The sequence below is a fragment of the Nicotiana tomentosiformis genome, chromosome 12 (genome assembly GCF_000390325.3).
Source record: "Nicotiana tomentosiformis chromosome 12, ASM39032v3, whole genome shotgun sequence".
NCBI classification, from domain to species: Eukaryota; Viridiplantae; Streptophyta; class Magnoliopsida; order Solanales; family Solanaceae; genus Nicotiana; species Nicotiana tomentosiformis.
In genome coordinates this window covers 119997296-120068811 of record NC_090823.1, presented here as the reverse complement: position 1 = coordinate 120068811, position 71516 = coordinate 119997296, and the positions used below count along the sequence as shown (strand labels likewise).

The 71516-nt window shown below is 37.1% G+C and overlaps 5 protein-coding genes across 8 annotated transcripts; 2 read left to right on the top strand and 3 right to left on the bottom strand.

Moving 5' to 3' along the window:
* Window positions 1–12309: 12309 nt before the first annotated feature.
* On the bottom strand, window positions 12310–19979 carry LOC104094031 (putative cytochrome c oxidase subunit 5b-like). Of its 2 annotated transcripts, none has more exons than XM_009599890.4 (6): window positions 19613–19979; window positions 19356–19438; window positions 19175–19225; window positions 13203–13269; window positions 12997–13076; window positions 12310–12575 (listed from the first exon to the last, which is right to left on the bottom strand). In XM_009599890.4, the coding sequence occupies exons 1-6, from the start codon at window positions 19773–19775 to the stop codon at window positions 12510–12512; spliced, it is 510 nt and encodes a 169-aa protein (XP_009598185.1). In that variant the 5' UTR covers window positions 19776–19979; the 3' UTR covers window positions 12310–12509. The 2 variants fall into 2 exon arrangements, with proteins under 2 accessions (XP_009598185.1, XP_009598186.1); XM_009599891.4 differs by lacking the exon at window positions 12310–12575 and adding an exon at window positions 12733–12922 and having other exon boundaries at window positions 19613–19968.
* A 3640-nt stretch (window positions 19980–23619) lies between these two features.
* LOC104094029 ((6-4)DNA photolyase) lies at window positions 23620–28946 on the bottom strand. Of its 2 annotated transcripts, XM_070191534.1 has the most exons (14): window positions 28451–28942; window positions 27612–27683; window positions 27359–27439; window positions 26988–27167; window positions 26851–26922; window positions 26632–26718; window positions 26452–26550; window positions 26294–26377; window positions 25596–25682; window positions 25402–25473; window positions 25208–25321; window positions 24756–24843; window positions 24581–24676; window positions 23620–24038 (listed from the first exon to the last, which is right to left on the bottom strand). In XM_070191534.1, exons 1-14 carry the CDS (start codon window positions 28796–28798, stop codon window positions 23854–23856), a joined length of 1665 nt encoding a protein of 554 aa, XP_070047635.1. In that variant the 5' UTR covers window positions 28799–28942; the 3' UTR covers window positions 23620–23853. The 2 variants fall into 2 exon arrangements, with proteins under 2 accessions (XP_070047635.1, XP_009598183.1); XM_009599888.4 differs by lacking the exon at window positions 23620–24038 and having other exon boundaries at window positions 24585–24676; window positions 24756–24895; window positions 28451–28946.
* A 2589-nt stretch (window positions 28947–31535) lies between these two features.
* On the top strand, window positions 31536–41653 carry LOC104094028 (cytochrome c1-2, heme protein, mitochondrial-like). Its single transcript, XM_009599885.4, has 9 exons — window positions 31536–31804; window positions 31959–31991; window positions 32104–32204; window positions 39803–39990; window positions 40130–40409; window positions 40479–40550; window positions 40790–40906; window positions 40987–41052; window positions 41310–41653. The coding sequence occupies exons 1-9, from the start codon at window positions 31801–31803 to the stop codon at window positions 41424–41426; spliced, it is 978 nt and encodes a 325-aa protein (XP_009598180.1). The 5' UTR covers window positions 31536–31800; the 3' UTR covers window positions 41427–41653.
* A 4249-nt stretch (window positions 41654–45902) lies between these two features.
* On the top strand, window positions 45903–54660 carry LOC104094026 (fatty acid amide hydrolase-like). Of its 2 annotated transcripts, none has more exons than XM_009599882.4 (21): window positions 45903–46103; window positions 46210–46309; window positions 46387–46496; window positions 46575–46635; window positions 47348–47544; window positions 47618–47747; window positions 47987–48064; window positions 48145–48292; window positions 48505–48617; window positions 48703–48778; window positions 49110–49181; window positions 49824–49875; window positions 50483–50563; window positions 50648–50731; window positions 50900–51003; window positions 51091–51183; window positions 51704–51772; window positions 51852–51916; window positions 52740–52801; window positions 54079–54174; window positions 54273–54660. In XM_009599882.4, the coding sequence occupies exons 2-21, from the start codon at window positions 46231–46233 to the stop codon at window positions 54333–54335; spliced, it is 1833 nt and encodes a 610-aa protein (XP_009598177.1). In that variant the 5' UTR covers window positions 45903–46103; window positions 46210–46230; the 3' UTR covers window positions 54336–54660. The 2 variants fall into 2 exon arrangements, with proteins under 2 accessions (XP_009598177.1, XP_009598178.1); XM_009599883.4 differs by having other exon boundaries at window positions 45903–46109.
* A 285-nt stretch (window positions 54661–54945) lies between these two features.
* LOC104094033 (protein YELLOW LEAF 1, choloroplastic-like) lies at window positions 54946–58983 on the bottom strand. Its single transcript, XM_070191251.1, has 5 exons — window positions 58929–58983; window positions 57588–57683; window positions 56198–56352; window positions 55518–55590; window positions 54946–55211 (listed from the first exon to the last, which is right to left on the bottom strand). The coding sequence occupies exons 2-5, from the start codon at window positions 57631–57633 to the stop codon at window positions 54946–54948; spliced, it is 540 nt and encodes a 179-aa protein (XP_070047352.1). The 5' UTR covers window positions 57634–57683; window positions 58929–58983.
* Between the last annotated feature and the right edge of the window lie 12533 nt (window positions 58984–71516).

Below are 71516 nucleotides of genomic sequence, written 5' to 3'. Positions count from 1 at the left end.
TTTCGGACCAAAAGGCCCAATACCCTAACCCAATAACCCCTATCCCAACACCAGCAACCCACCACCCATACCCATTTAATTAACCCGCCCCAATCCCTCTTTAAAATCCCGGTCATTGATCTCTAAGATCAACGACCCACAATCAACCTACCCTTTTAAATTACCCAACCCCAAACCCTAATCCCATTTCCCTCTAACCCGCTGCCCTGAAACCCTCCCCCTTCTCTGAAGAACCCTAATCGCCGCCTTCCTAAAACTCTCTGAATCGATCTCAAACAGGGATTCATTCCATGATCTGCTTACCTTATTTGTATTATCTCGTTACCATTCACCTGTTCGTGGTGTTACTTAGTACTTGCCCGATTTTGGCAAGTACTACCTCTCTGAATCAAGTGTAATCATCCTCAACCTACAAGATTCAGACGAAAATCCGTTTGTATACACTCTCAACAGGATCATGTGGGTTCGATTCACCGAGATTCTTGGCTAATTTTTGAACATTTGCCAACTAGGGTTTGTCCGATTTTTTTTTTTACCTATTTCTACTCGGAATAGGCTATGCATGTGACTTTCCTTGTTCCTGCTTAAATTTGACTGATTTTCTTTCCCTATTTGTGTTTAATTGATTGTTTTCCATATTTGTTCTTCCCATTTCTATCACTATATAAACCCCTCCCAAGTCTCCTTTAAGACAGACTTTGAAATCGATTTTCTTCACTAAATATTGGGGTTTTGCTACTCTCTTGCTCTGTATTCTGTATTGGCCGGATAAAAGCCAAGGCCATTAACACCTTGTTACTTAACCTGTTTTTGGTGCGAGCAATGCCCTGAGTTCATCGAATCTCTTGGGAACTTTGACGCATTGGGATTCTAGATTTTCTGTGGAAGTTCATTCTTTACTATTCTTCGCTTAACTGGTGAGTTACTAGACTTTGTAATTTCATTCCTATGTATCTATGATTTGCATATGTTTTCACTCCTGAAGTTCGTCAGTTTAATATGTTTTTCTGGGCTGTTTTGTGTGCAATTCTATTTGCTTTCTTTAATTTTTCAGGTCTCTTTAACTTTTATCTACAAACATGCCTAAACCTGGTTCTATTAAGTAGATATTTTCCAATCTGACTAGTCCATTTGTTAAGAACTACTACTGTTTGGGACCTTTACACATGTTAGCATCTCTTGGTGTTTAATTTTGCCTTAGGCCATCAATCTTGTTATCCGAATATGCTTTGCCTACATAATTTGTGCTCTCTTTCGTTAGCTAGTCGATTGTGTTCAAAACCTGAGTATGCACACTCACTATATGGCACAAATCTGTTTCCTATCCTATTCTGAATTGCTGTAATGATATCCTGCCTATATAGCATGCTTGATCTTGTTAGTATGCCATTTAGTGATTAACCCCCCCCCCCCCCCGATTCACCAGTAGTTGTAATCTGCTTTTCTCATGTCTAAATGTTGTCCTATTGCCAAATTAACATGATTGTTTCATAATATCAGGACTTATACTTAGCATAATTTGGACTTCTTCCTTTATTATGAATTTGTGTATGCTACTGTCACCAATCCTGCAAACCTGTTCTACTAATGTATGACCACTTATGCACTAGGTGTTGAACTTGTTCTTCTGGATCTTTGCTAAGTTTGTTCTAAACCTCCCTAAGGCAGGTTTGATAATTTGCTCTATGTGCTCAACTTGACTATGTTTGTATCCCCTCAGCTTTGTCTCTCAACCTTGGTTTACTATCCTTCACTTGTCATTTATGCTCTCTCTTGAGTTCTCATTCTTAGTCGGCTAAAAGCCAAGGCTACCTAGGTTCTATTATTGATCACCCTAGTGTGAGCACTGCTCGGGGTCCAATTGAGATCCTTGTGAACTCTGACACACTAGGGCTTGGTCCTTAGTCATTCCCTAAATCTCAAACTACTCATATTCATCCTATTCCATCATGTTATTTGTTGTGTACCTGAATTGGCTGATTTAAATGGTGCAACACTTGGTGCTATGGTTGAATAAATTGACTTTGGGCTCCTTTATGGATTCTGGGGTTGTGTATTGGATATGGCCCATATTAGAGGTCTGGGTACACTGTGTGAGAGTTGTTGAAGGCCCAGACAATGCTGGGTATTTCATGTTAAGCCTATTGTGGGCCTATTGTCATTGTTGTGTAACATTTGTATTTTTACTCAATATTGGGCCTGTAATAATTTTTTTATAAATAATTGGGGTGTTAGTAAAAGGGAAAATGGGTAGAATTTAATATTTACATGCAAAATGGGTAGATAACATGCCTATAGGACTTGGTAATTTGTTTGCTATATGTGTTGTTCGATTACATGTACACTGTAGAAATCACAACATTAGAAGAAGCACACACACACATTGTCTGCTCGCAAACCTCAAATGTTGCAATTATATTTATTATTATGTGTTATTAGAGAACTTGCCTATAGGAATTAGTTTCTCATCGATGTTTCTGTCAATCCTCATCGCCTACTAGAAATCATGCCTATAGGATTGCAATTATTCTACTTGGCGCTGCTCACCTAGAAACTATGCCTATAGGATTAACATATGACGATAAAATAAGCTTTAAAGAGTTGTGCGTTAGAGATCCTGCCTGTAGGAAATAATTGCTCATTAATTGGTTAATACTAGACTACTCAAACACTGTTTTCTGAGCGTCACTTTTAGGAAAACCTGGATAATTCTGGGACTTTTCCCAGCAGATTTTGTTATACTCAACTTCGTAGATCACCTAGGCATAACTCATATAGGATTGGTAACTTAAAACCTTCAATAATCAGCTTATAATACCTGAATAATTCTGTCTATAAGCAATGTCCTGCATCTGATATTGGCCGCATACTTTGACTCAAAAATCGCCTAGAAAGCATGTCTATAGGTTTAAGATTCTGGATTCTGCAGCTTCCTAATTGACATTTGTGTTTACGTGCATTCGCTGCTTAAGTGTGGAGGTCAATGTGAGCCCTAAATTGCTTTTATGTGAAGTCTTTATATGTTTTGTTTGTCGCCTAGTTTTGCATTTTTGAGCAGCCTAGATAAGGTCTAGAACCATCCAAATAGAGGTCCAAAATCTCATGGACCATAGGTATGGGATGGGTAGTGCACGCGTAGGGTATGTCTTACAATTGAATTAGAGCGTTCTTAGGTAAACAACTTTAATATAGTAATCGGGTAGCAGGAGATGATAGTCTATGCCCGCTGGATAATATGAGTAACACCATATCTCAAGGGAGTTACGAAATATTATTTATGTTGAACGGGGTGATCCTTTAGGCTAAAAAACATAGGACCCCCCCCCCCCCCCTCCTTTCTTTTCTATTAGAATGAACAAATAGTTGTACCTCCATATTCAAGATCTCTTTGTAATAAAATTCTTATATTTTGTACTCTCTTTGATTACTTGATCACATAGACTAATCCATATAATTTAAGTTCGGCCAGGACCCACAGTTGTGGACCTCGAGGAGTGCCTAACACCTTCTCATTGAGGTAACTTGAGCCCTTACCTGATCTTTGGTGGCGTTGTCCAGTTAAAGCGGAGTCATTTGCAAATAGGTGCCCTAACACACCTTAAATATCATTAGGTGGAGACCCTCCTCTTTTAATACCTCCTTAAAAGAGTTGTCACATGTCGAAACCCAATTTTGCGAGAAAAAAGGGCGCGACAATAAGACCCTGAACCTGTAGGCAATACCAATACTGGGGTGACAATCAGTCCATGCCCAAGATAACATCAAAGTCTACCATGTTGAGTAATAATAACTCGGCTCTGGTCTCAAAACCACTAAGAGCAATCAAACATGACCGATACACGCGGTTCACAACAAGAGAATCTCCCACATGAGTAGACACATAAACAGGGGAACTCAAATAATCCCGAGATACGCCCAAATACGGGGCAAAATAAGAGGGCACATAGTAATATATAGAGCATGGGTCGAATAATACTGACGCATCTCTATGACAAACCGAAACAATAACTGTAATGACAGAGTTGGAAGAAATTGCCTTTGTACGAGACGGAAGAGCGTAATATCTGGCCTGGCCTCCCCCTCTAGGGTGACCTCGACCACCCTGACTTCCACCTCGAGCTGGCTGAGGTGGTGGGGCGGTAGCTGGTGCTGGAATCATATCCTGAGGACCCGGTGGAGCACGTGGTGGCTGAGAAGTCTATGGAGGTACACCCCTCCTAAATCTGGGGCAATCCCTCACCATATGGCGAGTGTCGCCACACTCAAAACAAGCTCTCGGAGAGCATGACTGATGTGACTGGTTCGGGCCAGGTCTACTGGGCTGGCCACTAAAAGCACCCCGAGAAGGAGGCACACTAGATATTGGCAGTGCATAATAAGGTTCCTGAGGCCTGGAAGGGACCGGAATACCACTGGCGGCTGGAAGAGCTGAATGAATGGGGCGACTCACAGAACCCCTACCATGGAGAACTGCTGGGGAACGAGCACCAGAATAAGAACCAGTCTCTCGAGACCTCCTGGCCTCTCTCTCCTCTCTATCCCGCGCAAGCATGCCCTCCAATCTCCTGGCAATACTCACAACCTGTTGGTAAGAAATATCCATCTCCAACTCCCTGGCCATACTAATCTAAATATTGGGGTGGAGTCCCTCAATAAACCGACTAACCCTCTCTCGAACAGTGGCAACCAAGGCCTGTGCATGTCGGGCCAAATCACCGAAACGAACTGCATACTCTGACACAGTCATAGTACCCGGGCACAGCTGCTCAAAATTCGCGCGACATACGTCCCTGAGGCTCTGAGGGACATACTCTCTCAAAAATATGTCCGAGAACTGAGTCCATGTAAGTGAGGCTGCCTCGTCCAGACTACTCAACTCATAAGCACGCCACCACGGATAGGTTGCTCCTCTAAGCTGGAAGGTGGTAAAAGATACCCCACTCGTCTCCGCTACGCCCATAGTACGGAGAATATGATGACACTCCTCTAGAAAGCCCCGAGCATCATCTGTAGCCAATCCGTTGAAGGTAGGTGGGTGGTAATTCGTGTACCTCTCAAGTCTGAGTTGCACCGCCTCATAAGCGGTTATCCTAGTCTCGTGCTGAACTGGAGCTATCGGCTGCATAGGGATGAACTCTGGGGCCTGGTCGACCTGAGCCCGCTGCTTTGGAGTACCGGTGATGGGATTTTGTGCTCCTCCCCCGTCCTGAGATGTGGCAGGAGCAAGTGGAATCAATCCAGCCTGAGCTAAGGTCCTGAACATGCAATGAAGTTAGGCTAGAGTCTCCTAGAGAGCTGGTGCAGCAACAGGTGTCTCAGGTGTCTGCCCTCCAGTTGGAGCTACTGGGTGCTCCTCTATAGCAGCTCGTGCGGGTGCTCTGGCTGTATCGCGTGGACGTCCTCAGCCTCTACCCCGACCCCGATCCCGGCCCCGACCCTAGCCTCTCGCGGCTCTAGCAAGGGGCGCAGGTGCCTAGTCATCAGATCTGCATGTACGTGTCCTCACCATCTATGAGAGAATAGAATACAAAAGTTTAGATTTTTTTTTTTTTTTTGAACGATAAGGAATCAAAGAAGTATAAATTTTTCCTAACAATTCCATAGCCTCCCGAAGATAAGTAAAAACGTCTCCGTACTGATCTGCAAGACTCTAATAAACCGACTTGTGACTCACGACACGTATGAACCTAGAGCTCTGATACCAACTTGTCACGACCCAAACTCCCTCCGTATAAAGTCGTGATGGCACCTAGTCTCTACGACTAAGTAAGCCTAACAAATTGCGGAATATAACAAACACGAAAGTAAAACTTGGCAACTAATAGCAATGGATAACTAAATAACTAATAACAATGTCGCTCGACATGTGCAATAACCAATACTCTATAATACACAGTCTTCCCAAAACCCGGAACATCATAAATCACAAGCTACAGAATAAAACTAGTATCTCTATACACCAAAGTCTAACAAAAGAAGTACGAAAAGTAAATGACATAGGAGAGAATAGAGGGGGACTCCGAGGTCTGCGGACGCGGCATATATACCTTGATGTCTCCGTACAACAGCAAGCACTCTCAACTAGTTACGGGACTGATAAGAAGCACTTGGATCTGCACACAAAAATATGTGTAGAAGAGTAGCATGAGTACACCATAACGGTACCCAGTAAGTGCCAAGCCTAACCTCGGTAGAGTAGTGACGAGGTGAGGTCATGCCCACTGGTATATAATAAATAAAGCAGGAAAATATAACAGTATAATAAGAGACTGGAATTTAACAAAAAGAAAACACAACGATATAACAATGCAACACACAAGGATAAATAATAGGGGATCTCCCGAGATACCGTCTTGTAGTCCCAAAATAAATATGCACGGAGAATTCCCGAGGTACCGCCTCGTAGTCTCAAAAGTAAATGTGCAGGGAGAACTCCCGAGAAACCGCCTCATAATCTAAAAAGTAAATTTACGGGGAGAACTCCCGAGGAACCACCTCGTAATCTCAAAAGTAAATGTGCAGGAAAAACTCCCAAGGAACCGCCTCGTAGTCTCTAAAGTAAATATGCAGGGAGAACTCCCGAGAAACCGCCTCGTAGTCTCAAAAGTAAATATGCAGGGAGAACTCCTGAGGAACCGCCTCGTAGTCTCAAAAGTAAACGCACAACTCAACCGATAAATACCATAGTTAACAGCAAGAATTCTACAGTTAAGATTGATAAAGAACAAGGAAAAACAAGAAAATTAACTAGGCATGCTTCACAGAGTTCAAATAAGCAGTTAAAGCATGTAGACATGCGATATTAGGCTGATCAGGATAACTACGCATTTTGGAATACCTCAATTAAGAATGAAAACAGACTAATACTCATTTAAACGGTATAACTCAAATTAAAGAAAAAGCATGTTACTACTCAGTAAAATAAATCGGGTTTTTCAACAAATAGCTTGTGTACGTACTCGTCACCTCACGTACACGGCGCTCACACATCACGACAGTATCAAATCCTAAGGGAATTTTCCCCACACAAGGTTAGGCAAGCCACTTACCTCGAACCAAGCTCAATCAATACGTAAGAATGCCCTTTCCTCGATTATCCGACTCCGAATGGCCCAAATCTAGCCAAACACAATTGCATAACATAAATACAACTATAATAGGCTCATCTAATTAATGAAATCAATACTTTAGCAAAAATTCCGAAATTCATCCTAAAAAGTTGACTCGGGCCCACGTCTAGGAATCGGGTAAAAGTCATAAAATATGAACACTCATTCACTCATGAGTCTAACCATATCAAATTTACTAAAATCCGACACCAAATGGTCATTCAAATTTTTAAATCAAACTCTCCAAATCCCTAGCCTCAACTCCCAAATTCTACCTTAAATACACACTAACTAGGTGGAAAAATAAATGGGGAAGCAAGATTATTGATTAAAAATAAGTACAAGGGACTTACCTCAAGATATACCTCAAAACTGCTCTCAAGAAATCGCCAAACCCGAGCTCAAAATGTAAAAAATGAGCAAAAATTGCGAACCCTTGCATTTAAGTGTTTTGCCCAAAACTTTTGCACCTGCGGACCTCTAGTCGTACCTGTGACGCCGCACCTGCGAAATTTCCATCGCATGTGCGAAAATGACTTAAAGGGACTGGGTTTGCATCTGCGAGCAATGGGCCGCAACTGCGCGCCCAATCCCTACGGAATTCTTCCGCTTCTGCGATCCCTCACGCCCTGGCCCATTCTGCTTTTGCGCTCCATCTTCCGCATATGCGGATGCGCATATGCAGTTATACCTCCACACATGCGACCTCTGGACTCTTCCTTCCAAACCGCACTTGCGTCCTTTGGCTCACTTTTGCGGGCTCCCATCTGCGGTCAATGTTGTGCAGGTGCGATCACATCAGGTGCAGCAGCTTCAACTATTCTTCCAAAACCAAATTTGATCCGTTAACCATCTGAAATTAACCCGAGGCTCCCGGGACCTCAACCAAACATACCAACTAGTCCTAAATCACCATACGGACTTAGTCTAGCCCTCAAATCACATCAAACAACGCTAAAAACACAAATCACCCTCCAATTAAAACTTAATGAACTTAAAACTTTAAATTTCTACAACCGATGCCGAAATCTACCAAACCACATCCGATTGACCTCAAATTTTGCACACAAGTCATATTCAACATTACGGACCTACTCCAACTTCCGAAATTGGAATCCTACCCCGATATCAAAAAGTCCACTACCGGTCAAAATCTTCAAAATTTGACTTTCCCCAATTCAAGCCTAAATCAGCTACAAACCTCCAATTCACATTCCGGACACGCTCCTAAGTCCAAAATCACCCAACTGAGCTAACGGAATCGACAAAACTCCATTATGGAGTCGTCTTCATATAGTTCCGACTATGGTCAAAATTCTAAGGCTTAAGCTTCCGTTTTAGGGACTAAGTGTCACAGTTCACTCCGAAATCACAACAACAAACTCCCGGCAAGTCACATAAGCAGAAGAAGATACGGGGGAAGTAGTTAATAAGGGATCGGGGTTAAAACACTCAAAATGACTGGCCGAGTCGTTACATGATCGGATATCGACTTATATGTAAATGACCCCAAAATAGAGTTTTGATGATTTCAATAGCTACATATGGTGACTTTGGACTTAGGAGCGTGTCCGGAATTATTTTTTTGAAGTCCGTAGTGGAATTTGCTTGAAATGGCGAAAGTTGAATTTTTGAAAAGTTTGACCGGGGAGTTGACCTTTGATATTGGGGTCGGAATCCAGTTCTGAAAATTTTCATAGCTTCGTTATGTCATTTATGACTTGTGTGCAAAATTTGAGGTCAATCAGACTTGATTTGATAGGTTTCGACATCGAATATAGAAGTTAAAAATTCTTAAGTTTCTTAACCTTAAATTGGGGTATGATTCGTGGTTTTTGCGTTGTTTTATGTGATTTGAGATTTTGACAAAGTTCGTATGATATTTTAGGATTTGTTGGTGTATTTGGTTGAGGTCCCAATGGCCTCGGGTAAGTTTCGTATGGTTAACGGATCAAAATTTGGACTTAAACAGCTGTTGAAATTTTTCTGGTGGAAATTTCTGCTGGAAAATCGAGGCTGGAAATCGAAGACTGGAAATCGAGGTCAGAAAATCGAGGGCAGGAAATCGAGGGCATCGCCTGGACAGAAACTTTAAGTTATAAAATAGGGGTTTCGTCCCATTTTCTATTTTTGACAAATTGGAGCTTGGGGAGAGGCAATTTTTGAGAGATTTTCAAGGAAAAACATTGGTGTAAGTGATTCTAACTCGGATTTGGTCAATATACACGAATATAGAATTTTATTAAACGAATTTTTGAGATTTCGATGTCGATTTGGAGTCGGATTTGAGTGAAACTAGTATGGTTGGACTCGTAGTTGAATGGGTTATCGGATTCCGAGATATGGGCCCCACAGGCAATTTTTGGGTTAAAATTCAGATTTTTGTTAGAAAAATTATTTTCTTATGAAATTTATTCCTATAATTTGTATTGATTGAATCGAATTAATTATGATTAGATTCGAGCCGATCGGAGTCGGAAAATCAAAGAAAAGATATACTACTTGACTAATTGAGCGTGGTTTGAAATAAGTGACTTGTCTAACCTTGTGTGGGAGAAATTCCCCTTAGGATTGGTATTGATATAAAAATGTTGAGGTGTTGAAAGTCGTATACACGAGGTGATGAGTGTGTGCACTGGCTAAATGTGAAAGATTATGTCTTTAAATTGTGTAGAGCACTGTTGCATATTAATTAAATTATTTTATTCTGTTATATTCATCATCATTAATATATTTTCGTATTTTAAATTTGCCTGACTTGTTCCTGCTAAGTGTTTTACCTGTTTAGTTGAAACTCTATTTCTTTTGTTCCGTGCATTACTTGAAGGTTGGATTTCTTAATTTAAATATTATTAAAAATGAAGTATTTTACATTCAAAATTTGATGTTAAGTCAAGATGTTAAATTTGTGAAATATTATTTTTGCTGAATATTTTGTGAACATTTTTGTATTCATTGTGATTGAGCCGTGAGCTCCGTCTTGTGGAAATAATGGATATTATTTTGCTGAATATTTTGTAAGACTTTGCACTCATTGTGATTGAGGCGTGAGTTCCTTATTGTGGAAATTATTCTTGTTGTTGATTTATTTTGGCAAGTTGAAATATTTGGGTACTTGAGGTGCAAATTGTGATATATTGTGATATTGATACGCATGTGGTGGTATAAGGTCTGGGATGAGTTAATATTAAGTTTTAAATTAATGAAAAAAATATTTTTCTTTAATATGTAAAATAAATAATTAAATTGGCTAAGTAGCAAAAGAATGCGATTCAATTTTTGTTTCCAAAATTATCATATAAGTAAAAGTATTTTTCAAATGAAAAAAAACTCCTAGCATTCATATATTTGTTCCATAAGAAATGCATTAACGGTGAAAGAATAAGATAGAGTAAGATCGGTTATTGTGAAATATTAAGAGTCAAATAAGTAAAAATGCAAACTTGAAACAATAAAGATGAAACAATAGAAGAAAAATTATATTTTATATGATTTTTCATTAATTATTATTATTATTATTATTATTATTATTATTATTATTATTATTATTATTATTATTATTATTATTATTTTGTAAAAATTCTTACAAATTGAACTCCCTATATCTTTTTAATATATTTAGTTATTTGTTGTAAAATATTAATTTAATATTAATCCTTCTTAGACTTTATTCACATGTACCTTTTTTCTAAGAGCTACAGGGCAAATCTTTCATTCCCGAATCTCAAAAAGACTAAGAGATAATATTTTTAAATTTATGTTATTTGCCAAATCTTTGATCGATTGTGGTAAGTAAGTTTTGTCTTACTTTTTTGTTTTTGATATTAGATACAAAATAATAATAATTTTTACAAGATGTTCCACATAATTCTAAGGACTTCTATGATGCATAATTTCTTCTTTTATTGAACTAGCTAAAGTGAAATTAACATTCTATCAAGTTTAGGAACTCACTTTTTTTTGTATCTCAAACACTTTATTTAATGCTACTTATTTTAATTCTTTAAGACGATATATTAATTGATATAGGAAACACGCGCAAAGCGCGTACCCTAAGACTAGTAAACGTAAAAAATGATACTTAATTAATGAGTCCACATTCATAAATCATACTCCTTAAAAGTTTTAAACAAGAATCCCAAGCTCGTTTGGACATAAGAAAATTTTCACTTTTTTTCGAAAAATTCACTTTTTTCCGAAATCAGTGTTTGGCCATAAAATTTCAAATTTTCACTTGAAGATGGATTTTGAAATTTTTCGAAAATTTGAAAAACTCCAAAAAGATGTTTTTCAAAATTCACTCAGATCACTCACAAAATTTCAAAAACAACCCAAAATTATATTCATGTCCCCAAACACAACTCTAGTTTTCAAATACCATTTTCACTTGAAAAAAAAATCACTTTTTTCTGGAATTTTACAATTCTTATGTCCAAACGCCCACTTAAAGTGTTTCAGTTTCTTCAGAAAAATAGAAAAAAAATCGAAATTTGGATGCTTACTAGCGTCAACTACAATCTCTTCATCTCTGGGACGTGTCCTTGTAAAAAAATTCAACATCGAATTCATAGGTGTAGGGATTGGAATGTTTTTGTAATGGTGATGCAGGGCACCTCAACTATTTCAACGGGTACCTAATACCTCCCACAATCACAAATTATGTCCATCAAGACTTGGGGCAAATCGAAAGGCCTAATTTCATTATAGGAGATCCTCATCTACTTCTCCTTTACTAATACCACCTCCATTATTGAAATTATCTTTAGTAGGGTAATTAAACACCTCTGCATCTTATCTCCTCTTTAAGATCTGCAACAAATAGTTGGTGATGAAAATCAGACGGCACAGGTCACACTGCGTGCTCTTCCATACCCCACTACAAGTAGAACGAACATTTAACAATTCAAAACAGCACTACTCTTTGACATTTCATCAGAATTTATTACCAGCAAGTTCTAAGCGAACAGAGTAGAGACCCGCTCATCTTTGTAACTCTCCAATTTCTGAACACCTCCCCTTAGGAAATGAAGTAGGAACGAGCTATTGTTAACTGGTATTCCAAAAGTATGTAGAGACACTTTACGGAAAAGCGACATCATCAGTCTCAAGTCCGAGGAACTTCAGCGTGAGCACTTCGACTAAACACAAAAAGAACCATTACAACAGCTTTAATCTGTAGCCATTGATTATTGACTGTGCATTTGAAGAAACTGGGTCTATATTTCCAGTAGACCAAGCCATGTCTAGTGTATAAAATATTAAAGCAAAAAGTATTCAACTTCACAGCTGCCACAGCAGCAACAATAAGAACAATAATCCAGTAAAGGCAAAGAAAAAACACAGATCTTTGAGTCATATCGTCATAACCAAATTTATTACGGCAAAAATTGCAAGAGACTATCAGTGATGATCCTCATCATCACTGCCATGTCCATCAGGAGGTCCTCCAGGTCCAACCACTTCCAACTGCAATAGAAGAAACCACTCAGTATGAGAATAAGTACTTCAATTACGCCCTCAAATTCTGCATGGAACAATTCAAAATTGGACTTGCACAATTCATGCACGCTGAAATGCCATAACATCTGAATTAAGAAATCAATTTGCTTTGCTATAGCCAATGCAGGGGGAAATGTCTCTTTATTTGCTGAAGAAATGTGAATTTACACCTGGTTAATATGCCAATGCACTTTTTTGACATATACAACAGCAAGGAAAACTTCACATCTACAAACTTCACTAACAGCCTCCGAATTAACCTAAATTTAGAAAAGCTGGGAGTATGGGTTCACGTCTAGCTATTCTTCAACAGCCTACAAATTAACCTAGATTTAATCAATAACATATCATACAACTAACTCTGAATTAAAGGATATTCTGTACTTACTTCAAAATACTGTGAGCATACTGGGCATTCATGTGGCTTGCCCTTCTCAAGCCAGAACCAAACAACATCATGCTCATCTTCTGTAAAATCAGACAAAGCAACTTAAGAGACTGAAGTCAACTGGCTAGAGCAATGAATGTTTGACGGAAACACTATCAACTAATAAATAAATAATGGAGACTTATAAATAGATAATGGAGACTTGCCTCCTTCACCTCCCGGGCATCCTACAATTCTTCTGTCATAGTAGGATTTGACAACAGCTGGCGCTTCCTATAATACAAAACATAGATGATTTGATCAGACTCGTATGCGTCAAACTTGAAATATAACTGATAACAAATAAGCAATCACAAACTAGAGTTATTTAAAAAATTGTAACTAGCAATTCATCATTAGGAGATAAAACGGTAATAAAATTGGTGTGCACAAAAGATCAAAAAGAAACACAGAATTGAAGAGAAGATTACTGATCACAAGAAAAAAAAATCGGCCAGTGGAGACTTAATAATTTGTAACTAAACCACCGAAACAAGAGAAAATACTAAGATTAAATTAAGTTGCACATTCACCGTACTTGCATACACATAAGTACACCTCTTTTCACTGGTGAAGGATTACAAGATAAAATTTCAAAGAGAAAAGAAGACGTCAATACTAATCAACTGCATTGATGAGCGTTTACCTAAGAGACCATATGTTATATAAATGTACAAGTTAATAACAGAAACAGAAAAGACTTCTTTTTTAAGTTTTAACAGCATTCACAGAGCATCACAATACAAGCTATGACCTGAACTACATCAATATTTGAAAGGAAATGGCCTCCATCATATAAGTGATAAGACCATCCTTTTTTTGATGAAGTAATGAGTTTTATAGAGAAAGGCATCAAGAAGATGCAAGAAGTACAAGAGAGAGGGAAAGAGTCGGCTAAAGAACAATAGGCCTAGTTACTCTCCATATCTTAGTATGGAATTCTGAGTTGTTAGGGTCTATTCCCCCTTTTTTTTTAATTCTCAAAAAAAGAATATGGCCCAGGAATGAAAACTCCTAGCTATCATGAAGTTAGAGTAACTCATCTTAAAAAAGAGGTGAAGAAGATAGACAAAATTATTGAGGAGCATAAAGTGGAATGGAACAAGTTTGGATGTTCCATTATGATGGATAAATGGACAGCACGGAATAGAAAAATGATCATAAATGTGTTGGTGAACTCTCCAAGAGGGAGTGTTTTTCTTGAATCTTACGATGCTAGCAACTCTTTTACGGATGGAAGCAAAATGTATAGCTTGTTTAGAAAGACTATTGATAAAATTGGAAAGGAAAATGTTGTACAAGCTGTTACCGATAATGCTAGTGAGAATGTTAGTGGGGGTAAGATGATGGAAGCTATGTATCCACACATTTATTGGACTCCATGTGCATTGTATCAACTTGATGTTTGGTGACATATTCAAGCAAAACCCATATGCTTCAGGTAACTTTAATATAGTTATCTTTAAAGCTTTAATTTATTTATACTTATGTCCTATTAAGTATTAACAATAAAATTGTTATTGTTACTTTTACAGTTTTCACTAAGGCCGTCAAGATATATTCTAACATCAGTTAGAGGCCGTTGTTGTTGAATTTGATGAGGAAATTCACAAATGAAAGAAATTTGGTGAGACCGGCCAAGACTAGATTTGCAACGGCTTTCTTAACTTTGCATAGTTTTTACTTGCAAAAGAAAAACTTGAGAAAGCTAGTTCTTTCAAATGAATGGAAAGATAATAGATATGCAAAGGAAGCTGCGGGGAAAGAAGCTGCCAAAGTTCTTATTTCTCCATCATTCTTAAATGACGTCTTTCGGGCTCTTAAAGTTGGTGGTCCTTTGATTAGGGTGTTTCGTATGGTGGATGGGGAGAGAAAACCACCAATGGGCTATCTTTATGAAGCTATGGATAGAGCCAAAGAGACTATTGAAGCGTCATTTGAGGGAGATGTTAGGAAATATGAGAGTTTTTGAGATTATTGATAGCAGGTGGTCGAATCAACTCCATCGACCTTTGCATGCAGCAGGTCATCTTCTGAACCCGGGATTATTTTACAAGAACACTAGAGATGACACTTTGGATTCAGAGGTGTGGGATGGATATCATCAATGTCTTGAGAAGTTGGTCCCCGATTCAGCGATGGTAGATCAAATAGGGGAGGAGTTTGGTAGGTATTCACAAGCAGATGACCTATTTGGTTTACAAGCGGCTATTAGAGCCAGAGACATAAGGTCGCCAGGTAACTAACTTTAATATAGATATCATTATAGCTTTAATTTAATTTATTTGATTTATACTTATTAAATTTTAAAATATTTTTCTATAGTTGAATGGTGGATGCAATTTGGACATCAAACTCCAAACTTTCAAAAGTTTGCCATCAAAGTACTAAGCCTAACTTTAGTGCATCTGGATGCGAGAGAAATTGGAGCGTATTTGAGCATGTAAGAAGCACATTTATTATATTAATATATTCTATATTGTATTATTATTAGTACCTATTAATTAATCTAAACAATTTATGCGCAGATTAACTCCAAGAAAAGGAATAGGCTTGAGCTATCGCGTCTCAATGATCTAGTGTATATTAAATACAATAGAACATTATGAAGCTCGCGATACCATTGATCCAATTTTGTTGGATAACATTGACGAGGCAAATGAATGGTTAACTGGAGCCCCCCAAAATCATGAAGATGAACAAGTGTATGTAGGAGATGATCTTGATTGGGGTATTGTTTCTATGGCGGCTGGAGTTGAGGAGAATATCTATGGTCTTAGAGGGAGTTCTTCAAGTTCAAATTACAATGGAAAGGGAGTAGCAAGTTCAAGTCGGTCCCTAATTGATGAAGACTCCGAGAATGAAGAAGATGATAGCCAATATAATGCTAACATTCATGAAGTTCTAGAATTTGAAAAGCTTGAAGAAGAATAGATGTTGCTTGTTTTAGACTTTTAGACTTTAGTTTACGAATCTACTATGACTATCTATTGAGTTTTTATTTTTGAATTGATATATTTATTAATATATTATTGTTATTGAGTTTTTAGTTATATATATATATATATATATATATATATATATATATATATATATATATATATATATATATATAATTTTGTGTTTTTGTATAAATTGTCGCTTCACATCAAAAAGGCGAGCGCTTCGTTGCGCGCCTCTCGCCTCAGTGAAGCGGGCCCTCGTTGCTATTTATCGCCGTACGCTATCCAAAACATTGTCCTTAATTTGCTATTCATTAGGTATCCTTATTAACTCGTCCCAATAGAGAAACATTGATAGAGGGTTCATATAACTGACTCAGTTTGGATTTAGGCATAGTTATTATATATTCAAAACAAAGTTCACTAAGTTGTCGAAGCATGAAAAGGAAGGACCGGAAGGGTGTTACACGATTGCAGGAATTCAAAAGTGAATTCTAGGATCGCAGCACTGCTTCAGGAATGAACTCGAGAAAGCAGTTAGAAGATAGGATTTGCAGAAGAAGAGAAAGGGGAGAAGAAAAAGAAGAAAAGATTTAGAATAGGATTGTATGTATTGATTGATGGTTCGAAAATGTATATTACTGTCCTATTTGTACTGATTACATTGTATCAAAATACTATTGCTACGGCAGAATCTTCTTCTAACAGAATTCAGTTACTCTAACTACCTTAACTAACTTTCCAGCCGTGTAACTAACTTCTAGAATCTGCACAACCTTCTTCTCTATATCTTGAGCTGCTCGTCTCTCATCCTCTATAATTGTGTACCAAAGGGATAAGGTCTTTTTTCCCTATTACATTAGGAATTGCAAATGGGGGGACTTTGCAGTTCCTGCTAATCTTTTTTAATGCCTTCCAACCTAAACTAAGAAGGGAGGTAAATCCCATTTACTTCTCTTCCACTCGTACAACCAACGTGAATGAAAGTAAAAAATAGTTAAATCACCTATCCATCATACCCCTTTCTCTTCTTAGTCCTCCCCTTCCTTGAAGGAAACACATATAATGACTAGTAAAGAAGTGTGAATAGCAAGATTGATCCAGGTCCCCCCCCCCCCCCCTTTTTTTCCTTTTGGATAACAGATACAGACGTCGTAAAGCTCAGTAAATAATGGGCCACCCTCTACCTTTCTCTTGTTAAACAAACTTAGTTTACCAGTAGAATTCAAAATTGTGACGAGTGCTTATAACACATCCCTTGTTGTGTTACATTTGATATTGAATTTGAACCAAAGCCTTGGGGTAAGATTGATCCAGGTTGTCTTTAGCTTAGTGCCTTAGTAAAACTCAATAATCCTTCTGGATCAGTAGTTTCTGAGAACCAGTTTGGGTTTATACCGGAGCGTTCGACTACAAAAGCCATCCACCTCGTTAAGAGATTGATGGAGCAGTATAGGGAGAGAAAGAAGACTTGCATATAGTGTTCATCGACTTGGAAAAGGCGTACGATAAAGTTCCAAGGGAGGTTTTGTGGAGATGTTTAGAGGCTAGAGGTGTACATGTTGCCTATGTTAGGTTGATTAAGGACATGTATGATGAGTAAAGACCCGAGTGAGAATGGTGGGTGGGGACTCGGACCATTTTCCGATGATGGTGGGATTGCATCAGGGGTCGGCACTCAACCCTTTTTTGTTTGCTCTGGTGATGGATGTACTGACGCGCCACATCCAAGGGGAGGTGCCGTTGTGCATGCTATTTGCAGATGATATTGTATTGATTGACGAGACGCGAGACGGTGTGAACGCGAAATTAGAGGTATAGAGACAGACCCTGGAATCTAAAGGTTTCAAGTTAAGCAGGACCAAGACAGAATACTTGTAGTGTAAGTTCAGTGGCGAGACTCAAGGAAGGGAAGGGGAAGTGGCACTAGATTCGCAGGTCATTCCTAGGAGAGGGAGTTTTAAGTACCTTGGGTCTATTATTTAGGGGGATGGAAAGATTGATGAAGATGGGCGTGATGGATGAAATGAAGACTCACTTCCGGTATTTTGTGTGACAAAAAGGTGTCACCAAAACTTAAGGGTAAGTTCTACAAAGTGGTAGTCAGACCAATGATGTTGTATGGGACCGAGTGTTGGCCAGTCAAGATCGCTCATATCCAGAAGATGAAAGTAGCAGAGATGAGGATGTTGAGAAGAATGTGCGGGCACTCCAGGTTAGATAGGATCAGAAATGAGGTTATTCGCGACAAGGTGGGTGTGACCTCTATTGAGGACAAGATGCGGGAAGCGCGACTTAGGTGGTTTGGTCATGTAAGGAGAAGGAGCACAGACGCCCCGGTGAGTAGGTGTGAGAGGTTGACATTGGAGGGCCTACGGAGAGGTAGAGGCAGGCCAAAGAAGAGGTGGGGAGAGGTGATTAGGCAAGACATGGCGCATCTTCAGCTGACCGAGGACATGACCCTTGATAGGAATGTATGGAGATCAAGGATTAGGGTAGTAGAGTAGGTAGTCTAGAGTGTTCATAACAGTAGTATTGGCACGCAGTCTCGCTTTCTGTTAGTAGTAGGTTTTTATGACTAACCGTTATTTTCTTACATTGTTGATCACCTTACTATCTGGTTGTTTTTATTCTGTTTTTATATGGCTTCTTGGTACTGTCCCTTCTTGTCTATATTTTCATTAATGTGGTGCTTATACTTTCCTAAGCCGAGGGTCTATTGGAAACAGCCTCTCTATCCTCACAAGGTAGAGGTAAGATCTGCGTACACACTACCCTCCCGGCCCCCACGGTGTGGGATATTACTGTGTATGTTGTTGTTGTTGTTGTTGATGATCAGTAGTTGCAAACTAAAACATATTCCCAGCATCATATATTAATATAAGAGAATAAACAGTATGCTGCTCATTTTTATCTTCTTTGCTTTTGTCTTCAATTGGATTATCAGAAGAACCATAAACTCACAAGAAAACCTAAAAACAACGGCTATTTCCAACATTTCCTACTATAAATGCATGTTACCCATGTTAATAAGAGAACAATCAATTATGCCATATAATCATTATGCATCAGACGAGAATAACTAATCTGGATATAAGATAAAACAATTTTATTGATCAACAATACATTGCGACAAAAGCAACAAGCAATAACAAGTGTATACTAGCACCAATCATTACTTGAAAATCCACACTGACCTTTGTACCAAAAGGACCCTCAGGAAAGTTAATGTCAAGAAGTTCCCTTCCCTAAAGAAGCACACATCAAATGTAAATTTCAGTCACATGTAGCAACATCTATCAAAGACATTTGAATTAATATACCTAAATATCTCAGCTAAAAATGCTATAAATACGTAGAACGTCATAGATAACTCACTTGGAGCTCAGCTTCAAGCTCTTCGCGCTCATGACCAGTTGCAATCGGCATTACATCCTCCACACTCTTCTTAACAACATTCTCTGTTCCAGACAACAAATAATCCAGCAAATTACATAAGCCACGTATATCAATCAAACAATCCATTAAGTATCCTCTATATCCATTCGACTCTATTTAAACACATAATTTTGTGTAAAAATGCGTGAGATCTGATGAAATCAGGGCTCGGAGTAGAGAGAAATGTGTAAGTATACCGGACGCGGCAGTGAAATGGCGAGAGAAGGACGTGACCGATGACCGGAACGCCGCCGGAGACGGAGATGAAGAAATCGACGTGGCGGCGGCGGATGGATGGGACTTAGGAGTGGATCGAAGTAGGCGTAGGGTTCGGAGCTGCGAAGAGAGTTTTCTCCACATAGTGTGTGTTCTTTCCTCAGGTCAGCCCCTTTTGCGTCTGTAGATCGAGAGACGAGAGTTTTTCTTATCACTCTCTTTGTTTCGCTTCTGTTCTCTCCACAACTTTTTTGGAAATGAAAATGGCAAATAAGGGTGGCACTAGCCGAAGGGCGACGGCTTCGGCCAAGGTTGACTCGCTCGTGCGAAAATTCCTGCCACGTGTGTATGATTTTTCTCTTTTTTCTCAAGTATTACTAGTAACTTTTTAGTAATTCTAATAAGGACACTCTTTTATGGATACTAGTCTTGTTGTATGTGCCTTGCACGGATTTATTGCATCAATAATTAAAAAGTTATTGATAAACTATATTTTTATCATATTAATATTGTGTTTTAGTCGAATAAAAATAGTTTCGATCAAAAAATTTAAACTAAATATTAAATAATGTGTTAGCACATGAAGTTGCTTCGTATTTACACAAAATTATAATTTTGGCACAAAAAAAAGAGTTAGAGCTTATACTATTTAAAGAATAATATTTTACTTTTCAATTTTAATTTTTTATAAGTTATTAGGTCTTCGTTGTTTCCCTTTTTTTTGGTCTTCTTGATACGTTTTTTGTCTTCTATCTTTTCAACTTTAATTTTTATTGCAACAATTTTTACAATTTCATATAACTCTTATACAATTAAACGTCTTCCAACCTGATGCCCTCCATTCATTGTATTAAGTTTGAAAAGAAAGATAGAAATTTTACCCATACTCATGACTATTTATAAGAAAATTTATTATTGTTAAAAAAAAATAAGTTAGGTAAAAGTAAGAACTACAACAACAACAAACCCAGTAGTTTTCCACCAGTAGGGTTTGGGGAGGATAAGATGTGCGTAGCCCTGCCTCTCCCCCCTGGAAGGGCAGAGAGGTTGTTTCCGATAGATCCTCGGCTAGAGAACGACTGAAAAGAAAAGGTAATTGCAACAAGTAGGAATAACAACAAGATATAATTGCAACAAATAGGAATAACAGTAAGATGAAATAAGATTAAATCCAAGAATGCAGTCAAACTCTAGGTAGTAATAGTCATTTATGGATAAAAGATATCATACTAACACTAATGCTAGCGAACTGAGTAAGACAAAGAGAAATGCTTGACTACCTACGAACTTTCTACCCTAATCTTTGACATCCACACCATCCTGTCTAGGGTCATGTCCTCAGTCAGCTCCAGATGCGTCATGTCTCGCCTAATAACCTCTCCCTAAGACTTCTTAGACCTACCTCTACCCCCCTGCTACCCACCGAGGCTAACCACTCGCACCTTCTAACTTGGGCTTCTATACTTCTCCTCTTAACATGCCTGAACCATCTCAACCTCGCCTCCCGCATCTTATCCTCCACACGGACCATTCCCACCATTTTTCGAATAACTTCATTCTTAATCTTATCCAACCGGGTGTGCCCACACATCCACCTCAACATCCTCATCTCAGCTACTTTCCGCCAACACTCTGCTCCATACAATATAGTCGATCTAATTACAACCTTGTAGAACTTACCTATAAGTCTCAGCGGCACATTCTTATCACACAAAATACTGGAAGCGAGCCTCCACTCCATCCATCCTGCTACGATACGATGTGTGACATCTTCATCAATATTCATGTTACATTGTATTATAGATCAAAGATACTTGAAACTACCTCTCTTGGGGATGACTTGAGTATCAAGCCTCACCTCTATATCATCTTCCTAGGTACCGTTGTTGAACTTGCACTCCAAATATTCCGTCTTGGTCCTGCTCAACTTGAAACATTTAGACTCTAGGGTCTGCCTCCAAACCTCCAGCCTCTCGTTAACACCACCCTGCGTCTCGTCAATTAAAACTATGTCATCAGTAAATAATATACACCATGGCGATCACCTTGAATGTGTCTAGTCAATGCGTCAATCGCCAAGAAAAATAGGAATGGACTAAGAGTTGATCCCCGATGCAACTCCATCATAACCGAAAAGTATTCTGAGTCTCCTCCCGCTGCCCTAACCCGAGTCTTAGTTTTATCATATATGTCCTTAATCACCCTAATGTAGGCTACTAGGACCCCTTTAGCCTTCAAGCATCGTCAGAGCACCTCTCTCGGGACTTTGTCATATGCTTTCTCTAGGTCAATGAACACCATGTGCAAGTCCTTTTTCATCTCCCTATACCGCTCCACCAATCTCCTCACAATGTGAATGGCTTCCATAGTCGAATGTCTCGGCATGAAACCGAATTGGTTCTCAGAAATAGACACACTGGTCCTCACACTCGCTTCAACAAACCTCTCCCAAACTTTCATAGTATAGCTTAGCAGCTTAATCCCCCTATAATTATTGTAACTTTGAATATTGACCTTGTTTTTATACAGAGGAATCATCGTACTCCGCCTCCATTCATCGGGCATCTTCTTCGTCCTAAAAATAATGTTTAACAGCCCAATGAGCCACTCCAAACCTGCCCTACCCGCATTCAAAAGTAAGAACTATATATATATATATATTATAAAAGTTAAATGATAAGATGATATAACTTTTTGAGAGATTAATTCTATTTTTCTTCTTACTATCGCAACCAACCAAATATCATGTATCTTCAAAGAATGCAGCATTATTACTCATGTTTTATTATCTTTGATATCAAACACCTCATATATTGGAATATATCTAGAAAGTCATACGTAAATAAATTATTATCGCATTTACGGATATATCATAATGAACTTTTTTAATCATGGATAATTTTAAACTCCTAAATATTAGGACTTAAGACATAATTCAATTGAATTAAATTCTTTTGCTAATTAGTTAATTAAAAAAGTAACTATTTCTTTTAAACACTAAAAGAGTGATTCTTTACCTTTTCAGGTTCTTATATTAGCTCATCCCACTTTTAAAATATTTGGTTGTAATTATGAAGGAAAATAAAAGTACTTTTCTTTATATTATTAAACTTTTCAATAATAACAAAATAAAGGAAAAACAAAAATCAGTAAAGTACTAAGAATTAATATGAGAAAAAACAATAGTTGAACTCCACAAAAAATGTGGCAAACTACAAGAAGTTGCCGGCGAAAGACTTCGAGCACCAAGCGCTTGAAAGGGAAAAAGAACAAAAATTTCGTTCTTTTAATTCAGTTTGGATCAAGTAAGGTAAGTAAGAATTTTTATACGGTAAAATTTTAGGGATTATGCATATATTATACGTGAATTGTATATATATTACACATCCGCCGGCTATTTATAGTTTGAGAGATTAGGTGAGCGGCTATTTGAGTTAATTTGTCAAAATTTTAATTGATTTCAAAATCTAAAAATTAGGAGAGTAGCTTAACTTACTATTTCGTCCAATATAAAATTTATTTTTAAAGGGTAAAAAATACGAATTGACATTTCGTTAAGGGTATTCATACTTTTAATATAGTATAGATTACAATTAAAACATATTGATATGATAATTAAGTATTTTAGTTGAAACGATATACTAACTACTAAAGTGTCGTTTAGTACGCGGACTAAATTATCCCGAGATTATAGTCATGGGATTATAATTCCTAGATAATTAATCCTACATGGGAGGTGGGATAAAATAATATCAAGTTTGATGGGATAAGGTAGAATAAAATGGGATATTCAAGATTAAGTTTGGGACAAAGTTTATACTATGTTTGCATGACGATATAAATTTATCCCGGGATAAATTTATACCGTCAATCAAACATAATATAAATGTACCATACTTTATCCCACCTTATCCCGCGTACCAAACGACCCCTAAGGCCTAATGGTTTATGCGAGTGCGATCAAGAGATTTAATTTGACTTAATGGTATAGCCCAAAGAAGGAAATATTGCATATACCAGAGGTATGCCTCTTTCTCAATAATGTTAACTATATTCTCCTGGCATATACATGATACAAAGGATTCCTACATTTGAACACTCTTGGAATCATTTTAAGGGGGATGTAATTGAAGGAAAATGCTCCTTTTGTAGTTCCTATAATTGCTGGGGCACCTTGCGGCAAATCTTGTAGAAATCTGGCTATGGCTTCGATGGTGCAATCTTAGCCAATTAACTTCTGTTTCTTCCTCCTGGAAATGGAATCCAGAATGGTAGATTCATCATCGTTTTTTCTTCTTAACTTGTTCAAGTGTTCCTCACTAACCAAGCCATTCAGCTTTTTGTTCAATTCATACGCTTCACCAAGTCTCATCCGACATTCTTTGCTTGCAGAATCATGGGAAACAACTGGCAAAAAGAAACACTGAATCAATATTTGCAGTTACAAATGTTACCACTCGTTCGTACAAAGAGAACAGAGGTAGAGATCCATCTATTAGGATACGTAACTATAATTGCTTAAAGCGTTTGAGAATATCAGAAAGCATGGAGACAATAAATCAAGAGTAGGGAAGTAGAAGTAGAGCAAAATCCATCACAAGAACTAGCTAGGATTAAACTTTTTCAAGATCTTGACACCAAAAGTATTCGAGAATTCAATTTCATTGTATGCATGACAAGGCCGAATTAACCAATAATGAATGAGTTACTACAATGTGGAACTTTTGGGATATAGTATTGTTTTAGGCATGTTTGAATCATCAAAATGAACGAAATAAGAGTTCAATCTATGTTGCTGAATCAAAATGCATGTTTCTGGAAAGGAAAAAAAACTGTGTACCTCATAAAAAAGCATATGCTTTCATATAGTATAAATATGATAGGCGTTAAACATAATAGGTGTGAGTGTCAGATAGAGAAGCAAACTGCAAGAAGCAGAAATGACTGACCTGGTTTGGGATAATCTAAGCCAATGATGCATCTTGCTTTACGTTGGACACTTAGGGGAGCAGTCCAAGGCTCATATATGTACTCCTTTGGCATATCTGTCATTGAATTTAGATTTGCCAATAAGAGAGAACAAAGGAAAAGGAATTGCATCATAAGAAAATCAGTTCAACGTACCTTTTAAAACAGGGAGAAAATGCCTGATATAGTTCCCGGCAGGATCATATTTCTTCCCAAATGAGGTTGGTGAATAAATTCGATGGTACTGAAAAGTAGAGAACCTCAATGGTGAGAATATTTGAGGTCATCCAGGAAAACTGGTCGAGATGTGGAACAATGTTAAACTAAGCACTTCTTGAGATAAACATTTAGGATCGTCTGATTAAATTTACTTAACATTTGGAAGCACCTGATTCTTGTTGAAGTCTTATATTTGAACAGATAAAAGACCAGTATTTCATTCAACTACTTAATTTCGTATAATGTGATCTTTGGGATAACAAGATTCTCCACAAAGTGAATATAATTGATGCATTTTTGTGACCAATGGAAAAAGATATCAAAACACCAGTTCAAAGCCGAAAATCACTCCTAATAAACATAATTATGACTCAAAAAATAACATTCACCTGGTAGAAAAATGAAGAGCAAGATAGCCACAACCAGTTTCCGTTGTTGATTGCCCAATCAGAGTCAATAAGCAGTCTGTCGAAAACATCACGCCCTTTCTCCCAATGTACAAACTATCAACACAACACTAACAAGTAAAAAATGGAGAAATTATTCAAAGACTAACTTTTACCCAAGACTTGAAGTGATTTACCAGATCCCCACGAGTTAGAAAGCATGCAACACTGTGTCGAGCAAGATGATGCATCCAACCCCACTTTCGGAGCTGAAACATTGAGAACAAAAAATCAGATACACTAACGACTATCAAATCAGACAAAGAGCCTCCAGAAAGTATCTTTCAAGTGTATACAATGATAGCAAGGTCCAGGCATCCAAAATTCCAACCTGGGTCATTATCGCATCAATCCAAGGAAAGCCCGTTCTGGCATCTCTCCAAGCAGCAAGCAGTTCATCATCATTCTTCCAAGGGATCTGTTGGAAGGTAGACAGTTATATATACATATTCCCACTATAATTTAACAAGGAAAACTCAGGCCAGAATGAGATAGTCAAGTATAGTAAAACATCAATTACTACAACATTAGAAATTGTTTAAGAAGTAGAAACAATAACTAAAAGATTAGGCGAACAGACCAATATATAAACCTTAAACCAAATAACTTTCATCAACAAAATCATCAAGCTTCCACTTTCCATAAGAAAGGTAGAACACACAAGTATCAAGGACAATAAGCTCAGTCATCGTCAAAGTACTCTTGAAAGCACAATAGAATTTTATATAAGATGCTGTCATATTGATAGTTTACCTAAATCTTTCTTATTGTTTCTTTTTTTTTGGGGTGGGTGGGTTGGGGGGGGGGGGGGTTCAATAACACCAAAGGGACCAAACTAAGAGTGAAACAAAAATTGGAGAAGGCAACATCCTACATTTCAGATAAAGTGAATCATTAAATCAGAAAAAACAAGAACATAGAAATTCACCTGATGGGAACCTAGCATTGTATAGAGGAATAAGCAACAGTGCAAAAAAACGGATTTGAGGAACATGCACCAAATCAAAGAAGAAGATTTGCTGTCATAACCTGCTTGCATATTCTGTTACCCTTCATCTGATCAAAATTAGGAGTCCCGAAGGAAACTGTGTAGAAAAAGTCACGCCATAACAACTGCAGTAGTTGATGAAATTGTAAGTTACTTGGGCGTATAAGAGCTCTGAACACGAAACAATAGGCAAACCTACCTGTCCAAGAAGAGAAACAGGTGGAGATGTATGCTTTTTAACGCTTTTCTGAATGTCCTGAATGCACTGGTAGAAATACCTGGAAGAGAGACAACCAAACTTCGAAAGGAATGTGAGGGTAAGAGATTATAATATTTCAGAATAATAAGTACTAATTCTATTAGCCTGTGTCCAGCTCACCTTTAAGTAAGGTGATAAAACTGTTGTAGCTGGTTTCATAAATGCAGATGGATCACCCTTGGGTTTCTCAAAATTTGCCACCCATTCCTGCAGCAGGAAATAAGCAGTTCCATTGTATTAGCAAATTGGTACAAAAGCGAAGGAGAATATATAGGACAACAGAGAGATTTGAGAAATTTATTGCATAAGGCTAATTTTGTATGCTAAACATCGAGACACCTTGTTTGCAATTGATTCTCTCAATCTCTTCAGTGCTTCTGATTCTCCACCTTTAAAAGGAGTCCGCTCGTCCTGCACACGAAATTTGTAATAAGATGTACACCAGAAGGACTTCACCAGAAACTTGTAATTCATACCTCGTTTAAATCTTCATAACCAAGTTCTTTGACAGTTGGAACTTCTGAGACTGCAAAATTTCCAGTATTTCCAATAGGAGGAAGAGAAGATATTGTTGTTGAAAGAGGGGTTGATGCCCAAGATGGTTGCCCAGCCAGTTTAAGGAAAGACTGATAAGTCAGAGGTGGGGATCCCCCATTCTTTGTAGACAATCAAATAAAATTGATCAATATATAAATCTAGGCCTAATGTCATTCCACACTAATTGCTTTCTTCAACAAGAAAACAGAAGACCACCCTTTTCGCCGTAAGCATCTTCTCCCGGAAAATAAGTAAAGCGGTCCTCTGAGATTTCCGAAGCTAGTTTTTAACTCATATGTTGTGGACATACCTTATTTATTATATCAGCAGGATTGTAGAGGGTGTGACTCACAGGAGAGAAAATTTCTACACCAGCTACAGAAGCGTGGTTCTGCGGAACAAAAGTAATTGTTCTTTAGCCAAGAACCAAATCATTCATTATGTGAACCAAAAAAGCTTCTTAATTTAAAACTTATCTAACCAATCAAAAAACACCATCTGAGATCTGACTTAAGCTCGTCTATAGGAAATCAAACCTTTCCTCAATTGGAAAGAGATTTTACCTTGACCTTTACATCTAAAGCTTGATAATAGGGCTCTGTGTCGTACTCAAAGCAAAGCTTCCCTATGCTCCACTGAAAGTTATGCAAAGGTTATACAAATCAATGGCTAGTAAAAGTACTGGCGCTCAAACGAAGAAAAAAATGCTTACAAAGTCACATTGGTACAATGCAATTTGAAAGAGGAAACAAACCCCCTGAAAGGAACCAATGTCTTTCGTAGCATATAGCGAGGATTCAATCAACAGTTTGACTCTAGTTTCAACGTTTCATGGTTCTCCAAGACATCAAAGCATACCCATAACTGAACTTTCTTAAGTAATATCAATCAATTGTATAACTAAACAATGGATTATAAGTAGATCTATTAAATTAGCCATAGCCGAATGGATCAGAGTGCTTAAAAGGAACAACTGTATAACTAGAAGAGTAAAAGATATAAAATTATAAGCTGATCTAAACTGTCATGTCCAACTTATGATGTAAAACTTCAACTGATAAACATCTCTTAAATTTCGATCCATAAATGACTACTCCAACGCTTAGCAATCAACATGCAAACCACTGACAACACACTTTTATCAAATATAGACCCAGAATCACATGGCAAGAACACACTTTGGTAACTCAAAAAGTCAAAGAAACCACTTTTCCTTTTCACTTCGCTTAAATAACTTATTTTCCATGTGTTGGTAACTAATTTAACTATTCACTTTTACATAGGTGACTCAAAACAGTTAACTTGCTCGATCGACACTTAGCAAACAATAATTATTTCATGATAGGTTCCTTAAACAGAGTTAAAAACCCGTAGAAGTAGGAGCTAGGGAATTGATTGATACCTCCTTTAAGCAGCGAATCAAGACCTCACTAGGCTCACCCTTGAGCACCAATAAGCGTGAACCAAGCTTCTTGAGACTCAAGTCAAGGTCAACTAGGCTTTCAAGCAGGAACTGGATCCGGTTCAACCCGGCTCTGGAAGAACCGGGAGAGAAGGCAGTCGGGTCGGGCTCCATGTAGTGTGGATCAATCACGAAAACCGGGTATAGAAACTTCGACCCTTTAGCTGCGTACTCCAGAGCTGGGTTATCATGGAGTCTCAACCCCTTCCTGAACCAAATCAAAGAGTTCGACCCCGAAGCCATGGTTGAGATAAAGTTGCTTGAAATTAACAGAGACAAATTCAGCATTTAAATTATTATTGAGCGTACATTTGCTGTCTCGAATTGAACTTATATTTATATTACATATATCGAAACATTAATTTAACTTTATGTTCTAGGTAGTGTTTAATGGACACAAATAGGGGATCTTTATTTAAACGGTTAACGTGTTTCCCGACATAAATGGGTTCTGGTACTTTTACAAGGAGGGGTGTTAACTAACGTGAGCCGGGTGCTATGTATTGGCGAAATGGCGAGCATTTGGTCATTTTTCATGAGGATGTGAGGGCCAGTACGCAACAAGCGTAAGTTAACATAGAGCAGGGAAGCATTGTCTGTGAAGATGCCACGTCGTTTTGTTAGTAGTTCTAACGCTTCATGCTTCCTGATGAGGTGGATTAATTTCGACCGATCATTACTGCATAGTTTATTTACAAGCTAATACTCCATTATTTCAAGAAAAAGAAGCAAAAAATAGAGAAAATTCTAATGTTTGGCTTTCATAAAAACTTTAATGATTAACCAGACTCCGCCTCCTTTTTTTCAATTTATGTGATGCCAACTTTTTTTTAAGTATGTTCGAAAAAGAATAAAATACTTTTATATTTAAAATAATTAAATTTATAAGTGTTTTATTTAATTTTAATGAAATTATTTATAAATACACATTATATTTCTAGGAATGCGGCTTTTACTTTGGTACTGGGTGAATATAGGATGCTTTGTGTACCAGCTGATTCTTTTTTATTTATAAATACATATATATTTATAAATTTTAAAAGTTCTTTCTTTCTTCGTGCTATATAAATATTATAAGAAAATTTATACAAGTTCTAACTTTGTAAGGCAAAATATCTTTCCCCTTCCCTTACAAAATTTTGTGTCGCGTGGCACTGCATGGGTGGGTCTTAGCGGAATGTCCTCTGCATTGATCGTATTTAATAAAGGAAAAAGGCCCAAAAATGATCTTGTGGTATTCGAAATGGATTAATTATAACCCCCGTTTAAATTTGAGTCAAAAAATAACCCTACTGTTATAGAATGGGTCTAATAATGCCCTTGTGTTATTCGAAATGGATCAATTATAATCCTCGTTTAAATTTGAGCCCACTAATGATCCCGCCGTTAAAGAATGGGTCTAATACTGCTATTTCACTCAGTTAATAATGATTAGGGGTGTAAATGGATATTTAAAAATCGACTAAACCGACATAATCGTACCGTGCCGAACCGATTTTTAGGTTTTTAAAAATAAAACCGTATGTTTTTATATAAATCTATAACTGTACCGATAATTAGGGTAGCTTTTTATTTTATAAAAATAAATCGAAAAAATATTGAACCGTACCGAATAAATTTACATGTGAATATATGTTTCACATGTAAATATATTCGAACCGTATCAAATTAATTTACATGTGGATATATGCTTCATATGTAAATATATCAAACCTATTATTAGACCCAGTATAAATACATGTTTCACATGTAAATTTATTCGGTACGGTTCGCTATTTATATATTAAGTTTAAAAATGATAATGGGTCTAATATTTTTAAAGAATGGGTCGAATAAGTTTAAAATTTGAGCCCACTAATGACCATGCCGTTAAAGAATGAGTCTAATATTTATGTTTGTAAATAATAATGTATTAATATAAATAATGTACAAATTTTAATACATTATTATTTTTAAACTTAATATATAAATATATGTTTCACATGTAAATTTATTCGGTACGGTTCAATATTTTTTCGGTTTATTTTTATAAAATAAAAAATCTACCCTAATTATCGGTACGACTATAGATTTATATAAAAATATACGGTTTTATTTAAAAAAAAACCTAAAAATCGGTTTGGCACGGTACGATTATGTCGGTTTAGTCAGTTTTTAAATATTCATTTACACCCCTAATCATTACTAACTGGGGAAAATAGCAGTATTATACCTATTTTTTAACGGCAGGGTCATTAGTGAGCTCAAATTTAAACGAGGATTATAATTGATCCATTTTGAATAACACAAGGGCATTATTAGACCCATTTTATAACGGCAGGGTCATTTTTGGACTCAAATTTAAACGGGGTTATAATTGATCTATTTCGAATACCACAAGATCATTTTTGGGCCTTTTCCCTTTAATAAATGGTCCCACATCCTTTCTCCTTGTGTTCGCTTGCCCTAAGATCTACCAACATAGTAAGATTTTATACCAAATACTATATTGTAATATAATATTTATATCTAAAAGTTTTACCATCTTGTCATACTTTTTGTACCAAATTACAATTGAAAAAAATACTTTATGAACAACACAAATAAATTATGCCTATTTGGTAGATTTTGATGAATAATTTTGACAAATTGATCGCTTGCAGATAACATAAAGTCATGTCAATCTAGTAGATTTTGATGAACAATCGAACAAGTACTGTAAATTGGGTAGAGTTATGAATAGTTTAATAAATAGATGAAATGTAGATAACACAAAGTGACGTTAATTTCGTAGAGTTGATGAACAATTGAACCAACACAAAATTATGTCAATCGCGTAGACTTTGATGAACAATTTAACAAATAAGTCGATTGTAGATAATACAAAGTTACGCCAATTCAATAGAGTTTAATAAATAATTGAATATATATATATATCATGCTAAACTCTATTAATGCGGTAGAAAATTTTCTGAAAAATAATAACTGTGTGCGCAGATTCGAGGGATTTTTTCTTAAACGATACCAATTATGACGATATTTCGCCAACACTATCCCGTTGTGGGACCATTCCTATCAATCTCTCCTCCACTGAGTAGAAAACCCGAATTCCTGATTTTTCTAATTCTCAAGATGCTCTGAGCCACACGCGCCTCTCCCCCCCCCCCCCCCCCAAAGACGAAGGCCAAAAAAAAAAAAAAAAAAAAAATCATCTTTCAGTAAACAAAGTGCAGTCATTCCAACGCCACACCATTTTCCTCTCCACTATTCATCTGCGCAGCGTTATCTCTCTCTCTCTGTCTCGTAGAATAATGAGTAGGTCCTTTATGCTATCTCGATTTGTATTTTACTGATGTCCAACAAAAATGCGTCCGAGAGCGAAATGAACAATATAGATCTCAATTAGTCTGGGATTAACGCTTATTGATTGAGTAGAAATGAGCTAAATCTTATGATTTTTTTTACACAGGTTTGGGAAAGAAGATCGGGATAGGGCTCGAAGGTATCAATTCATCTCTATTCATAGATGTTGTAAACATTTTATAGTTGTCAATTTTTGCGTTATCATTTCCACCTGAACTGTCAAGTTTTTTTTTTGTCGTTTGGAAATTCAGGATTCGGAAGAATTAATCGTTTTATTACGAGAGCAGCTCGCCACAGAGACGAAACCAAGCTTTCGAATGCCAGTGATGTGCTTAAGACTTTCACTACTAAGGTATTTATTTATTCTTCCCAGGGGATGGTGCAAATTAAATTGCAATAAAAGTTACTATTAGGGAATTTTCCTTTGAAGTGGAGTTGTTTATCAGTGTCGCGAATGGAGTGGAATAGATGTAGAAGACTCATATAGCCGACCTCAAGTAGTTTATAAATGAGATATAGTTGATTGACTGTGCTGAATTCCCTATTTCTCAGAATGTGTAACAAACCAATTCTCAACACAAACAGAGACTTGTATATTATAATGGCTGGACGGAATTACACTCAAATAGGAAATATTATTAGAATGAACAACTACAATTAACTAGGAATTAATGGAACAAGAAAAGGATAAACAGAAGGAGATGAGAAGTTTTAGACATTAGAAGGATAGAGATGAGGAGCACAGACTTTGCCTAAGCATAATCACCATTCACATGCCCTCTTCCTTGCACAATCTGATAATTATAACAACTATATTTCCTCTAGCGCAGTAACTCTTCGACACGTGTACTTCAACCTGGGTCCCAATGGTAGTCCAATAGCCTTGTTTTGGGCTGTTTAATCATTTGACCCCAGCTAAAACCATTCTCAGGCCCAAGTGCCTCATTTTGTTCGGCCATATTCACAACAATACCTCCGTCCTCAATAAGAACCTTGTCCTCAAGGTTCGGGTTAAGAATAGTGTTAGTAGCACGCACTCCGCCAATTGCCTCGAGATAAAGGTGTTTTGGATAATAGAATAAGAAGAGCCGATATATCACAACTTTGGCAATGTGACATGAGACGGTTGTCACTGTTGTATTGACAACCTTTGGCATAACATCACCACAAATCATGGATAATTCTCTCCAAACCATAAGGCAGCAAGTGAGGAGCCTTGCATGGAGAGGGTCACACTTGCCTTGAGCTTCATGGATAATTCTCGCCCAACCGGCATCAAGAGCACTGATGGCTCTAAGAAGAAGGATGATCTTGGGGTGCAGTAAAAGAACTCTTTGTCCACATAGGATCATGGCACCTATATATCCTGATAAAAGGAGAGCAACCTCGTGTACATATGACATATGACCACTCCCAAGAATAGATACATGTATTACACTCATTTTGCAAAATTTCACACTTAATAGATATGTTTCAGTTGACTTATTCCCTCTCATTAGTCCACAGCATAGTTCTTTAGGAGAACAACAGTTTACAAGAGGCAAAGTTACTCCCAATTGCTGTTGACTACAACCTTTGACAAAGAAGACATCACTATTATGTAGAAATTTGATAATCTCAAAAGTCATACAGTAAACATCATTGGTGTATACCAGTTTTATCTCCTCGGCATAGTTTATATTCCCAGCTGCAGTGAAAAACCTAGTTCCAACAAGTACAACTACATTAAAATGGGCATCACAGCAAATTTGTAACATCAGCTCATTGAACGTGGATTTAGGTGGACCAAGTGCAAGCATGTCCCCAATTATAGCAACTCGTGCTGGGAATTAATGGAACAAGAAAAGGATAAACAGAAGGAGATGAGACGTTTCAGACATTAGAAGGATAGAGGTGAGGAGCAGAGACTTTGCCTAAGCATAATCACCATTCGCATGCCCTCTTCCTTGCACAATCTGATAATTATAACAACTATATTTCCTCTAGCGCAGTAACTCTTTGACACATGTACTTCAACCTGGGTCCCAATGGTAGTCCAATAACCTTGTTTTGGGCTGTTTAATCATTTGACCCCAGCTAAAACCATTCTCAGGCCCAAGTGCCTCATTTTGTTCGGCCATATTCACAACAAAATGTGTCTTAAGGTAGCAAGGCACCTTCCACATTTTCGATACAGAAATAGCTTCAGGTTGATTGGAACAGTAAAAATGATTCGGTACTTGTATCTGTCACCGTGTTGATCTTTTGAATTAGGCGACTGTACCAGTGTCTGACTTGGTAAAATGTCTTTGTCGGGAATCAAATGTTAATACTTGCACGTTTTCGAGAACCAAAAACTATATGACAAAGTAGAAAGAGAGAACTTATAGGTTCATATGTTCACCTGTCATGGGGCAATATGCTTTAGATTAATTTTCTTTTCCTTCTGCCGATGTTTTTGATTTGCAAATTCTGCAATATGTAAGGTTGAACTTCCATTGTAAGAGGATGATCAATTAAAGATTTCAGTTGAATTTGCATAGAGGAATTAGTCATAGTCAGTTCTTTTTCGACCTGTAGCTAAATAGTGCTTTTCAGAGTTTCCGTAACGGAAACATGGTTGAAAGCCGACTTCAGTTGCAAACTAGCTTGTGTTAATTGTTAAACGAGCCTTAGATTAACTTCCTCAGTTGTACTTGTTCTTGGTCTCTCCTTTAACTGAGTAACCTGCGTAAAGTGCACCATAATTCGAAGACTTCTTGGGGCCTAAGCACAAGGGATAAAGAGAGTTGTATGCTTTATAAAAGTGCTACAAGCATTTTTAACACAATGTTGTATTTTTTGGGACATGAAGTTTCACTTTAGTATAACAAATTTCATAATTCAGAACAACATTCAATCTCCACATTGAACCACCAAGACCATACACCCTTAAATTGAAATGTCGGGTTTTCATGATAAGAGTGAAGGGATAAAACCACATAATGTAATTTGTGAATGAGAAAAAGTTCTATTACTGATCAACAAGAAAAACAGTTATTGAAATAACATTTGATTAAGCTGAAGCTATAAAAGTATGAATGTCATGCCAACAACAACAACAACAACAACAACAACCCAGTATAATCTCATTAGTAGGGTATGGGGAGGGTAGTGTGTACGCAGACCTTACCCCTACCCTAGGGTAGAGAGACTGTTTCTGATAGACCCTCGACTCCTTCCCTCCAAGAACTCCCCACCTTACTCTTGGGGTGACTCGAACTCACAACCTCTTGGTTGGAAGTGGAGGGTGCTACCACTAGAGCATGAATGCCATGCCAAAAAGCTTGTTAATTTTGCTATAAAAGTATGAATGCCATGCCAAAAAGCTTGTTAATTTTGAGAGACTATTGCTACTGAACCCTATCCTATAAATGAATCCTGGATCATAGCTAAAAGAAGGATGACACATGGGACCTACAAGTAAGTATAACATGCAAATAATATAACTATGTCTAGAGTTTAGAGTATTTCTGCATGAACATGCTATGATTTTACCATACGTCAATAGGCAATACCTCATTCATATTTTATTTCTCGCTGTTTTTTTTTTTTTTTGGGTTGAACATATTGGTGATTCTTGTTGTACCAGCCTCTGAAATGCCAACTGTGACAACTATTGATAATGCTATGTTTTGGGCGTCATCATTTCTATGTTCTCGACCTCGTTGGCAAGACTCACCTTGCATTTAATTTTAGTTGGAGCAGTGATGAAAGTATATGCCTCATCTAAATCCTAGATGATGTGCCTGTGAGTAAGGAAAAAAGTTGGGATTTGTTTGCATAGATACTAGATACAGATGTGAGATTCAATATTAATCAATCAACTTTTCCTTGGTATATATATATATATATATATATATATATATATATATATATATATATATATATATGTGATAGGGAGTATAATAAAAGTAGAAAGTGATTGGAGATAATAAAGGGGATAACTTTTTGTTTGTAAAATACTACTCGGTACTTTTTTAATTTTTTCACTCTCTTCATCTCTTCTCTTCAATTTTTTAAAGATGTGGATCTTTTCTTAATATCTCTTTTTTTAACCTCACCCTAGCCACAGTTAAACACATCTGCCCATTGTCACAAAAGTGTTAAAATGGGCAAACATGTTTAACTGTGGCCAGGGTGAGGTTAAAGAAAGAGATATTAAGAAAAGATCCAGATCTTTAAAAAATTGGAGAGGAGATGAACAAAGTGAAAAAATTTAAAAAAAAGAAGAAGAGTATATTAAGGCACTTTCCCCGAGGCACTTCTTTATCATGAATCCTAGGATTGTATCACCAACTTCCAAGAGACAAGCCTGTCGCGACCAAAACCCAGCTAAAATCTCCGGCGTCCGACCACCCACGCGCCCTCACGCGCGGCCCAGCTCCGGCGACTTCTCAGCCACGCGTGAGGCTTATCCCGACCAGATCTCAAATTTTTTTCTTCAGACAGCCTCTTCGCGAGGCTGTTCCGAGTCTACCCATCCAACAATTTCCAAAATCCGACGACTTCTCAGCCACGCGTGAGGCTTATCCCGACCAGATCTCAAATTTTTTTCTTCAGACAGCCTCTTCGCGAGGCTGTTCCGAGTCTACCCATCCAACAATTTTCAAAATCCGACAACTTTCACTATTTTCCGGCGATAGGGGAGGCTTTTTTCGACCAGATCTCACTTCTTCTTCTTCAGTCAGCCTCTTTGTGAGGCTTTTGGGTCAGCCGCATTTAGATATGATAGATTCTACAGAGAGAAGCTCCTACTTCTCTCTAGAATCTAGAAAACTGAAAAACATGTCTTTCATTAAAGCTGCTTCTTGGACAGCCCTAGAACTTGGAAGAAGATGCCATCGAAAGCTCGACGTAGGGCAGGAGCCGCACTTCTCGGTGTTTGAGGAGCACACTCTCAGGCGCAAGGGTTTCTTAGAATCTTGTATGATTGGGTCTTTCTCCAAATGGGTTGGTTCTCCAGAGGCTGTTAGGAACTGGGCGGCAGAGGCATGGAACATCAAGGACGAGCTGAAAATATCGCAACTGGGGGACACACAATATCTCGTTCGATTTGTCGGCGAGTCTCAAGCTTCAGAAATTCTTGTCAGAGGAAACATGTGGTTCGATGGGAACTTCTTAAAGCTAGATAGATAGGTGGAGCACGATGGGTGTCTCGACCCTCGTTTCCCCGACGAAACATTGGTGGTCAACATGGTCGGTCTCCCGATGCATCTTTGGTGCCTTGACCTATTCAAGAAGATTGGAAAAATCTGTGGTGGGTTTATTAATGCCACTTGCAGCCTGCACGATCTTTCGCGAGTGAGGATTGTGGTGAGGAAAGGGGGCAGAATCCCTGTCTCAACTGTGGTGGAAGATGGCTACTTGAGTTACAGGGTTTGGTTGAACCCTGAATTCCGCCCTATATTTATGTTCGTGGTAGTGGCGGAAGAAAAGGTAAGGTCAAATAGAAGGGAGGGGAAGGGAAATCAGTCTCTGAAGGGAGGGGAGGACTCGCCGGATCAGTGGACTAAGCCGGAATCAGAAGTTAGATCGAGAAGAAACGGGGGGTTTGAATTTGGGAGAAGAAGTCAAAATTTTATCGGGAGGAAAAGACGTGAATGCCCCTGGGTTAGTGATGCGGGCTGGAAAGGCAGAATGGGCCGGTCCTCCTTTAACCACCATAGGGTCGGGCAAGTTTTCAGCAAGTATAGGCCTGGGATTCCACACATGGGCCCAACAACTTTTCCCAATTCTATTAGAATTGATTCCAAGGGGCCCAGATTATATCAAGTTGCGTCTGTTAAGGCTCCTAAGCATATAGGAGCAGTCGCTCCTTCATCTTCTGCCAATGGTGCTTCACACAGTAACATTTCTTCACCAAGCACTAGTGACCCACGCCCCTCCTCGGTCACTGCTCCAGGGGCAGCACAGGCTAAAGCTGGTGGTGTTAATCCACGACCTCCCGCCTCTGATGGACCCAGCTCCATCGCCCCCTCATCTTCTCCTGTGCTTAGCTGTGCTGAGGCTACACTCCAAGCTCCTTCTTCTTCAGGGAAGATTACTGCACTCGCCCCAGTTGATGTTAGTGGCGGGCCAACAATGCTAGTTAATATGCCGCCAAGGGTTCCATCCCAATACCCCGATGACGCTTCTGGTGCTCCCTATAGCAGCGGGGCGTTAATTTCAGATGTTGGTGCCTCTCAAGGAAATGATGAGATCCTCCCGGCACCTAAAGTTCCTACTGCTAGCAATGCTATGGTCATGTATTCCTCCGGCAGGAGCAAGGAAATGGTACATACAGAAGACGCCTGTCCAATTTCGTCACGGGTTGGAGGAGGGGATATGTCCTTCTGGATGGAAGATAAACTATTAAATTTTGGGAAGTTCTGAGGTGTTCCTTTTGAAGGGAAGGAAGATAGGGTGCTACAGCTGTTGAGGGAGATTGAGCAACAGTCTTTTTATGAAGGTGCAGGGAGGAAATAGGTCAAGGTGTTAAGCAAAATAATTTAGGGGATGTAGTGGTGTACCAGAGAAGGGGCCGGGTGTGTGATAGGGAGAAAGGGACCTCGGCTAGGGTGGGTGGGGAAAAGGGGGTTATTGTTACTTATGGAAGATGAGATTCTTTCATGGAATGTGAGGGATGTATAAGAGGTGAAATATGCTTCATTCTAGTGTCATAGTCTTCACGAAGGCACAACACATTTCATGCCTTTCCATTCCAGGTTGAATTAATCATCAAGATAATCCTTCCAGGTTCCTCAATGAACCTGATATTTGGCTAGATCAGCAAATGGCATATGCTACAGACGCTACAGGATATTTAATGCATTCCTAGAGCAAGCAATGGATCTCGATACACGGTAGAGAGCTACTTGACGTCTTGACTGTGTTTCCATGTCCCCGAGTGAAACTAAAGAACTTGAACTTTGTATTCTTTTTGGTGGTTCTGTCACAAGAATAAACGTCAAGTCAGTACTGTATTTACCCCCTGGAAGATGTTAGTACTACTTGTCTTACAATCCGTACGTCCTTTGTTTCACAAGCAAAGAATAAAAATGCAGAGTGGTTCATCAACAAAAGCCTGCCCTCTGACATTTCAAAATTTGCACAATCAGTTTTGTGAATCTCTTGGAAGACTTATTGTTGCCCAGTGTTTGAAATTTAATTTGATTCTTGAGATCCCATATTTCCTTGACATATAAATTAAGAGTATCATTCATATAACTACTCACTCGTGCATGTATGAGAATGTAACCTATGCAAAGTTAGTTTTTCTGACCCTTTGTGATGGTTTCCTTCCCCTGAGGGGCAATATTGCTTCTTAGATGAACCATCATAGTTGAACTTGAACCTCTAAAAGAGAGGAAAAATAGTTGCATATCCTAGTGGTTCAGAGTCATTAAAATTTTGTAATATGCCCTATGATTGCCCTTTTTATAGTATTATGTTCATGCTCACTGGGTTTGTTGTTGTTATTGTTGTTGTTGTTGTTGTATAATATTATGTCCATGCATTTGCTAACTCTGAGCCAGTGAAGTTTTTATCACTAAGATATAAGGCAGGAGTGGTTTATACACTATTATTTTCTTTTCAACAAGCGATGTGACTATGCTTCCCCTGAGCCGAGGGTCTATCGGAAACAACCTCTCTATCTTCACCAGGTAGGGGTAAGGCTGCATACACACTACCCTCCCCAGACCCCACTTGTGGGATTACACTGGGTTGTTGTTGTTGTTGTTATATAAAGCAGAGGTATCTTGAGATGAACAATTTCTTATCTGTAAAGGATGTACACACCATGCATTATCTATACAATATACTGCTTGTTTCTTTACTTTTGTCAATAGTTGCAGCTGTTGGAGTGTTCTTTTGAATCCTTTAGATTAGCATTGGATGATCCATTAACTATTATAACCGACTAAATGCCTTCTGTTGTTTATTCCAAAGCATGCCTCAGATGGGTTTGGATCTGCTGGCTTAAAGTCTTTCAGAGCATTAGCAATCATTGGTGCTGGAGTCTCTGGGCTCCTTAGCTTCACAAGTGTTGCTTATTCTGATGAAGCAGAACATGGGTTAGAGTGTCCCAGCTATCCTTGGCCTCATCAAGGCATCCTCAGTTCTTATGACCATGCTTCGTAAGTATATGCTATGCTGCCACATGGCAAAGTTTATTGGAGGCCATATCAATCTGTTGTTTATCCACAACTAAATTTAACCGTGTTTAAGTGAAACGGAGACACCCATTTAATTTCAATGCATTTATTTGCTTGATAGGATACGTCGAGGTCACCAGGTTTACCAGCAAGTGTGTGCGTCGTGCCACTCAATGTCACTAATTTCATACCGTGATCTTGTTGGTGTGGCATACACTGAAGAAGAAACTAAGGCCATGGCAGCAGAAATTGAGGTGGTTGATGGCCCTAATGACGAGGGTGAGATGTTCACCCGCCCTGGGAAGTTGAGTGATCGTTTTCCACAGCCTTATGCAAATGAAGCAGCTGCAAGGTTTGCTAATGGTGGAGCCTATCCTCCTGATCTAAGTCTTATCACTAAGGTACTGTCTTGGTCTTTTAGTTTCAGCTATATTGTATCTGCATTGCTTGACTTTTCTTTCTGCTTTCAGGCTCGACATAATGGTCAAAACTATGTTTTTGCTCTTCTAACTGGCTATCGGGACCCTCCTGCTGGTGTCTCGGTAATTTCTGTCTCTCAGACTCCTTTTGGTTTGTGACTAGATTTTGTTTGTTTAGAATAGGGAAGCAGCAAAAACAAAAATTCTGCAAATCTGAAGATGTAGTTCTGAAGAGATAAGGATGTGCTCCAGTTTAATTGGATGTTACCTGCTAATGACCACTGTTTCAGTACTCATTTATTGTTATCACATTTTTCTTGTGGATGTGTGTGAACCATAATACTTTTCAACTCTGATTATAGATTAGGGAAGGTCTTCACTATAACCCTTACTTCCCTGGTGGAGCTATAGCGATGCCTAAAATGCTTAATGATGGTGCTGTTGAGTATGAAGATGGTACACCTGCTACTGAGGCACAAGTAATATGTCTTGTTCTCTTTCTACTTTATTTATTGACCCCCTTTTGAGAGATGGAAGTAATATTTCTCTCACTGTGCAGATGGGAAAAGATGTTGTGTCGTTCTTGTCATGGGCTGCTGAGCCAGAAATGGAAGAGAGAAAGCTGGTAAGTTGCAATCTTTCATTTGGTCCTTCCCCTGCATTATGTCAGTCTCTTAATGGTGTATGAGGTTTTGGGCGTCATTTTTGTATTGAAGTTCTTTCAGTAAAGTCTCTGTATACTCAACCTCAGCCTTGTGCATGCTGAACTGATATGCTGAACCTCTGCCTTTTACATATTGATCTGATATTGGATCCTCATTGACAGTTGAATGTGCCATAAAAAGGAATTTTCTGACCACTTGGGTATTGTAATTCCTACAGATGGGTTTCAAATGGATATTTGTTTTGTCACTTGCACTTCTCCAAGCAGCTTACTACCGTCGCCTGAGATGGTCTGTCCTGAAATCTCGCAAATTGGTCCTCGATGTTGTCAACTGATCTCATTCACTTCTTGCAAATATGAACAGAGAACATTTCTTTCTGTGTACTCTTAAGTGTACGGGGCAGAAGGAATAATAAATTACTGCCCATTGATTTGAATTGTGAATGTTATACGACAGAATCTAGACAATAGATCTGTCATAGTAGCTATTCTTTTTGAGGGGGAATAAATAGCTGCTGTACTATTTACAGTATCGTCTATATGAAAGCTTTATTATTTAGAATTGAAGTGTGAATAGTTTCGATGGGCACCTTTTGTTCTGAAGCCACCAGGAGATAGGATTTTTGCCTGTTTTGGATGGAAGCTTTACTTCAAGTTTTATCTCCCTACTCACGGCAGCTAAATGGGATCTTTTCTCTAAAGTTTAATGGATTTAGATGAAATGGTTAAACTAATTCAGCATATAATTAGACGTAGTATATTAAGTAAAGGCTCTAGAATCTAGATTGGAGCTTCATTGCTACTCAAATAACAAAAATAGGCTCTACATTGGAGTTTCATTGTTACTCAAATAACAAAACAATTTAACGTTCTTGCCATTGAAAAGAAGAAAGATGAGGTCTTCACGTGGGGGTAGTTCTTGCAACCTGAAATAAATAAATATAAGTGAGTCATCTCTTATAGTTCTAAAGCTTTTAAGTGAAATGATTCATTTGATCAATAATAGTAGCATTTTCTATGACTGCCAGAGAAGTTTAAGAACTCCATCTCATCAACACACGTCTCCTCTCTCATCATCATCACCCTCACTCTTACCCTCACCTTCATCTTCCCCGAGGATGGCAAACGGTGCGGTGCGATGCGATTATGGGGCAAACCTGCTTAAACTCGTGAAGGCTTCAACCTGATCCGCCCCGTCCTGCCCTGCATAACATAATTTACTGTTTTCAACTCGCACCCCCACACCGCATAAACCACGCACCGCCTTGCACCGCTTAACAATTTTTTTTTTATTGCTTTCTTTCAAATATATAATATTAAATTGTAAAATTTATAAAATTATTTGTTTGAAGTTCAATTCATCTGTTTTCTATGTACAAAGTTTCTAATGCAATAATAAATATTTATTTGATTTTATTTCTATTTTTATTGACTGGTCGTTTTTCTTTGATGAATTCATTTCTTCTGTTTGGATAAGCTTATATTTTTTCTTTATGATATTCAAGATAGTTACTAAAAAGGTGAAATTTGCAAGGAAAAAGTCGACAGCCATAACTAGGTACAGAAAAATTCTAAGAAAAGAAGAAAATCAAACTTGTATTTTGATGACGTCCACAACACACCTCGATAAGAGATGTGATACAGTCGTATGCAATATAAATTACTCAATTATGAGTCGGGGTCGAATCCACAGGGAGTTATAAGGGGTGTTAGGAGTATGTACTTGAGGAAAGCGAGTGGATTAACTAAATTTGCATTTCCACAAAAAGTCTTGATTTCTACTTCTACTATTACTCTAACAATTGTAAGCTAAGTAAAAGAAACTAGAAATGAATGATTGTTTTTGGTATTTTTTCAAATAGTTTAAAAGCCTAGGGATGTGACCATGACCTAGGTGTTCGCCTAATTGGTTAAATATGTTAATACTTATTTTGTTGATTTGGGCGTATTATAGCTTTCAACTCTACGTTACCCACTCAATGCCTCTCGGCCAGAGAGCGATTTTGCCCAATTTGGCTTTCTTAAGCCCAAATGGGTATCAAACAAAATAGTTGATATGAGCTCAAGTCGGGTTCTTACTATCTCTAGTTTGAACCCTTTAATTAGGCTAATCGAACTCTCAATTAACCCAATTCCTCGTTAGCCAAGTTATCCTAGACTATGTCCCTCTTTCTCAAGTAGAGACTAAGTCAAAAAGGCATAAATCAATGTTTGCAACCATTAATTCTAAAATTGAAGCATGAACTAGGCTAAATAATCAACACACACTCATAAACAAGCATTAAATTAAATACTCATAAGGTTTACACACTAGGTTTGGGTCACAACCCTAGTAAAAATCTAGCTACTCATAGTGAGTATTGAAGAAAATAAAGAAGAAATGCAAAAAAACCCATAATCAAAGATTAAATTGATGAAGTATAATGTTTAAACGCTAAAATAATCAAAAACTTCCTAATATAGCAAAAGTTAACGGTTACAACCGCTTTCTACTCCGAAACTTGACCTAAAATTGTGAAACTCGTCTATTTATAGTGGGCTAGAATTCGCTGAAAAAAATACCCCTCGAGAGGTTCTGCGGCCGCACAATTCCATGTGTGGTCCGCATATTTCTTCAGTTGGCAGGATATGGAATTCTGCAGCCGCACATTTCTGGATTGCGGCTGCAAAGTATCTTCTGCGGCCGCACAATTCTTGTGTGGTCCGCACTTCAGCAAGGCGTCAGGACTTGATCTTCTGCACACTCTGAACTTGAAATTATTTGTCAGTGCAGACCTTGTTCTACGGCAGCACAATTCATGCGCGGTCCTCACATTGGTCAAAATCCTGTTGGGTTCTGTTGCTTGGTTTGCGGCCGCATATAAAATTCTGCGGTCCGCAATTTCTTTCTGCGCCCGCAGAAATCCTTCTGCGGACCGCACTTCTTTGCCTCTGCGCCCTTTAATGCCTTGTGCATCGGAACACTCCTTTTTGAGTCGGATTTCATCATGGTATACCAAACTTCCAACATTCCTGCAATTTGCACAATTTCTTTAGTTTTGGGAACGTAAATCAATACTTTCGGACTCAAGCAAAAGCAAAAAAGTACAAATAAGTAGTAAAAATTCCCACATATCATATTTTCTATTAATTTGTCTACTAAATATGGTGTAAAAATAAATATATTGACGCATATATGTGATATATTTGCTAAATGCTTCAAATAAATTGAATTGAGAACTGATCTTTAATCTTATTGGAGAACTTGTTCAATGTTTTCGTCAACCAGTTCTCCAATTGGTGTTAATGTATTTTACAGTAAATATGAAGAAGGTTAAAATGACATAATGAGAATTTCCCCACATAAACCAAAGATACAAAATATAGTTAACGGTTGAGATGACTTAAAAGAAAGTACGATAAAAATTAATAATAATAAAAAAATCTGTCTAAACCCTCATAAACCCGCGACCGCCCCGCCCCGCATCAGTTTTTAATAGAATGGCTTAAACCCATCCCGCCCCGTCCCACCCCATCCCGCATATTCTTAAACTTGCACCGCCCCGCATAGCTTTTAATCCGCACCACCCCGCACATGCACTGCCCCGTTTGCCGGCCCGAATCTTCTCTCATCCTTATTTATTGCCTCCTCTTCTTAATTTACAGTTTACGTTGTATATATATATTGTCTGCATAAAAAAATTTTACACTATCAAATCATCTAAAGAATATTTCTATGCATATAAGTTTCCTTAAAATGTGAGGTTTGTAATATTAAAAATAAGATATTTATATAACGTGATGTGTAAAAAATATTTAATATGATAATACATATAACTCAAAACTTTTTTATTTACTGCAAGTAGCATGCAACATGCCCTTTTACATACAACCAAGGATAAAGCTAGATTACTTGGCCAAAAGTACATATTATTAGGCTCATCGATGCCTTCGATTAAACAGTTTAACGGACAAGATGTCACAATTTGAATTACAGCAGTTGATTTTCAACATTAATTTATAGAGTTCTTTTGTTGTTCATTTGTGACCGTCTTGCGACTTTTTTTGGGGTCAAAGCGATACTTTCTATTCATTCACAATCTTTTATTCTAATTTATTTCTCATGTCTACCTGGTACTTAGTATTTGAACCTCATTGCTTTGTTTTTGGGATACATAACAACTGGAGATGTGACCTAAACTTAGGGAAATGATACATATGTAAACATTTAGAATTGACCTACTTCTGGAAATATTGCACCCCTAGCAGAAAGAACATTTCTAAATTGGGAATTTGGGATTAGTTCTTGAGTAATGGGCTTGCTTATGACTCCGACCTAAGGGTGAAGGATCTTGGCCCAACATCACACCAAAATCCAGATATATCCAAGGAGCCCAAAACGTAATAATGTGTGAGATTATTGTTCCAAATGAACTAAATTGAAAGGGCGATTTGCACAATTAGGACACTTCTGGTGCTATTATTGAATTTTTGACCCCTTTTGATTCATGAGCATAACTTTAATTTTAACACAGTCAAAATAGGATACTATTGACCTTAGTGGGCCCTTTGGTCGGAAATAAGTTAATTATACAAGATTAGTTATTCCACTTTTCTATGGAGATAAAAAAATATTATAATTTCGAAATACTTAATTCCGAAATTAATTATACCATAATTTTCTCCCAACTAAACATAGTATAAATTTTTTTAAAATTTAATTTCGAGATTAATTATTATTTATTCCCGTACCAAAGGAGTCCCAAGTATTTACCGGACAAGCAAGTGTAGTTTGCTGAAATTGAAAGTAGTTGGTTGTTGAAACCATTTCTAAGTTCCTACTTTCGGGACCAAAGACAAAGTACGAAAATAGAATCGGACGAGAATTCTTAGATTAGTCTGTAACATTTAAAGTCAACAGGTAACTGTCGCTTTCAGGATGAATAATTAGGAAATAATTGTGGACTTTCCAATGGTTCTTCATTGCTATTGGTCTTAGGCAGAAAAGGCCGCTGTTTGCGACTTCCTGTGAAGTAAGTGTAAGATGATTTATCTATCTATAAGTGAAGTATACAATCCTAAAAATAGCAAGTGTCAATCAATTTTATTCTTTTGATAATTTCTTATGTTTTTGTTCAGTTCAAACAATTCAACTGAAAGATGGGGAAAAAGCAAGTGATGGTGCCGGTTAATGAAGTAGACCTCACCGAAGTGAAATATGTGCCGGAAAAATTTGAAGGTTTTCTTTTCATCTTTTTCTTCATTTTCGTCCCTTAAATAGAGTTTCTTGGTTATGATCAAAGTGTCATTTTGCAGCTCCACATTTGACTGGTTTTTGGTTCAAGTTGTTTGTTAAAGTAATGGAGGCACCCTTAATTGGTTCTTTAATTACCAGTCACCTGAAGCAGAAGAATGGAATGACTGAGGTTTGTTTGTATGCACACTTGTGATTCTATGTATAAAAGGGAGATTTAGATATTAAAATTGATGTTTTTGATTGTCAGATTCTCAAGAATACTGTGATCCCAGAGGTGCCCATGTTCATTCCACAATTCCCTGTTCAAGGTTCACTATTAAGCTCTTGCTGCTTTTATCTTTCAATCAGTTTATTCATATTGTATGTTATAGTTTTAGGGCACAATGGACGAAAAACATCTATATAGGTAATACCAATTAGTTAGGATTAAGTTTTACTCATGCTAGTACATTTGCTTCGGGTCTTGTTAGAGATTTATATATTGGTAGAAAATGGAGATAACTTCTTGTGCTAGTGCTTTCTAATAATATTAGACTGAGACGGGCTCAAAATGGAGTGACATGGACACGGAGTATTTATATAGCTGATCTCAACTTGCTTGCGATTGACACTTAATTGTTGTTGTATGTTTAATATACATCAATGTTTTCTCTTGGAGTAGGAAGATACCTTTTCCTTTAAATATGTCATTTCATTGAGATGGCACTGCTTAACTATCTTATTGTGCTGCTTGTTATCTCTCTTCTTTGTTTCTATTAGTTGGTGAATCGTATAAATTTCTTGCCAGCAAAAGTTCATGCGCTATCCTTTATATCTGAGGCTAAGCTTTTTACCGTTTAGATTTTACTCATTTAGCATGACATTATTGGTGATAAACTAATACTCAGCTGATTTTCTGACATGTAACTGGAAAGAAGCATAATACTGTGGGATTCCATGATTTTGTTGAAGTTGGAATTCAGGAATTGTTAAGGTGCTTTTCTAATGTTACTGACTTATTTAGTATGTATATGAATTTAGATCCAGAGCCTGGTGTTGTTTGCTTAGAAGAAGATGGAAAACCTGAAGAACGGGTTGATTTAGCCTTGAAGTGTCTTCCACATTATGATCCTTCTAGCAGTTGGAATTCTGGTTCAGGAGAACCGTTCCCATTCCGCTACTGGAAAATTCGTGATTATGGATATGCTTACAGATCTAAATTTACTACCCCATCTATGGCAAGTGATTTTCCATTGATTGTTCCTATTTTGGTCATCTTCAAGAATAATAAAAAGCTCTATTGTGCTAAAGGTTGCAGAGCACTTTATCTCAGCAATAGAGGTACTTAATGATAAGCAGCCCTCAGCACCGTTATTAATCTCCTTTGACCCCAAGGAGGTGAGAAGGCAAGCTGCATCTTCCACTCAAAGATTTGAGGAAGGTATTTTAATTTGTTGATGTGCATAAATTGGCTGTTCTGAAAATCTACACATTGCAATTCACAGTTTCTTGTATTTTGTTCAATTATATTAGCACATGCCGTCAAATAAAAGATGAAAATTGATATTAATTTCCTGCGAATAAAGCATATCTTGAATTGCTGTGCCAAGTCTGTAGATCTCATTACTGAAGTGTTTTTCTTTTCATCTGTTTTTGTTTTATTCCGATGTGGTCATGGAGGAATACCATTGTCGATCTTGGATGGGATTTTAATTGCAGTCAAGGATGACATTGATTGCTATCCTCATCCTTCAAAGGGTATGTGTTTAACTTCTCATTTTCTCTGCGAATATCTCTGCCATTTTTAGCTGAAAATTTTTCCCTGTAAAAATGAGCAGGTGGTTCTACATGGTTTCATGAGGTTCGCCAGGTAAACACAGATGCAGTTTCTGTGTCAAGATTACGAAGCAGTGGTGCAATTTTAGTAGGAAAGACAAATATGCATGAATTTGGTATGGGCACAACAGGGAATAATCCGAATTACGGGTAAACTTTTGCCTTGAACCTACAAATAAGCAAATGTTAGAAGCGGTAACCTTTTGACATGACTTCTTTTATTCTTTTTTTGTTAAAACAAACTTGATAAAGATATATGCTAAACATTGGTTTTGCGAATGTTGAAGAACGAACTTGGGTATATTTTAGGTTGAGTGTATATTTTACCTTTAACATCACTAATGAGCATTTTCCTATGGCAGTACACCTGGAAATCCGCATAATCCAAAAAGATACACAGGTGGTTCTTCCTCAGGTTCAGCTGCAATTGTCGCTTCTGGATTGTGTTCAGCAGCATTGGGAACAGATGGTGGAGGTTGTATAACATATCAGGCTAGTGAATTTGTATCTTCTTTTGAAATAATTATAAGATTTTCAGGCTTTATTCATCTGAAGTCCAGGTTCAATACGAATTCCTGCTTCTCTTTGCGGGGTTGTCGGCTTGAAAACAACATTTGGACGGACTGACCTGACAGGGTAAGTTCATGAAGTGTAGATCAATGTGCATCTATACCAAATTGGTTTTATCCTTCTGAATATATTGTTTCTCCCGGTAAAACTTTTCTACTGTCAAAGCTATGATCTGCCTATACAACTTGCCAACTTCAGTTGCTACAGTTTAATTTTCTAACAGCCTAAAGGACTGTTCTTTCCTATATTTAGTTATCCGTAATTTATGGATTTCGGTTTTATCAAGTCTCTATGTTAACATTCAATATCATACCTTTCTTGGTCTTTTGTCTGAGATCAAGCTTTACTATCTGATCTTATCAGTTTATAGTTTGGTTCATCTCTGTTCTTTTATCAGGTCACTGTGGGAAGCAGGAACAGTCACAATTGCTGGACCCATCACAGCTACAGTTGAGGATGCCATACTTGTGTTAGTAATGGGTTTCACCCAATCTTTTTTTACAAACAAATAGTCAATTCCGGTCATGAGCATATTGTAAAGAATAATCTATCTTGTAATTGGCGCAGTTGTGTTATCACTTCTTCATATGCTATAGTAGTTTTATTTCGATTGAAGTGTCATCTTATATGTTTGAACATAAATAGAATCCATAGAATGAATACATTAATCATTGAAACTAATTCTACTAATAGATATTAAAACAACCTACATGAAAACTAATACACGAAATCACTCTAAGTAAAAATATGCTTAGAGACTCTTGAATCTCATTATTTCTTGAATACTTGTAATAGGTACTGAAAGTCAGATGTATTTGCTCCCTATGCCTTTAGAGTTCAAAGGCTATTAAAGTTAAAGATTAGAAGTTTACTGAAAAAAGTATAAAGCCGCCAAGATAGTCAGCTTCCAAGGAACAATGCTAGATCCTAACCATGACAAAACAATGTAACTTTCCTAACGCATGTCACCAGAGTCCTATTGTCTTCAATTAGGTTGTATATATGGGGATAAAGTTTTGTTAAATTTGGTCAAGCTCTTGATCTGGTCATAAGACCACTCTTACAGTTGATATGTGTTGATTATTGCTGTTGTTTTTTCCCAACTTTTCAGGTATGCAGCAATCTTAGGATCCTCTCCAGCTGATCGAATTCCACTGAATCCTGTAATCACTCGCAAAGTGTACTTTTGCAAAATTTCAAGATATTGTTCTGCTTGAGGGTCCAGTTTGACTTTTTCCCCCTCCGTTCATGTAAATACTGTAGCTAATATTTGTAAAGAGGGCAGCAATCATTTTTCAACATTGAGTTTTTCCACTAAAATTGCAGTTGTGTTGATCGCTTATGATACTCAAGCATTTTGATTACCATAAAAACTTAAGTTTGGGGTATTTTTCTTCAGCGAGTCAGCGAACTGTTCGCTCTTGGTTCAGTTTGGGGATGTTTCTTCTGCTGAATGTCCTATTCCTATCCATGCTGCAGTATTCACCCTACTTGTATCATATAGAAGACTATTTCGGTTAACTTGCTGAAGAAAAAGGTGGCAATTTCCCTGTCCATTGTAACCACGCTGTCTTAGGTTCCCAAAGTGGATTTGATATATCTAAAAAAGACCAATCTTAATCATAGGATTAGTTTGATCCTATACTTGTACAGGAGACTCTTGTTATAGGTTCAATGCAGAATGAGTTCTTTTCATTGGATTAAAAAGTTGTATTCTGCATTAAGCAAGCTGTTATATACTCACATTATTATTAATTGATTTTTTTTCAGTCCCTCCCTTGTTTACCAGATTTATGTTCCAATGAGAGTTCAAACATTTTGGGATCACTTACCCTGGGAATGTATACAAAGGTCTTGCACTTCTGGTTTCTTAAGGTTGTTGGTGACTTTAACCTTCTTGGTTGAACTTTGGCTGATACGAGACATCTTTTACAGTGGTTTAACGATGTTAGCTCAACCGATATATCTGACAAGTGTGAAGATGTCCTAAACCAACTATTTCATCTGTATGGGTGCAAAGTAAGTCCATGTTACCCTTTATTATGTAACTGATCAATTCTGTCAGAATCATGCATTTTACATCAAGTTTGTTATCTATTTTAGAAGACTTTATGCTTAAACTTCAGATTCAGTTTCTGGATGTAACTTTGTTATTCTATTTTTCCTGCTTAACTCTTTGCAATCAAGACAACAGAGATTGTCATACCGGAGCTTCGCGAGCTGCGCACAGCCCATACTGTTACTTTTGGATCTGAATCGCTATGCTTATTGAATCCTGATTGCGAGGATGGGTATATCTATTTTCCATTCAAGCTATTGGTACAACTGCTTGCAATCTTGTAGTTTGGACTAATATAACTTTTTTTCATTTTATGTAGGAAAGGAGTAAGATTGACTAATGATACTCGCACAAATCTAGCACTCTTCAGATCATTTGCAGCATCAGATTATGTTTCTGTCCAGCGCCTTAGGTAAAGAATAAGTTACTGAATTACTTCATACATGTTGAAACAATTTGTTCACTTGTTTGTTATAATATCGAATTAGGAATGTGAAAACTGCATTTGTGTTGTGGATCAGTGGCATATACATATGATTCTACATTTAGATAGACTTTCCTAGCTTTAACTACATCAGCAATTTTAGGTTTTGCTTACCTCATTTTAAGCTCATTGTGTGGCTTAAAAAGTTATCATCTTCATATCCTGATTTTAAATTTTCAATTAGAACAAGATATTCTCAGAAGAGCACATTAGAATCCATGTTCACGCCTTTAATTTCATTATTAGTTTACTCCATAGTTACTTTGTATTTCTGAAGTGTCATCTAATGGTTCTTTCTGTCTTATGTTAGGCAACATGTTAAGTGTCAGATGTACTACTAGATTTTATCTAAATATTAAAGGATTTCAAGACTCGCTACAAAATTGCATTTAAAAATATGATAAAATTTGTTCAACTTATTTCAGCTTTCCGGTGTCTCTTATTGCAGGCGAAGGATAATGCACTACCACATGGAGATTTTCAAGAAAGTAGATGTCATTGTAACACCTACCACTGGGTAAACTAAGTTTTTGCACTTTATGGGCCCTTATATCTAAGTACACTCGATTTCATAACTTCAAATTTTATTCTTCCAGAATGACAGCTCCAGTAATTCCAAAAAGTGCTCTTGAAGTTGGAGAGACAAATTTGCAAGTTGTAGGTAGGTTAACATCATTTTATTACTTTGAGGTTAATAGTTCCTGAGATACTCTGTCATCTCCTTTATCTCCTCTAGGTCCTTGCTGTTGATGTGCTACAGTATAGGTAACTGGCAAAGTTTGGGGACACAAATACCAATTTTGTGGTTTAGCTGCAAAAAGATTTTTTTAAGCCCGGGTCCTTTTTACATAACATTCTCGGCTGCCCTCTAGCCAGTGACTAGCCCAGCTATGGAGCTAGGTCTACACCGCCACGTTGAGACTATCTTTCACGTTTCTACGGATTGCATCTAGGGTGTGTCAAATAGGCGGGTTGGGCTATATTTGGGCAGGTAAAAATGGGTTGAACTAATAAACGAGTGGGTCATAACCCCTCCAAAGTTTGCTTGGGTCAAAGTTGGGCGGGTTAATTTGGGCTATTCGTTGGATCATAAACCAAAATTTGATTTATGCAGGCATTGAAGACAGGCAGGAGCGTATGTAGCATATAGGTGACGGGTTCAACTGAACCCATAACTTTCGATGCAAAGCATAAATTTATGTGTAAAATTTACTAAAATTGCAACAAATAGTAGATTTGAACCCATAGTTTTAAAAATATAATTAGTTCAATGCTAAAAATCTTAAAGGCTGAACCCATAGGGTTTTAATCCTGGATCCGCCTCTGAAGACAGGTATGTACTTCGATTTTGAAAGTCGTGAAGCGTTCTATCTCACGCAATATTCTGAATACTACTACATTTCTTTTTGCTACGATGAGCACTTCCAGATGATGTAACTTTATTTTAGACTTCTTAATACTTACTCGTTTGCTATTCTTTTCAGCAAGCCTAATGCAATTTGCTATAACAGCAAACATTCTCGGGCTTCCAGCAATTTCTGTCCCTGTAAGTGACATTCATCTTTTTCCTGTTAGGCAGTCCACAGAGAGAAAATCTCAGAAAAGGATTTGGAATGGAAGGACCTGCATGTTGATGATATGCAAACAAGTTTTTAAGCATTTCAACCTATATATATATATATATATATATAAGATATTGCGCTAGGAAATCGTTGAATATGGGATTCTAGGAAGGAATAAGTGCCGATTTTGATTTCCCTCAGCAAATTCCTCACTAATTATGTTGAAACAGGTCGTGTAAGTGGAAATTTTATTCTTCTCTTTATTCACATTAACCAGACCAGATAATGTTTGTCCGAAAAACCTGAGATGTGAAGAGATGTTTTTACAAATCAGAAAAAGATACAAGGTTTTGATTGACTATTAAAAAGAGTGTTTTTGGGTTCTTCGTTCTACTTTTATTGTCGGGAAATAGGTAAACTTAGAGCATCCTTTTATATGTGGCCTCTGTATTCCAAGATCAATTTATTACACAAATAGCTTTGCTAGGTTTTTCTGTAGTTCAGTGTGGACAAAATATAACTATCACTACCACAAGAACAGAACTTCTCAGTCAGACACTTTCTAGTGTGCCACTTCCACATCCTCTTGAAAGGCACATCATTAACTATTTTCTCTCCTATAGCATGTCGAGTCTCTTCTTTGTTCTGATTCAATTTCGTATTGATAGCTTGATCTCCTTTTAGCCTTTGAAATTTCAGTATACCATTCTTCGTTTAGTAGCAGCTAATTTGCTTTAGATAGAGGAATGGACACAATTGGCCATAGACTTGCTCATGGATTGACTATGAAATAAGATAAAAGTATTATAACTCCTCCCAGATCACACTATTCTTTTGGATGTCCTTAAAGTTTTCTATATATGTGGCAGAAGATTTATGAAATCGAGTTTTCATAGGAACATGAAGTGCGTAGCTACAAGAAGACCAGAGCTGTCTGTCATAGTGAAAATACCAAAATAGATCTATTGGTGCTTTCTGCATGCTAGTTTACTGTCAAGGACCTGCTCAACTTCTTTCCATCTAATTTTGACATGCAGCAATAGACGACTGAACTCTTATCTCTTTTCAAAACTTCTCCATCTGTATTTGCATAACGTCTGTTTCCTTTAACACTAAGATGTCTCTTGATGGCTACCAATGTAGGATCATAATTATTCTAAAATATGTGGATGTCAATTGTCAATCAACATCATGTGTTCCAAAGTTTACCTGTAGCTTACTAATTTACCTTTCTCTCTCTTTTGTTTTTTCATATGCTTAGATTGGTTATGATAAGCAAGGACTTCCAATAGGCTTGCAGCTTATTGGTCGTCCGTGGTGTGAAGCTACAATCTTGCGTTTAGCTAGTGTGATAGAGGTATTCTCCTCCATCTCTACCACCACCCACCCCAACCAAACAACTGCTAAAAAGTTATAGATTGATTTTTGACTGGACATTTTGACTTGTGCTTTCAGGAAATCTCTGCAGAGTATCGGAAGAAGCCAATGGAGTTCTATGACATCTTGAAAGGGAAGTGAGAATAATGTTTTTCAAGACAGAACTGAAAGAGAGCGACGGAACTGACAGGAATAAGCTTAAGCCTAACCTCCGGGTAAGAAAAGATTTCATCACAAATGAATTTACATAGAGAACGAATCGAATAAGAGCTGAAGAACCATACTCCTAGATATAGAAATGTGGTTGCTTTTTCAATAATTATAGCTAGTGGAATTTTTGGTGATATATGCCTTCAATTCATGTATTTAGTACCAGCAACCTTTCTGTAATTTTCTACATCCTTGAAGTTGTACACTGAAACTGCTTCATTCATAGTTTAATGCATATTTGGTTAATTTTTCCTTATATTCTATTTTATTTGGTTATTTTCTCCAAATTATGAAAATGCATGTATAATTAGAGCAATTAAAGAGATACAACAGAGGCAAAGGGAGCTTGTGAAAAAGTACAACATATACTCTTACAGGGAACCACATTCATTTTCCAAAAAGAGCACCAAAATAGCTTTGATTTACAGAAACATAAGGGCAAATATTACGTGATAAAGGTCTAATCTAGGGGCAAAATAAATTTACTAATAGAACATTTGTTGCAAATCCCCGATTTCCAATAATACTTCGATTTCTATTATCAATATACTGGTTTTCTTCTTCTTTGATCCTGGTAGGGTCCTTCTTCCTCTTTATCCTTCAAGAAGCCTAGGATGACAAGAAAAACAAAAAAGAAGAATGCCCAATGGCCTCCACCACCCCCACCTGCCCAACGGCCTTCACCACCATCACCCCCACCCCCACCCCAACCCCCATCCCCACCCCCACGCCACCACACGCTGCCATCATCATCACGAGGGGGAAACCCAGCCCCACCATCGTCGAGATCAGGAGATTTCACCTTCTCTGCATTCAACCCAGACATATCAGCATCAAATGATACTCTGCACAGGATCTTTATAGAATATAAGCATGGCTGCTCATTTTTTGGTGGATAAAATTGCTGAAAAATGTGCAGAGCGGCATTGTGCATCGCTTTTAAGAAACGAAACGATGGCTTTTAATAACACTGCTTTCTAAAACAACAGGACGGGTTGCAGACACCACTAACCATAAGCATAACAGTGAAAACAGCTACAACGTAAAACATAGATTGTTTTATATCCGTTCCTTTTGTTCCACCAGTTTCTGCAAAGAACATGAAAAAATTACCTGGTGCAACTGTAATGGTTGAATTTTCCCTTGTAAGAGTCTGCATCTGCCCTTTAGTTGCACATCTGGCACTCTGTATTAAATGCAAAATTAAAGGTTGAACAGGGAATACTAGTGGCAATAAATGTTACTAGAATGATGCAGGAAATGGAAAACCAAAAACTAAATGCAAGCAGTAGTAATCGTAGCAGCAGCATCAAGAACATCAATATAGATAAGCGATGAGGTCCTAATTCCCATTGTTTCTTTTTTAGATTAAAAGTTTGTGAGATCCTATTTCCAATTGTCTGTAACTAGAAATGCATTACACTACCACTTTCAAGTAACAAACAAGTATATATTTCCACATTTTACCAATCCATATCTATAAACAACGAGTGCAAATAGAGAGGCTAATCAACTTGAGTTCAGGGTGCTTGTTTTAGTGAGTGCAGTTGTTTACAATATACTGACTGCAGAATCCTGCTTGGCATGCTGAAGGAGACATAGTCCAATGTGATAACTTATGCCATGAGCAGCGACTTGCACTAGCATTCTGAAGCTCTGAAGCTTCTCACAGCAAACGTCGCACAAAATAAGACATGACAAGTACGAATGATCCACTAGAATAATTAGGGGTATGTAACTAAACAGGGCAATGCTAGCAGTTGCACAAACAGTAGTACCCAAAGAAATGTTACCAGAGCAGCAACACATATTATGGAAGCACTCTTTTCTTGAACAGGACATATCAAGTGTCTTCCATTGTTAATAAATTGAGACTGCATGCCAAGCGGCTGGAGGCCAACAGATACTATTGGCTTGAATTGCTTCAGGCATTCAGCCTCTGCTCTCACTGTGACAACAACATCCAACGATTAACAACATAGATAGCACGAGCTGTAGGGTGAGCAACAAATCTTCAAATGGTTTTGCCAACGAGGGATTTTAAAGTATCAAATCTTTTGATGACATCGTTGTCAAACCTTAAACATAAATGTTCGATTCAGTTACTTCAAAACCTAACACCATCACATCAAGTAAACCAGAAAATTCAACACTGCTTTAGAGAAGCAAATACTGTGGCAGATGTTCTAGCAAAAACTGGGAGCAACTTATTAGATGGTACTACTGTCTTGTTTGATGAATGGAAAGACCTCCCTAAGAAGGCTAGAGGATGCTCCAGAATGGATCAAAATCAAATTCCTAATTTCAGAATTAGGGAAAAACACAAGAATGGAACTTACTGAAGCTATGTTTCTACACATCGGTAATAGGGAATTGTGCTCCCTCTTTTTTTGGAAGCTTAATTGTTTATTCCTGGTCAATCCGACACTAGGATCAACTTATTTATTTGGTGATCAATATGGGAATGATCTTACATCATGTAAGTTTTTGCTAACTTTACGGTTAGGAATACCTAACTTACTTGTTGTAGAAGGAGAGGTAAGGTTTTATGTCCCCCGCCTCCATGTATTTCCTTTTTGGATTCTAATATACAGGTTGGGGTCAGCCTAAACCCGCGTGATGGTGAGATTAAAAAAAAAAAAAAAGGTAAACCAGAAAATCAAAGACGAGCTTTTTTATTTTTAAGTGTTTCTTTTGACAAGTAAACTCAAAGACAAAAGCTTTTGACTTAGGGCAAAGGATGCATCTTAGACTTCCAAGGAGTTGAACAACACCAAAATTCAAGAAAGCTAGATGATAAATCATAAACACTTTTACTGATTTGTAGTAACAAAGTATTTCAACATGTTGGTCAGTGCAAATTTATGTTTTCATGGAGAGAGAAAGAGAGTGCTAAAACAGTCAAAAGTTAACAGCAACTGCAATATTACAAAAGGATCATTACTTCATGTTACGTTCTGATGTAATTCCTACAGCACTTACGTAGCGATGGCTATTCGGATATTCTCACATCTAATGCGGCAAAAGCTTCTCAGCGAGATAACAACAAGAGAAGCTGATATCTAATATATTAATGTTTGACATGATCAAAGGAGATGAAAGTTTTCACAGTGTGCTCCTAATTACATGGAAAATGGTGGTACTTATTAAAAGGAATCAGTCAAGGAATATACACAAACATACCTATTGGCAAAGTAGGTGCACTCATAGTGGTACTGGCAGTTAACATCTTTTTGAAAAAAATTTGAGTCTCCCTGAGATTGAACTCCTATTAGAATCCTGAAATACTAAAGGAAGAGTAGATTAAGTATGCAATCGACAACAAAAACAAAAAAGTCAACAACTACACCTCAATCCCAAATAAGTTGGGAGAGGCCAAATGAATCTATTAATCATGTTTCTCCATTTAAGCTCAACTCATGTCATCGTCACACCAAATAGAATAATGAGGGAAAAACAAGTTTATAATATATATAAACCATAGTAGAATAATCATTATAGAAAAGCAAGAGGACCAAAAACGAGGTACTAACAAGACTTAAACCTATTCCCGCCTATAGCAATCTTTTTCCTCCATTATGCCATATCTTTAGCTAAGTCTGCATTGATTCCGAGAAATTGTAGGTCTTTTGACACAACTTCTTTCCGTGTGATTTTAGGTCTACCTCGTCCCCTTTTAACACCTTAACTTACCATGATTTCACACCTACGGACCGGTACATTTGGAGGTCAACTCAGGACATGATCAACCCATCTCAAACAACCTTCTCTTATTTTATCGTCAGTGCTTGCTACTTGCACCATTTGGCGAATGACATTTTTAAATCTTATCTAATCTTGTATGACAACACATCCATCTTAGCCTTCGCATCTCCGCAACACTCATCTTTTGAATATATTGAACTTAAGCAACCTAACATTCACTACCATATAGCAGTATCGATCTTATAACTGTTCTATATAACTTGCCTTTCACTTTAGTAGGCATCCTTCTATCACGTAACTCTCCGGGTAGCACTTCTCCTTTTCAACCATCCGGTTTTAATTTTATGAGTAATATCTTCATCTATCATTCCACTCTCTTGAAACCAAATTCTCACGTTTTTGCACAAGCACAGCGACACCATGAACCGAATCGCTTCTTCCTGCAAATCGAATGACCTTTCTTGCCTCTGGTAGGCAAAACAGGACTACCAACGAAAGGATGTCAATGTCCAATATCAGCTTTACTCTTAGATCAGACGTCGCATGTATTCTGTTCTATAACAAAATATACACCATCCAAGTATTCCTTCTTAAGGACGAGGATCATAATGGCTCTTTTTGGATCGGACTCTATTCTCTAATACCTTAACAAATCCAAAAACAAGACAGTGGAATCTGCTAAGATATTTTCCAAATTGCTTTTCTTAAATACATAAGATACTATTTATTTAATAAAAAAATTACAGTTAATTGAAGCTTTGTTTAGGGTGCTTAATTTAGTCTGACTCTGACGTTTTTTATAGTTAATTCGGCGCTCACCTTCTGATACAGAGAACAACGGTTGCCAAGTTTCTGAAGCTGCTCGATTAGAATCTCATGTGAAATAAAAAATTAGAAGAGAATGATATAATATATATATATATATATATATATATATATATAGAGAGAGAGAGACCAATATGACCAATATGAGCACGTGGACGATTGCTAGCTTCCATGATTAAAATAAACATTAATTCTCGAGTCCGACTTTATCCGCCCTTGGAATCATTTTTTAAAGGAAATTTTACCTAAAAGCCAAATGCCATATTTATATTTTCTATAATTATTTTTTATATTTTATAGCAAAATAGATATTTATGATATATACTATCATTGAGGAATGAAATACTTATGTTTTTCCTCTCTTTCTTTCTTTCAATTAATATAAGATTATCTCTCAGATTTTTTCTTCTTTCTTTCTCTCTCTCTTCCTTCTCTCGCTCTTCGAGCAACTCAAGCCCTAGTATTGATGGCCGACGAGAAAGAAGAATCTCTCTCTTTTCGAGCAACTCAAGATACACGCCTTAGTATTGATGGTCGACGAGACATTAGAATATAGTATATAAGGCAGCCAGGAAACAGAAAAGAGTGAATTTTTCAAACGGAAATGAGCAATGTGATGAACTCTTATCATAAATTTATTGTATGGATCCGACGAACTTTCTTCTCTTCTTGGCTGGAAAACGCCATCTCTGACAAACTTTCTTCTCTTCTTTGTTATTTAGTCAAATACAATGATACAAGTACATTGTATTTCGTACAAATTCACTCAAACATATTGTATTTTTATATAAATATATTTTTTTGCCTATATTTATGTATTTTCAAAGATCTGTATTTTTTTAATACAGTTGAATACATCTGTATTCATGCATACCGTATGTCCTGTATTCATGCATACTACAGTATGTATGGATACAGAATATAAATATTGAAATACACTAAATACAAACATTAAAATAGAATAAAATATAGTAGTGAATACATCTAATTTTAAAATATAATAAAATACAGTAAAATACACTGAATACAAATATAAATACAGTGAATACAACCAATGAAATACTGAATACAACTGTAATGACATGTATTAGGAATAACTAAAATACTGCCAATACAAATATATTTGAATATACTGAATATAAAATAGCGAATACAGTAAATACAAACATTGAATCTAATGAATGCAACAATAAAAAAAATTAAAAACACTAAATAGAAAAGTTAAATACAACTGAAAAATTATTCTAATTAATTGGGTTGATAATGGGGCATGTTAGAATTGATTTTGTTGAGTTATATTAGGAGTGTATCACGCTAATTGATATAATTTTTGTTATTAGATAGCTGACCATATCTATTTTTAAGGTGATTGTCGTTACTATATTCATGAATACACGATGCAAATACATGTGAATACATGCATGTATAGCCGGACTGCCCTGATTTTAGGCATTTTTGCTATTGTACTCATGAATACAGTAACACGAATACAACGAATACACTACTGTAACAACTATATAGTAACTATAGGAAGTAATTATGTATATGGTAGCTATAGGAAGTTAATAGCCACTAAACAATAGTGGTTTATGAAAATTCTTTTTTTTTAAAAAAAATCCGTTCTTTGAATGCCAAAGGCGAAATAAAATTTTCCGTCACTATGATTTTTATGTGAGTTAGTGAAAATTCTATGATTTTTGTACGATAAAAATAAAGTTATATGACGTTGGTGAAAAACAATTCATAATTATATGACCATTTGTCAAATTTACCCTATATTCTTCTATCTAATTAATTTTGCAAACAAGGGAGGTAAGCGTAATATCGTAAACCACGAGAGATGTCAGTGTGATGGAGCAAAATATGAGGGGAGGTCTCGAGGTCTCTGAAATTATCTCTTTTTTATACGGAAAAGGGCCAACAATACCCCTAACGTATTGAAAATGGCTCAAAAATACCATCCGTTAACCTTTTGGTCCACAAATGCCCCTAACATTTATTTTTGGGCTCAAACTTACCCCTATATCTAATAAAACTAACCTAATTAATTTTTTAACTTTAACTTCGCCATGTGGCATTTTCTTAACCCGCCACATGTATTATTTTGTATTAAATAAAACTCACATGTATCTTTTAAAATACCCAACGACCCTGACCTGCTCCTATATATTTGGATGGTCGACTAAAAATAATTATATTCGCTAGTTTTTTTTATATATATATATATATATATATATATATAAATATGTATATTATACATTAATATTTTAATATATATTTTACATGATATTATTTTTAGTAGAAATTATACGATGTACTTTTTCCTTCAAATTTTGCAGATCTTAACAAGTTTAACAAATATAAATTTTAATTTGCAAACATAAAAATGATAATGTTCTATTTATATGACCTTCTAAAGGAGAAGCAAAGAAACATATGGAAAAAAAATTCTTTAAAACCTTTAATTATATACATATCCAGCTGCTTAGCACATTAATGGATTTCACTTGATCTTTTCAATGAGAACTAATAGTGTTTTAATATATAATAATAGAGCTAAAATATTAGCAAAAACTGCCGTACTATTGTCATATTTGCTTAATAAATTCGAGTTATATATCATAATTAATAGGGATAACTTGAATTAGTTGATACATATTTTTAATTGATGCATATTTTTAATGGATTGGTGAAAATGATTTGAAACGAGTAAGTAATACTGTGGGTATAACATGAAAAAAGAAATTATCTTCTCTTGATATGCTAAAAGTGACAAGTAAAAATAAAAATCTATTTTATTAGAATACTGGACAAGTAAAAGTGAGCGGAAGACGTAATATTTTTCAAGAAAAAATATGGACTTTAATCCGCTTTAATTGCCAACCAAATTAGTTGGTGCCAATAGTACTTCGGTAGGTCTATTAATGGAAGTACCGTTTGAATCAAGAGCCTAGAGGGGTAAATTTCTAGGCTAAATTTAGCCAAGGAAATACGACTCGTTCGATTTGCTCTGGCTTGAGTGTGTTTGGCTGAATATCTATTTATTTGTGGGTCTTTTCGGTACAGCAAAAATTAGTTTATTTAAGAGTTTGAGCCAATTTGAACGGCATATATAGTACAAATTGACCTATAAAAAAACTTATCAAAATATAAAAAATATTATTTTCTTCAATTTGATTTGTTTGATGTTCTACTACTACTACTAATAATAATAATAAATAAGTAAAAATTTAGTAGATTGATTTGATGAAAAATGAAAAATGATTATGAGCTGAATGCTTTGCCAATGAGTAATGTAATTCAATTCAATTTAACTCACCTAAAGTAGCTCAACTGTTCAAACTTTACATGCAATATAAGTTATTTCAAGATTTTGATATAAAAATAATACTATAATTTTAACTAATACTTTTTAATAAAATACTAAATATATTAACCTAAACCCGAACCAAATGGGCCCTTAGTTGGCCCAAAATGTCATTACCGGTCTTAGGAAAAGTCAAACCAATTAAAACAGAAGCATATCAATATCATAGAAATGATCGTCCATGTCATCGTTAAATAAGGGTGGCATGTGGGCCGGACCCGGTCTTAAGTGGGCCAGTCATAGACGGGCCGGTCCTAAGCGGTTCCGGACTTCGCGGGCTTCTTGTTGGAACCGGTCCGGGATCGGGACCACGAACTAACGGTCCCGTATTAAGTGGGTTGGTCCCGGGCCTAAGCGGGCCCAAACGGTCCTAAGCGGGCCCAACGGATACTTTTTATTTTTTAAATTATTTTTATACAAGTTAGAGAAAAAAAATGGTAATAAAAATATCTAAGGCAATTCCTAGTAAATTATATTATAGAATTGTCACCTAAATTTTTTAATTCAAATTTAAAGACAAAAATATTGTAAAGAGATATTCAAAGCAATGCGTTATAATATATATACTATACTATACTATATATACATCTTAAGATATATAAGCTATATTCGATTTACTATATATACATCTTAAGATTTATACATTAATATTCGATTTATATATTATATATACATCTTATAATATATATATATATATATATATATATTAAGATGTATATATAGTATATCGTAAGATGTATACTATCGAATATGATTATAAACTTTTCTAATATAATGCACAAAGTGAGGGTTAGAAGGAAAACTATAGGGTAAGCACATAACAGTAACCATTTTTGCCAATTCTTCCCAATATTTTTTTGGATCATAATATAAAATACCACCGGTAACAGTATTAGTTCCCGGTTGAAATTGATTTGACCCGGTACTAAGGTCAGCCTGACTAGGTGCACTTGTCCCCTCGGCCAAAGCTTTCATACGAAAATATCTAGCTTTATCTCGAGGGTGTAGCAATATGTGTCTAGTCAAACTTCCCGTCCCTCCCCCTGACTTCCAACATATTTAAAAACTAACTCTTTGCCACAAGTTTTACACTTAGCCCTATTTTTTTCTCTTAGTTGAGTAAAAAATGGCCAAACAAAAGATGTTTCTGCCCCGTTTAGAAGGTTGTCTAGAAAAAGTAGGGGCAATAACATGAGGGTCAGACGGGGGATTATTTGGATTATTATTAGTTAGGTTAATTTCAGGAGCAGGACTAGTGGCTGTATCGTCATCCGGTTGCGTTTCATCAAAATCTATTTCTTCATCATCATTTTCATCAATAGTTGAATTACCATAAAGAGCATTCATATATTAATGGTTTAATTGTTCACATGATGCAATATTATGGCAAAATTGACTCTCGATAAATTGTAATAAACTATTATCGCTATCAAGAATAGGAGGTGTAGGACGGGTAACAGGTTTGGGCCGGGGAGCCGGGGGAAGTGGAGGAGGAATAGATTGACCACTAGATTCACTACTATTGGATTTTTCCTTATTTTTACTAAATATTTTTTTAAAGAATAAGCCATCTTAATTAATCAAGCAAAGTAAATAAAACAAACAAAACTATAATATTAAAACTTAAGAGTTGGAACGAGTTTACCGAATTGACGAACAACTTGTTGAAAAATAATTATCGTTGAAGACTTGAAGACTTCAATTCACCAACTTCATAATTTTGCACAAATTGTAACAATTAAGTAAGCAATTATAGAAGAATATTAGAGAGAGATTGATGATTTTGTGAGAAAAATAAAAGAATGATAGGGTATTTATAGTTAAAAATAGGAAAAAAGTGTAATTATAAAAAGTTTGGGGTTAAAACAAAATTTGGGGGGTTAAATGGCTATTGTGCAAATAGCCAACAACTATTTTGGCAGACCAAACGGCTAGTTTTTAAATGGCCAAACGGTCAAATTTTTTTTTTTAAAAAAAATTATCCGTTGGGCCCGGATAGGACAGCTTGAACCGGCCCACTTCTCAACCGGTCCCGGTCCCAAATGGTCCTGGTCTCGCGGGCCTCGTTTATGAGATCGGCCCACTATCCGGCCTACCACCCCACGGTCCCGGTCCTATCCGGACCGTTTAGGCCCACCGCCCATGTGGATTGCGGTGCTGGGCCGGTCCCGGTCCCGCGTTTTGAGATTCTTGCGGAAGTCTTTGAAAATCACAATTGGATAATCCAATCCAATACGATATCCATATATATTTCTACTATCCTACGCCTGTGTGTTTACTGTTCTCACCAATATAATTAAACTTGCGCTCACTGCGCACTTTATCATTAACCACTGCTCAGCGGCCGGCAACGAGCTTCCATACTTGCTGAAAGCATTTATTTTAAGCTTTGTGAATTCCGACGTCTGCGAGGTGATTGATCAATTCTAGAAACTTCCGTAAAAATTTAAGCTTTTTGAGTTTTGATTTTCTCTTTTTATTTTTAATTTTCTAAGTGATGATTGTGGTGAATTTTTGTTAGATTTAGAAATGGGGAAGAAACAAGTGATGTTACCGGCGAGTGAAGTTGACTTGACAGCGGTGAAGTACATACCGGAAAATATTCAAGGTTTATTTTCCATGTGATATTATACTAGTACTAGTATTTGATTGCCCTTTTTCTTTTTGATTATAATGTGCATTATTTTTTAATTCAATTGCAGCTCCACATTTGACTGGTGTCTGATAGGAGCAAACCAGTTGTGGTATGTGAAAGAAAGAAAAGTAGATAAAACAAAAGAAAGAAAAGTCAAAAAGAAATGAAAATATGATGTAAGCGCTTACATTGGTATTCTTATGATGTATGCACTTATATCGGCATTCTTATGATGTAAGCGCTTACGTCGGCAGAGTATTCAAATGCCTATGAAAGGGGTATGCATTTTCATTTGCAAATCATCCCTCAACTTCTTCTTTCTCTCTTCAATTAATAAAGAGTTATTCTTTGTGTGGCCGTGGAATAGGCAAAAATTGCCGAACCACGTAAATATTCTCTTGTCTTGTCTTGTGCAATTTATTGCTTCTCTTTCAAATATTTTTTTCCCTTCTATTAGCCTGACACGTTTCCCAACAACTGGTATCAGAGCGAAGACAATGTAATTCTGGTAGAAAAATACGGTATCGGTGCAAGTACTATTCACAAGAATAGTGCGACACTATTGATCATCATTACTATTCACATGCACTATTCACATAAATTTTCTTGAGAAAAATGGCATCGGAAGAAGGGAAGCGGAAGAAGGGAAAGTTAAGATTGACAAGTTCAATGGCAAAAATTTTAGATTCTGAAAAATGCAAATAAAGGATTATTTGTACCAGAAAAAATTACACTTACCTCTGACCGAGGTAAAACCAGAGACTATGGCCAAAGCGGATTGGGATCTATTAGATCGCCAAGCTCTTGGTGTGATTCGTTTGACGCTAACACGAAATGTGACGTTTAACATTATTAACGAGAAGACCACTGCAGGCCTGATGAAGGCGTTATCAAATATATACGAGAAGTCATCTGCTTCAAATAAAGTCTATTTGATGCATCGATTGTTCAACTTAAAGATGACAGAAGGTGGATCTGTCACGAAACATATCAATGAGTTTAATGTAATATTAACTCAGTTGAGTTCTGTTAATATAACATTCGATGACGAAGTCAGGGCGTTGATTCTACTATCATCTCTACCGAAGAGTTGGTCTGCAACGGTAATTGCAGTTAGCAGTTCATCGGGAAATACCAAACTCAAATTGAATGATATTAGAGACTTGGTTCTAAGCGAAGATATTAGCCGAAGAGAATCAAGTGATTCCCCAGGATCTGCTTTTAATACCGAAAGCAGGGGAGAAGCAACCAAAGAGGACAAAGTCATGGTCGTGGCAGATCAAAGTCAAGGAGAAGAGGGCAATCCAAAAATCGCAAAGACATTATGTGTTGGAATTGCAATAAAAAGGGTCACTACAGTAGTCAGTGTAGAGAGCCAAAGAAGAAAAAGAACGATCAATACAAGGATGATAATTCAGCAAATGCAATTGCTGAACAAGTCGGTGATGCACTAATTTATTGTGCAGACAGTCCAGTCGAATCTTGGATTCTAGATTCAGGTGCATCCTTTCACTCTATATCATGCAAAGAATTATTGCATAATTATATTACTGGAAAATTTGGGAAGGTTTATCTAGCAGACGATGAACCTCTGGACATTGTCGGGAAATGTGAAGTTCATATAAAGACTTCACAAGGCACGCTATGGAAATTGCAAAATGTCTGACATGTTTCTGGACTCAAGAAAAATCTGATATCTATGGGTCAGATTGACAGTGAAGGGTATACAACAACATTCGGTAACGGATCGTGGAAGATAACCAAATGAAATTTGGTTGTGGCACGAGGCTTCAAGAAGGGAACACTGTATGCAACTGCAATACAGAGAGATACTATAGCAACAGTTGATCATGGTCGTGATACAACATTGTAGCACCGGAGGCTCGGGCATATGAGTGAGAAGGGAATGAAGTTGTTGGCATCCAAAGAAAAGTTTCCAAATCTAAAGCATGTCGAATTAGGTTTGTGCGAAGATTGCATTTACGGGAAATAAAAGAGACTTAGTTTCTCAAAGGCGGGAAGGACGCCAAAGAAAGATAAGCTGGAACTAGTGCATACAGATGTGTGGGGACCAGCTCCTGTAACTTCTCTGGAGGGATCACACTATTATGTCACCTTAATTGATGATTCCACAAAAAAGGTATGGGTTTATTTTCTGAAAAATAAATCTGATGTGTTTGTTACCTTTAAAAGATGAAAAGCTGAAGTTAAAAACCAGACAAGTCTAAAGTTAAAATGTCTGAAGTCTGACAATGGAGGAGAATATGATAGTCAAGAGTTTAAAGCATTCTGCTCTGAGAATGAGATCAGAATGATCAAGACCATTACTGGAACACCGGAACAAAATGGCGTTGCTGAGAGGATGAACAGAACCCTGAATGAACGACCCAGAAGTATGAGAATACATTCTGGATTGACGAAGTATTTTTGGGCCGAGGCTGTTAACACGGCAACTTAGCTCATAAACAGGGGACCCTCTATACCGCTGAATTTTAAAATTCCTGAGTAGGTATGGACAGGAAAGGAGGTAACTCTCTCACATCTGATTTTTTTTGGTTGTGTTGCTTATGTGCATGTAAACTCTAATGATAGAGATAAGCTTGATAGTAAGGCCAAGAAATGTTTCTTTATTAGCTATGGTGATGATAATTTTGGTTATCGATTTTGGGATAATCAGAATAGAAAGATCCTAAGACACATGAATGTCATATTTAATGAAAATGTGATGTATAAGGACAAGCTTGAAGTAGAACCAACCAGCATCAGCAAACAGACATCTGAAACAGTTGAGCTAAAAGAAATCTCAGAAAATGAAGTGGCTAGAGGGATTACAACTGATTCTGAAATTGAAGATGAAGAACTAGAAGCCGAATCTGGATCAGAACCAGAACGGAAACCAGAGATAGAATCAAATGCAGAACCAAATCTGGAGTCAGGACTTGAATCAAATTCGGGATCAGTCACTCTTGAACCTACATTAAGGAGATCTAAAAGAGTCACAAATGCTCCAGATAGGTTAACTCTCTCTCTCCACTATTTACTTCTGACTGATGCTGGAGAACCAGAGTATTTTGTTGAAGCAATGCAGTTGATAAGCTCTGATAAGTGGAAGCTAGCCATGAAAGAAGAGATGAATTCTCTTCAAAAGAATAAAACATGGATACATATAGAGTTACCAAAAGGAAAGAAGGCATTGCAAAACTAGTGGGTGTACAGGGTCAAGGAAGAGCATGCTGGTAAGAAGAGATACAAAGCACGATTAGTAGTAAAAGGCTTTCAACAGAAGGAAGGGATTGACTATACCGAGATCTTCTCTCATGTAGTCAAATTAACTATTATCAGGTTGGTGCTAAGTATCATAGCTTCAGAAAATTTGCATTTAGAGCAGCTAGATGTTAAAACTGCTTTCTTGCATGGTGACCTTGAAGAAGACATCTACATGAAGCAACCTGAATGTTTTCAAGTTTCTGGTAAAGAAAACCTTGTGTGTAAGTTGAATAAGAGTTTGTATGGTTTGAAACAAGCACCCCGATAATGGTACAAGAAATTTGATGGATTCATGCATAATAATGGTTTTACAAGATGTGAGATTGACCATTGCTGTTATATCAAAAATCTTGATAAATCCTATATCATTTTACTGTTGTATGTTGATGATATGCTAATTGCAGGATCTAGCATAAATAAGATCAACAGGGTTAAACAACAACTGGCGGAGGAGTTTGAAATGAAAGATTTAGGTTCAGCTAAACAAATGCTTGGGATGAGGATTAGCAGAAACAGGTCTGAAGTAATCTTAAAATTGTCTCAAGAAAAGTACATACAGAAGGTACTAAGCAGGTTCGGTCTTCATGATGCAAAGACCAGAAGCACTCCACTCGGAAGCCATCTTAATCTGTCGAATGACCAATCACCTAAGACAGATGAAGAAAGGAAGTACATGTCCAAAGTTCCATATGCTTCAGCAGTAGGAAGTTTGATGTATGCTATGGTTTGCACTAAACCTGACATAGCCCATGCAGTTGGAGTTGTCAGTAGATATATGTCAAATCCAGGAAAGGAGCATTGGGAAGGTGTAAAATGGATATTGCGATATCTCAAAGGCACCTCGGGTATGACACTTTGTTTTAAAAGGAGCAATATTATCTTACAAGGTTTTGCTGATGCAAATTTACGCGGCGATCTGGATAGTCGAAAAAGTACCACATGCTACGTGTTCACCTTGGGTGGTACTGCTGTTAGCTGAATGTCCAGACTTCAGAAAAGTGTTGCTCTATCTACCACAGAAGCAGAGTACATGTCAATCTCAGAAGGTGGAAAAGAGATGATCTGGCTCAAAAACTTTCTTAAAGAGTTAGGTAAAAAGCAGGACAACTGTGAGCTTTTCAGCGATAGCCAGAGTGCAATTTATCTTGCCAAGAATCTAGTGTTTCATGCAAGATCGAAGCATATCCAGCTGAGGTATCATCACATCCAAGAGTTGATAAATGAAGGAACTCTTTCCCTGCAGAAGATACCAGGATCAAAGAACCCGTCAGACATGTTGACCAATGTTGTCGGTGTTGACAAACTGAGGCAGTGCACTGCCTCAGTTAGCCTTCAAGACTGATAGTGTGAAGGCGCCACCAGAGAATAGCAATTTTTTTTTTAAATTTCTTTCTTGATGTTTCAAGACTGATAGTGTGAAGGCGCCACCAGAGAATAGCAATTTTGTTTTTAATTTCTTTCTTTATGTAACATAGGTTTGAGGGGGAGATTGATAGGAGCAAGCCTGTTGTTGTATGTGAAAGAAAGAAAAGTAGACAAAACAAAAGAAAGAAAAGTCAAAAAGAGATGAAAATATGATGTAAGCGCTTACATCGGTATTCTTATGATGTATGCGCTTACATCGATATTCTTATGATGTATGCGCTTACATCGATATTCTTATGATGTAAGCGCTCACGTCGGCAGGGCATTCAAATGCCTATAAAAGGGGTATGCATTTTCATTTGCAAATCATCCCTCAATTTCTTCTTTCTCTCTTCAATTAATAAAGAACTATTCTTTGTGTGGCCGTGGAGTAGGCAAAAATTGCCGAACCACGTAAATCTTCTCTTGTCTTCTCTTGTGCAATTTATTGCTTCTCTTTCAAATATTTTTTCCCTTCTATTAGCGTGACACGTTTCCCAACAGTGTCTGGTTCAAGTTTTTCTTAAAGCTGGTTGAAGCACCGGGTATTGGATCTTTGATTATGAATTGCCTCAAGAATGAAAACAAAATTGATGAGGTTCAATTCGTAATTTTTTGTATTTATGTGCAATATATATATATGCTAGTAGGATGTAGCAATTACATGGTGGATTAGTAGGTTACCTACTGTAGGTATACGCAAGTTGGTCAGGACACTGCTGTTATAAAACTGTAACTGTTAGGCAGTACAACAGTAACAAAATAGTGAGATTCCATAATCATATTGGTTATTATAAAACTTGTTAAAATTATGTGATCTTGTTGAACATCTGCATTTCTTTCTTCCTAATCGTGGAAGTTGGGGCTACTCTAATTGTAAGGCAGTGCATCAGTAACAAAACAGTGAGATCTTCCATAATCATATCGTGATGATAAAACCTGTTAAAATTGATGGCATCAACATGGATGCAGAAGATGTATATATGTGCATACACACACTTGCGCGTGCGCACACACATATTGTAAGATAAAAATGTGGGACCTGTCATCAAATGTCCATGGTGACCTCGCCATGATACAGAAGTGCTGTATACTTGGCACTAATTCGGTTTGTATTTCCTGACTTTAGAGCCAGGACTTGCTGTTGTCGGCCTGGAAGAAGACGGAAAGCCTGAAAAGCGGGTTGAGCTAGCCTTAAAGTGTCTTCCAGAATATGATCCATCTAGCAATTGGAGCGGTGATTCAACTGCATCATTCCGCTATTGGAATATTCGTGATTATGCATATGCATACAGATCTAAGTTTACTACTCCATCTATGGCAAGGCACTTCTGTGGTTGCTTGGTTTTGTTTCTTTCGTGTAGTCTCTAGGATTAAAGATGCTATTCCCTGTGTTACAGGTTGCAGAGCGCTTCATCTCAGCCATTGAGGAGTTCAATAATAAGAAGCCCCCAGCACCACTGTTAATTTCTTTTGACCCAGACGAAGTGAGAAAGCAAGCTGCTGCTTCTACACAAAGATTTGAACAAGGTATTGTGAGCACCTAATCATGCTTGAATTTTTACCACTTTTTAGTATGTAAATATATTTTAAGTTTAATCTACATATTTTAGCTCTTATTTCATATTTTATAGTTATTAAGAAAATTATATCACACATATTACCACCAACACAATTATTCCCTCACAACTCACACTCCCACTCTTCCTCTTTAATAACTCACACTCCCACTCATCCTTTTTAACAACTCACAATCCCATTCTTCCTCTTTAACAACTCACACTCCCTCATCTCTCTCTTATATAAAAAAACACACTCATCACACAAAAAAGACATTCTTGGCACACATATTACCACCAACACAATTATTCCCTCACAACTCACACTCCCACTCTTCCTCTTTAACAAC

Coding starts and splice junctions, on each gene's coding strand:
- LOC104094033 (XM_070191251.1), bottom strand. CDS start 57,633: ATGTTAACTGCCAGTACCACTATGAGTGCACCTACTTTGCCAATAG. Junction 56,353..57,587: donor TGCACCTACTTTGCCAATAG/GTATGTTTGTGT, acceptor TTGTTGTCACAG/TGAGAGCAGAGGCTGAATGC. Junction 55,591..56,197: donor TAATATGTGTTGCTGCTCTG/GTAACATTTCTT, acceptor CATTTAATACAG/AGTGCCAGATGTGCAACTAA.
- LOC104094026 (XM_009599882.4), top strand. CDS start 46,231: ATGGGGAAAAAGCAAGTGATGGTGCCGGTTAATGAAGTAGACCTCACC. Junction 49,876..50,482: donor ATCGAATTCCACTGAATCCT/GTAATCACTCGC, acceptor ATTTTTTTTCAG/TCCCTCCCTTGTTTACCAGA. Junction 50,564..50,647: donor CCCTGGGAATGTATACAAAG/GTCTTGCACTTC, acceptor CATCTTTTACAG/TGGTTTAACGATGTTAGCTC.
- LOC104094031 (XM_009599890.4), bottom strand. CDS start 19,775: ATGTGGAGAAAACTCTCTTCGCAGCTCCGAACCCTACGCCTACTTCGA. Junction 13,270..19,174: donor AGGGTCCTTTTGGTACAAAG/GTCAGTGTGGAT, acceptor TTTGTATTATAG/GAAGCGCCAGCTGTTGTCAA. Junction 12,576..12,996: donor TATGCTCACAGTATTTTGAA/GTAAGTACAGAA, acceptor CTTCTATTGCAG/TTGGAAGTGGTTGGACCTGG.
- LOC104094029 (XM_070191534.1), bottom strand. CDS start 28,798: ATGCTGAATTTGTCTCTGTTAATTTCAAGCAACTTTATCTCAACCATG. Junction 27,684..28,450: donor TGATTCGCTGCTTAAAGGAG/GTATCAATCAAT, acceptor CATAACTTTCAG/TGGAGCATAGGGAAGCTTTG. Junction 25,683..26,293: donor GTAACAGAATATGCAAGCAG/GTTATGACAGCA, acceptor ACCTTCCAACAG/ATCCCTTGGAAGAATGATGA.
- LOC104094028 (XM_009599885.4), top strand. Junction 40,410..40,478: donor ATCTAAGTCTTATCACTAAG/GTACTGTCTTGG, acceptor TTCTGCTTTCAG/GCTCGACATAATGGTCAAAA. Junction 40,907..40,986: donor CACCTGCTACTGAGGCACAA/GTAATATGTCTT, acceptor CTCACTGTGCAG/ATGGGAAAAGATGTTGTGTC.